Below are 72,089 nucleotides of genomic sequence, written 5' to 3' on the forward strand. Positions count from 1 at the left end.
TGCTTACTTGCAGGTTCCTTCTCGACAATGCATCAACATTAAGACATAAACAAATATACGAATATGAACATAATGTAAATGGCAGTAGAATAAAATACAAATGTTAACATAAGTATAATACAGGAAGGCACTATTTATATTCCAATATTTACATGTGTATTGGGGAAGGGGGAATGGGGGGGCAAGTGTATAAATTGAGCAGTATAATAAGAGTCTGGTAGGATCAGTTGTGATGTGTGTGTAGTATGAATCTATGCTGAGTGTACAAAGCATTAAGATCACCTCCTCTTTCTATGACATAGACTGACCAGGGGAATCCAGGTGAAAGCTATGATCCCTTATTGATGTCACTTGTTAAATCCACTTCAATGTAGACGAATGGCAGGAGACAGGTTAATGAATGATTTTTAAGCCTTGAGACAATTGAGACATTGATTGTGTATGTGTGCTATTCAGAGGGTGAATGGGCAATGGGGGGGTGCAACTCAATATTAGGAATTGGTTTGTTACCTGTTACCAGTTCAGAATTCCAGCCTTGACACTGCTACTCATGTATCATTTTCTGGTTTGTAACATTATATAGGAAGTGGAATGAGTGCACTGTGTTCAGGTTGTTTGGCAAAAGAGACAGCTCCCTGGCTCTCCCTAAATGGACCCAATGGGGATGCTAAACTCAATACGCTGTTGCAAACTCACTGATGATGCATACTGATGGAACGTTGTTCGTTAAAACTTTCTAGAACTTTGTGTGTTAATCTCCTGTTCAACATCATCAAATCAAATTTTATTTGTCACATACACATGGTTAGCAGATGTTAATGCGAGGGTAGCGAAATGCTTGTGCTTCTAGTTCCGACAATGCAGTAATAACCAACGAGTAATCTAGCTAACAATTCCAAAACTACTACCTTATACACACAAGTGTAAAGGGATAAAGAATATGTACATAAAGATATATGAATGTGTGATGGTACAGAGCGGCATAGGCAAGATGCAGTAGATGGTATCGGGTACAGTATATACATATGAGATGAGTATGTAAACAAAGTGGCATAGTTTAAAGTGGCTAGTGATACATGTATTACATAAAGATGCAGTAGATGATATAGAGTACAGTATATACGTATACATATGAGATAAATAATGTAGGGTATGTAAACATTATATTAAGTAGCATTGTTTAAAGTTGCTAGTGATATATTTTACATCAATTCCCATCAATTCCCATTATTAAAGTGGCTGGAGTTGAGTCAGTGTGTTGGCAGCAGCCACTCAATGTTAGTGGTGGCTGTTTAACAGTCTGATGGCCTTGAGATAGAAGCTGTTTTTCAGTCTCTCGGTCCCAGCTTTGATGCACCTGTACTGACCTCGTCTTCTGGATGATAGCGGGTGAACAGGCAGTGGCTCGGGTGGTTGTTGTCCTTGATGATCTTTATGGCCTTCCTGTGACATCGGGTGGTGTAGGTGTCCTGGAGGGCAGGTAGTTTGCTCCCGGTGATGCGTTGTGCAGACCGCACTACCCTCTGGAGAGCCTTACTGTTGCGGGCGGAGCAGTTGCCGTACCAGGCGGTGATACAGCCCGACAGGACGCTCTAGATTGTGCATCTGTAGAAGTTTGTGAGTGCTTTTGGTGACAAGCCGAAAATCATTCAATCATTCAATAAACAATCAATGAGTCTAGACGGGTTTTTCTATTATTATTGATTTATTTTGACTTAGATAATAATTAGCCCCTTAATTAACATAAATGAAATCTTAATGTATTTTTATATTTTTACTACATTACATTTTAAAAATTATTGTGTTGCCTTGTGTTACCTACTGTATATTTTAATGACAATTCAAGCTTTCCAGAAAGTATTTTTTTTTTATTAGTAATAATTTACTTTAAACAAAACACATTTTTCTATAATAGCACCATTGGCAGTATCTTCAGACTATTATATTACATCCAGCAGGAACAGTAACACCAGTGACAAATCTGCAGAAAATATATAATATCTAAGATGACGGCCACAGTTGTTCAAACCACAGTCCTTAAATTGTAAATAAATGTCTTAATCATGTGATTTGATAAATTAGTTTAATCAAATTTCCTGTTCCCTTTAGTATAAACTGTGTAACACCTGTGACACATCTTAATGCTTCTCATGGAATTACCAAATTAATAATCAAGTTGCTAACATATGAAGAGAGAGTGCAGACTCACCATGTGCTTTTCATAACAGCCCCACCTCCAATGAACCTTTGACCCAGGAATTAGTTGGAAAGGATGTTATTTTTTTTTTAAATGGCTGTTTTTATAATGGGTGTAACACCAGTGGCATGAATTTGAGGGACAACTATTCCCTGTAAATTATTTACAATATTTAGTTGATCTTTTAGTTTTTCAGGTAATCTACTAAATAACTGTAATACTTTCCTTTGTATTATGACATAAAACAATATATTTTAACTCAATAATATGTCACTAAACCACGACTCATGACCCTAGGGACAAGCCATTTTCATGATACTGACCGTGTTCTACGACAGGGTTTACCAAACTCTGTCCTGGGGCCACACCTGGGTGTACGTTTTGGTTTTTGCCCTATCACTACAGAGCTGATTCAAATAACCAAAGAATGATCAAGCTTGGATTATTTTAATCATCTGTGTAGTGCTGGGGCAAAAACCAAAACAAACGTACACCCAGGCGGGGCCCAGGACCGAGCTTGGGAAACCCTGTTCTACGATGTATACAATAATGTTTTGCAATGTAACTGTCTTACATATGTTTTATTGACAATAATACACTAAAATTAAAACAAAAATACATATTTTGTGTTATTATCTGACCTTTTTAAGTGATTTTCCAGGTGGTTAAGGCGGGCGACAGGAAAGCCACTATTTTTGTGGAATGATCCAGACATTATCAGACCAAATGAAAGGTCACAGTGCAACTATCAATGCAGTGTTTGTCCTTTATTTATTTTCTTAGAAAGGAATACAATTTTGTCCAGCTCTTTGTACCTCTCTTCTCAAACATGTACCATAGTAATTTGAAGTACAAACCTTTGTTATTCATAACAATCATTCTGTCACTGTAAAAGCTATTGAAATATTCATACATTAATATATTCATGCTTATATGCAATGAAGAGACTGAAAAGGAAATGAGAGAATGTATTCATGTTTATAACATGTACAGTTTTGTAATATTAAACATCTTAAGTGGCTTCAGGAGTCAGTAAAGGCAGATATTTCATACAAGTATAACAATATTTGGTGCAAAAAACACCAAAATACAAATGGCCATCTATATGCAATCAGGATAAAAACATATTAAAGACATTTAAAAAATGACATGCATAATTGATTGGTAAAATAAATGTTCAGATACATAATTTCAATGTTCTAAAGTGCCTTATGGAAATAAGATTCAAATGATTGCATTTTATTTTGTATCGCTACATAATACTATTTAAAAAGCGCTGTGATACAATTACAAATGTGAGAATATCTACCTGGTCTCAGACCTTAAGCACAAAACATAAATATCCCTTTTCAAAACATGTATATGTTACAAAAAAATGGTGAAATAGGGTTAGAGAAAAATCTTTAATATAACGTCTGCCATTTAGCAGATGCTTTTATACAATCTCACACACACATACATTTGTACGTATGGGTGGTCTCAGGAATTAAACTGCCCTGGCGTTACAAGCGCCATGCTCTACCAACTGAGCTACAAAGTACCGCCATATCTGTCAGTCTCTTGTGTCTTCAACATGCATTCACACAACCACTCACACTCACCTACATACTGTACAAATACTCTTATCTGATTCCTCAGATCATGTGGTTTGATAGTATACCGTTGGTATAAGCGATACACGCACCACCATTTCATAAAGATAGCGTTCCTTGGTTTGAACTTTTTGATTAGGATGACATGCAGCTAGAGGTAGGAAGGCACTGTTAGAGATAGGTGCTTTCTCAGTGAGAGATTTCACATTGAGACATGTGACCTTGATTTGCAGATACATAAATGCCATTAGTAGGAGGAACATTTGATTGTTTACTGTTATTAACAATCTGTACTGATTGTGTGTGCAGGTACAGTGTGCTTCTTATACGGTAACCTAGAGAATTACTATTTGATATACACAGCCTAAGATGAAAAGTAACCACTGCTTTGTGACACACTTGAGAAAAACAACCAACTTTGGCTTTGTCTCTTAACATCTTACTTGTCCTTGTTTCTAGTCATTGCAGTACGGAACACTACATCCACTAGTGAATAGCTTCTCCCCTCTTCTTCAGCCTGGTCTTATAGACTAGAAGTAACATAGTAAACGTAAATTTGACACTTGTATGATATGTTATGTTTGGTATGGTTACATAAGACAGAAGGTTACTTAAGGTAAAAGCAAAAGTAGGGTGATTGGTCGGGATGCATGAGTAGGCCTATAACACGAATGTCTAGCAACCCAAAGGTTGTGTATTCAAATCTCATCACGGGCAACATTTAGCATTTTAGCTAATTAACAACTTTGCAGCTATTTACTACCTTTTAGCTACTTTGCAACTACTTAGCATGTTAGCTAACCCTTCCCCTAACCCAAACCCTTTAACCTAACTCCTATCCTTAACCCCCAACCCTAACCGTTAGCTTAGTTAACGCTAGCCACTTAGCTAACGTTAGCGAGAACAAATTGGAATTCGTATCATATTCGTATCATATCATATGTTCAGCAAATTCTTAACATATTGTACAAATTCATCCACAAACTAATTCATACCATACGAAATGAAACATATCATACTATTTGGCGTGTCCCGGAATTACGTTTACTATGTTACGTCTACCCCCGAGTCCAGGTTGTCCTTTTTGACCCTAACACTCACTCTCATGTCAGTTACTCTGGATTGAGATATCACAGATACAGTTTGAACTATCCCTGTAACAGTAGCCTATTGCAGAGTCAACCTTCCTTCTCTGTCTCTCCCGCTGTGTCTCTGCTCTGAGTGGGTTAGTGAAGGCATTGTGTCATGGCTTGCCGACCAGTCCTTGTAGGTAGAAGTTCCTTGCTGTTGTCTTGAGTTGTGCAGTCAGAGCAACACAACACAGCTGTTCTGTGTCCACTCACGCGCATAATACACACAAGTGTACAAACTCTAGAAGATTCCAACTCAACGGTATACTTGGACCGTTTTGTCCCTTACACCTCTTTCTCTCCATTATTGTGAAAGGACGTCCGTCTCAAGTTCTCCTTGACCTTGACAAACTCTGGGGCTCTCACGGTCTCCTCTTTTTTTCCCTGCTCCTTCTCCAGCTGAATCAGAAACAAAAGGGAGTTTATTCAATCAATTTCGATTAGATTAAATTGTAAAAAGCTCTATAGCAATATAATTGTATTGACCAATTGATGATCTCTCTTACCTCTTCTAGCTTCTCCTTCCTCTTGAGGAGCTCTTGTTCCAGAGGGGAGATCTTCTTTCTGGCGTCATCTTCCTCCTTCCTCTGCTTGATGATCTGTTCCCTCTTCCTGGCCTCCAAGACACGCTGCAGCTCCGGCTTAGACTCCATCCCAACACCGCCACTCCTGAGAGACCGAGAGAGAAGGTATTTACTAAGGTCATCTGCATTTTAATTTAACTTCAGTGTTTTCCTCTTGTCTCCAGCAGAGGGAACTCTAATCATGCTAAATTCTATGTTCTGATTTTGCTCTCTCAAACAATATCCTTTCCTCACCCAAAGCAGTGGTGTGTGGGTAAAATCACTGGGGGAAAAAAGCCATATTATAACCTATGTGTAGTGATAATTGTGTTGGTTGCTGTATCGTGTTAGTTAATATTGCTTGACAACCTGATATACAGTTGAAATCGGAAGTTTACATATACCTTAGCCAAATACATGTAAACTCAGTTTTTCACAATTCCTGACATTTAATCCTAGTAAAAATCCCCTGTTTTAGGTAAATTAGATCACCACTTTATTTTAAGAATGTGAAAAGTCAGAAAAATAGTAGAGAGAATGATTTATTTCAGCTTTTATTTCTTTCATCACATTCCCAGTGGGTCAGAAGTTTACATACACTCAATTAGTATTTGGTAGCAATGCCTTTAAATTGTTTAACTTGGGTCAAACATTTTGGGTAGCCATCCACAAGTTTCCCACAATAATTTGGGTGAATTTTCTATGGGATTGAGGTCAGGGCTTTGTGATGGCCACTCCAATACCTTGACTTTGTTGTCCTTAAGCCATTTTTCCACAACTTTGGAAGTATGTTTGGGGTCATTGTCCATTTGGAAGACGCATTTGCGACCAAGCTTTAACTTCCTGACCGATGTCTTGAGATGTTGCTTCAATATATCCACATAATTTTCCTTCCTCATGAAGCCATCTATTTTGTGAAGTGCACCAGTCCCTACTGCAGCAAAGCACCCCCACAACATGATGCTGCCACCCCCGTGCTTCACAGTTGGGATGGTGTTCTTCGGCTTGCAAGCCTCCCCCAGTTCTATTTTTGTTTCATCAGACCAGAGGACATTTCTCCAAAAAGTACGATCTTTGTCCCCATGTGCAGTTGCAAACCTTAGTCTGGCTTTTTTATGGCGGTTTTGGAACAGTGGCTTCTTTCTTGCTGAGCGGCCTTTCAGGTCATGTCGATATAGGACTAGTTTTACTGTAGATACTTTTGTACCTGTTTCCCCCAGCATCTTCACAAGGTCCTTTGCTGTTGTTCTGGGATTTATTTGCACTTTTCGCACCAAAGTACGTTCATCTCTAGGAGACCGAATGCATCTCCTTCCTGAGCGGTATGACAGCTGCGTGGTCCCATGGTGTTTATACTTGCGTACTATTGTTTGTACAGATGAACGTGGTACCTTCAGGCGTTTGGAAATTGCTCCCAAGGATGAACCAGACTTGTGAAGGTCTACAATTTTTTTCTGAGGTCTTGGCTGATTTCTTTCATTTTTCTCATCATGTCAAGCAAATAGGCCTTGAAATACATCCACAGGTACACCTCCAATTGAATCAAATTATGTCAATTAGCCTATCAGAAGCTTCTAAAGCCATGACATCATTTTATGGAGTTTTCTAAGCTCTTTAAAGGCACAGTCAACTTAGTGTATGTAAACTTCTGACCCACTGGAATTGTGATAGTGAATTGTAAGTTAAATAATCTGTCTGTAAACAATTGTTGGAAAAATTACTTGTGTCATGCACAAAGTAGATGCCCTACCCGACTTGCCAAAACTGTAGTTTGTTAACTTCTTATGGTATAGGGGAAGCTTGCGTCCCACTTGACCAAAAGCCAGGGAAAATGCAGAGCGTCAAATTCAAATAAAATGATATAAAAATCAAACTTTCACACATATACAGTAAGATACTAAATTAAAGCTACACTCATTGTGAATCCAGCCAACATGTCAGATTTTAAAAAGGCTTTTCGCTGAAAGCATAAGAAGCTATTATCTGATGATAGCACAACAGTAAACAAAGAGGGTAGCATATTGCAACCCTTCAGGCACTACATAAAACGCCGAAATAAGATATAAAACATGCCTTACCTTTGACGAGCTTCTTTTGTTGGCACTCCAATATGTCCCATAAACGTCACAATTGGTCCTTTTGTTCGATTAATTCCGTCCATATATATCCAAAATGTCCATTTATTTGGCGCGTTTGATCCAGCTTCCAAATGTTTATTTATTTTTCTTTTATTTAATTAGGCAAGTCAGTTAAGAACAAATTCTTATTTTCAATGATGGCCTAGGAACAGTGGGTTAACTGACTGTTCAGGGGCAGAACGACATATTTGTACCTTGTCAGCTTGGGGATTTGAACTTGCAACCTTCCGGTTACTAGTCCAACGCTCTAACCAGCTACCCTGCCTAGTTGCGCAACGTCACTACAAAATATTTCAAATGTTCTCTATAAACTTTGCCAAAACATTTCAAACTACTTTTGTAATACAACTTTAGGTATTTTTAAACGTTAATAATCGATCAAATTGAAGACAGGTCTATCTGTGTTCAATACAGGAAGACAACAAACCAAGCTACTTTTCAAGTTTTGCGCAGCAAAACACTCTCAACAGTGTTACGCAGTTCCTAGATGGCCGTACTTCTTCATTGCTCAAAGGAATAACCTCAACCAAATTCCAAAAACTGGTGACATCCAGTGGAAGCGGTAGGAACTGAAAACAAGTTCCTAAGAAATATCGTTTCCCAATGAGAAATCACTGAACAGACAGAGACCTCAAAAACAAAAAATCTGAACGGTTAGTCTTCAGGGTTTTGCCTGCTACATAAGTTCCGTTATACTCACAGATATGATTCAAACAGTTTTAGAAACGTCAGAGTGTGTTCTATCCAAATATACTAATAATATGCATATCTTATATTCTTGGCATGAGTAGCAGGAGGTTGAAATTGGGCACGCTATTTATCCAAAAGTGAAAATGCTGCCCCCTATAGCTTAAGAAGTTAACAAGAATTTTGTGGAGTGGTTGAAAAACTAGTTTTAATGACTCCAACATATGTGTATGTTAACTCCCGACTTCAACTGTATAGGCCTATGGCTGAGACAATAAGAAGACACAGTGAGCAGAATAAATTCAACATCTGTCCGGTGAAGTCTACAAACAGTTACGTGACATACAGCATGGTTGAGCACGTTAATATTTCTGACATTTTCAGACCACTAAATAACTATTGATTTAGAACCACAGAGTTACCACAAGTTGCAAAGAAAACAGGAGCTGCCGCCACTCTTTCAGCACCATTACAACGTTTCAACATCATCTAATCACCTATGCTTAGTCTAATACAGTTACAACTAAAAGATACCAATAACGATTTACTCCAATCAACGTAAGCTAAATATGATGTGGCTGTCCATGTTACTGATTTCTGTGTGTGTGTGTGTGTGTGTGTGTGTGTGTGTGTGTGTGTGTGTGTGTGTGTGTGTGTGCGCAAAGAAAAAACATGTTGACTCAGCCTACTTGTAGAGAAACACCAACACCATCCTCCTCTTTTATGTTCCCTAAAGGGCAGTGGTGGAAAAAGTATCCAATTGTTATACTTAAGTAAAAGTAAAGATATCTTAATAGAAAATGACTCAAGTAAAAGTGACCCAGTAAAATACTACTTGAGTAAAAGTCTAAAAGTATCTGGTTTTAAATATACTTAAGTATCAAAAGTAAATGTAATTGCTAAAATCAGTGTCACAAGTCAAAGTAAAAGTATAAATCATTACAAATTCCTTATTAAGCAAACCAGATAGCCAGGGGAACACCCCAACACTCAGACATCATTTACAAACTAAGCATTTGTGTTTAGTGAGTACGCCATATCAGAGGCAATACGAATGACCAGGGATGTTCTCTTGATTAGTTCCATGAATTTGACCATTTTCCTGTCCTGCCAAGCATTGAAAATGTAACGAGTACTTTTGGGTGTCAGGGAAAAGGAATGGAGTTAAAGTACATTATTTTATTTCGAAATGTAGTGAAGTAATAGTAAAAATGGTCAAAAATATAAATATTAAAGTAAAGTACAAATACCCCAAAAAACTACTTAAGTGGTACTTTAAAGTATTTTAACTTAATTAAGTACTTTACACCACTGCTAAATGGTCTATAACTCGGTCACACAGTATATACTTTTAGTTTTTGTTTTCTTATGCTTGCTCGCTAGCCTAACTGCCTTTCATGGGCAACGATGCGCCAGCCCAGCTAGGTAACATTAGCCTAGTACATCTAACCACATGTTGCACTTCCATCCTCTCTGGCCAGGGGCACAATGTATGAATTAATGGTTTGATCAGAATCTGCGTTATAAATCACATGTAGATGCTACTATGGAGAATTAGGTAAAACCACAAGTCCAAATCCCTATATATATTCCTGTCTAATTTAAGAAAAGGCCGATTTTAGCTAGCTAGCTAGCCACCTGAGGACAGCAACACAACGAGACGCAACAATTCAAGTTTTTTTCTGTCAATGACATTTGGCTTCAGATGTAATGTGATTGGTGTGAAGCCAAATCCAAACTGGCTTCCCTTTTTTTTGGTGTGCTAGGACTATTCACAGCTGAGCTCACTCAGTTTAGCTCAACACTGATTGGCTATATTTGATATATTTTGTTATCAAGGGAGGCCAAATGCTTGCTGACAACAGTGTCATACCCTTTTTGACCTGACGGCGTCAGCTAGATGGGCTACACATACTGAGACAGAGAGGGCACTGTTTTGTTAGTTCGGATGCTTTCTCCGGTGAGATACTGTATATTCAGCCTCTTGCGATTTGAAGGACATTTATCAAACTCAGAGAGATCAAAAAAATTATTGTGTATGTTTTTTAAAATATTTTTGGGGAAACCTGGCTCCCCTTGACATCCATAAATACACACCACTGCTTACCCATTGATTTTTTTTCAGGATTCAATTATATTAATATGACAAAAATATAATGCAAAAGGATTATGTTGCATTTTAGCAAATAACAATTGCATAGAAGTAAAGCTTATTTCCCTGCTCATAAATGCTCCTGTAGTCCTAACAAGGGCTACGGGACTTGTGATCCACAGACCGGTGTTTGTCTCTGAATCTCTATGGTGATGCCAGATGAATTAGGATCCTGTTTTCTTATTCGACAGAAAAAGGCAGCAGGAAGCACACCGTTGAGGTTTGGTGGTGGGACCCTTGTTTTGTTTTATCCGAAAGGAAGAAAACCATCTTTCTCAATTGTTAATCAACTTTGAGTTTATTCAATCACAGCATATGGCCTCTAAAACTCATCAAGAATTCATTCAATATCTCCCCCCAATATCTCACATCAGACCTCTTCAGAGTGAAATGCCATTATACTCAGGATAAGATAGAAAGTGTTGAGCTCTCTTTGTAACCCTCCTCTCACCTCTCCTCTTTGAGACTGCTAATTCAATTCATGTAGTGCCTTTGGCCCCCTTAGGGAGGTGCAGTCACCATATTTTTTGTTTGGTAGAGAGAGGGAGGGCTGCTATTGAGGTGTGATTAGTGTTTTTGTTAATTTTGTCTCTGCTCATCAAATAAGTCAGAGCGGTGTACACACACACACACACACACACACACACACACACACACACACACACACACACACACACACACACACACACACACACACACACACACACACACACACACACACACACACGCATACATACATTATAGCAGTAGCCTGTGTACTGTAGATAGTTTATGAAAGAAACACACTACCAAAACATCTGTAGAAGGTAGAGTTTGATCGCCAAGCACAGGACAAGAATAGCACAGTGAAAGGGCTGATATTTGAGTCCACTATATGACTTTCTGGTCGCTGTCATCCATAGGCCTATTCATAACATACTCTGGGACTTCTGACTCCTCTATACCTTCTCACTGCTCTAAAATCAATAGACAGTCCTTTCTTACTACTCAGCATTGTAAACGGCATTGGCATTTGAAACAAATGTGTTTTTTCTGTGTTGTGGTCCATGCTTTTTTCCCTCTTTCATCTTACATCTACCACCTCAGACATCAATGCTCAATGACACAAAAAATACTTATCTAGAGTGAGAGAGTGAACGAGAGAGGTAGCGAAACAGCAATCAGAGAAAATGGAGACCACTCAGTAAGAGTGAGAAAGACTGTTCAAGTTGATGACCTGCACTCCCATCACAGTGGTGTGGCTGATCTCCCAGCGCTGTAAGGGCTCTCTCTCTGTCATGGTGCCCAACACAGATGGCCTGTTCTGGGCTTTGACTCTCATAGCCATACCCCTCTTAGCACTAGAAGCAGTGCCAACCCAAGCCCAGCAGATACATGTAGATGCTTAATTGAAAGCATGACACCCTGCCAGCTTACCTCTGAATGCGTGTGTGTAGGTTGTACAGTTTAAACTACGGTCCTATTCAATGTTGACTTAATGTCTATCAATATGCTCAATTTCATAAAAAGGTAAATGAATAACATTAATGAAAATTAATTTCACTATAATTTCAAGTACATGTGATGGTAGCAAAAGCTACGGACAACGAACACAATTGCATTTTATCGATGGAAATTTTAATGCACAGAGATACCGTGACGAGATCCTGAGGACCATTGCCGTGCCATTCATCCACCACCCTCTCCTCATGTTTGCACCGCCCCATGTCACAAGGATCAGTATACAATTCCTGGAAGCTGAAAATGTCCCAGTTCTTCCATGGCTTGCATACTTAGACATTTTACCCATTGAGCATGTTTGGAATGCTCTGGATCGATGTGCATGACAGCGTGTTCCAGTTCCTGCCAATATCTAGCAACTTCGCACAGCCACTGAAGAGGAATGGGACAACATTCCACGGGACAACATTCCACAGGCCACAATCAACAGCCTGATCAAATCTTTTCGAAAGAGATGTGTTGCGCTGCATGAGGCAAATGGTTTTCACACCAGCTACTGACTGCTTTTCTGATCCATGCCCCTTTTTTAAGGTATCTGTGACCAGCATATCTGTATTCCCAGTCATGTGAAATCCATAGATTAGGGCCTAATTTATTTAAAATCTCTGATTTACTTACATGAAGTGTAACTGAGTAAAATCTTAGAAATTGTTTCAAGTTGCGTTTATATTTTTCTTTAGTTTATTTGAGAAATATTTATCTTTCTCCAAAAATATATAATATTACAAAGGCGAAGGTAATAAAGTGAAACTTACCTCTGATCGCATCTGGCTAAGAACCTACGAACAAAAATCTCCTCAATAGTGAAGACGTGCACTTCACTTCAAGAGCCGTGGTTGAGATACGGGGTTTGACAGACAACTTTGAAAGCCAATGGACTATTTTGAATGGTCAAGGTGTTGTGAAACGTTCATAAAGACATAAAGGGGAACCAATGGTATCGATTCATGTAAAAAATAATATTAATGTAAATCACAAAATTTGAAGTTACAAGGTTTTCATCCGGCAGCGACTATATCATAATATAAATCTATATAACTGAAGTGATATGGTAAAATGCAACGAACGGAGTAAAAAGTAAGTTACTTCCTTCAGAAATGACTTGAGTAAGAGTGCAAGTGCAGCCCACAGAGAGTAACTAGAAAAGTATTAGATCCTCCAAGAATGTACTTAAGTACATGTAACCACCTCTGGCTAGCAGCTAGCAGTAAAGCTGGCTAGCAGTCCAATCGATCAAAACATTCTAAAGTAAGCACTACGTGATCAAGGGATACCACAGTGTGTAGTATAGTATTCTACAGTATACTAAAACATTCTATATTAAGCACTACACAATCGAGGGGGGTACTACAATGTGTAGTATAGGGATACTACAGTGTATATTATTCTCCAGTATACTACTAAATTATATAGTAAGCACCACACAATCGAGGGATACTACAGCGTGTAATAAAGTATTCTACAGTATACTACAAAATTCTAAAGTAAGCAGCACTACATGATCGAGGGATACTAGAGTGTGTAGTATAGTACACTACAGTATACTACAAAAGTCTGTAGTATGCACTACATGTTTGAGGGATACTACAGTGTGGAGTATAGGATTCTACGGTGTACTACAGTTTTACTACAGAATTCTATAGAATTCTAAATGAAGTACTATAGTATTCTATAGTAAACTGTAGTATTTGTTATGTGGGAAGATATTGGATACTGTAAATTAGACTTGAATGTTCTGCTATATTTATCTATTAACATTTATGTTTTATATTCTTCCCATTTCTCACACTAATTACACTCCAGGTTTTAGTGTACTGTGTCTTTCTCTCTGTCAGATCAATACTAGGATGTGGATATATTCGATAAGAGTCATATTACTAGAAGATAGACAGACAGCAGACATGACATGCATGTCCTTTTCTACCAGATTTGCTTCACAATGAATTATTTATTAGTAGACTAGTGGGTTATGACTGATTGGTCTGGCTCTTCTGTAGGATATTGTTATTATAACCTATTTAGCGCCTGACTGATTAACTGACCAATGCTACAGAGTAAACAAGTTCAGATACAGGTCAGACACACCACACAGATAAGTCGGGAAATTATCGTACTGTAGAGAGATTACAGAAAGGGAAGTTAAGAGTAGATAAGGGAGATATTTGTCTGCATTCCATATTCCTGGAAATTGGGATTCCGCGCAATGGCAATCTTTGACATTCTGTGGCATTCTAAGGCATTCTACAATGACATTTTTCTTGCGTATTGGAGAATATTAGGATTCATGTTTGTGATCACTGAAAACCATGATTATAAAGAGAAATCCGACTGCATAATGACACAAACAAGAAGAACACTAGCAGAATGTCATTTTTACTTCCAGAGCCTGGTTTTCTATGGGCCTACTCTTCAATGGCAGTGAAACAGCAGGGCTGGAGGGGCATAAACGGTCCTCTGTTGCCCACTCTCTTAAGGGTCTGAGTTCCCACTGTCACTTCATGGAGGGTTGGAGTACTGGAGCCATGGGGATTTGCCCAGATCCCAACAACTCAGTGATAGGGACAGGATCGTGGTGGGCTGTCACCTAGCAACAACTGGCTTCTAATGGGCCTGCTAATTAAAGAGATGTTGATCAAGAGAGACAGACGACAGGCTTCAAAGGAGAGAAAAAACTGCTGTTTGGGTAGTTGCTATTTGATATGCCATACACTGTCTGTGCAGTATTTATTTAGAATGGCATTTTTTTTCATATTCCTAGGGGTAAAAGAATAACAACTGAGTCTAGGATTGGTTAAAACTTTGGGTGTTAACACAAATATGAACTATATATGATCACTGGCTTGTTTTGCCATAGCTTAGCAGCAGTATAAAGTTGAACCACACTTTTCTGTTCACCCCACCACTATTGCAATCACAGCTGGACATGTGATGAACTTGCACATTTTTTCTAAATGCTGGCATGTTTTTCTTCATACCAAACTCCAAACAGAGCTGATTCTTTGTAGCCCATTTAAAATTCCTATTTGAGACATTTTAAATAGGGGGTGTTTTTCCCTTCCATCCCCCATACCCAAACCTGGCATGCTGAAAATATCCTGCTTCCTTAGTTTAAAGGGAGGCATCTGCTGCTTTGAACAGTCCTCTTACTTCCAGTGCTGCAATAGCTAGCTAAATATTTCTGGAACTTTTAAGTGTACTTACTAGCTTATGTTGTGAGTGGATGACCAATACCACTTTCAGAAAGCATTTTAGAGGGGCAGTGTAAGAGAGAGGGTAAATGGGAATGCTGCCTACGATCACACTTTGTTTAGATCATTATGACCCTTTTTAAACCTATCCTTTCTGTTTGTTATGTTGTTACAATACAGTACCTTTGGCTTATATAAATGAGAAGTTAGATTACACCTTTGTCATCTGACCTTTCATGACTAATGTTTATGTTTTAGAATGTACTTCTCCTTTTATGTAAATCCATACATGTTGAGGCATGTACAGTGATCACAGGAAATCCTGTATTTCTTTATTTACGTAATGCCATGATATGGGTATGTGCCTAAAATATCATATCATATGAATCTATAATTGGGAATTACGGTCGGAAATATCCACCATCTGTGATATAATATATATATGTAATATATATATATAATAAGTATATGTGACATTACAGAGGGCTTGGCTGAGAATTCTGAATGACTTGTCAGGTTGACTGTCTGTGTGCACACACAGATGCATAAACATGCAAACAAGCACAGTGTAAGTGTTGAAATCATACCAATAGCTAGATTGCTGGATAATAAGCTAAATCAGCTGTTAGTTTTAGATCTTGTATGGGACTCTGTTGGGTGGGAGTTGTACCGTTTCTGGCTCATGAGCAGCTCTCGGTGGAGCTCCTGGTGGCTCTTGGAGGCTTTCACTGGATTAAGGAGCTTTTTGGGCTTGATGAGATCATCATCTCCCTCCATGTAATCTGGCTGGGGGACATAGCCAGCCACGGGGGGCTGGTCCCTGAGAGGGTATTCCTGAGGTGGGTGGCTCCCATCCTGCCTGGGCTGCTGCTCCCACTGCAGGTCCGCATAGGCTGACGCTGAATGACAGAGAGGAGGAGAGAGGGTGGGACAGGAGAAATGGACAGAGAAAGACACCAGTGTTAGTGATTAAGAAACAAACAGTGGAAACGTATCCTAGAAATTGAGGCGTGACTGAAGGTAACAGGAAGGTGCCCATATCAGAGGTTCCAAAGTCCCATCATAGGGAAATCTCTGGATCCTGCTCATTTTCACACAGTAGCCGGGCAGCAGCTGAGCAAGGGCAGGTGAGCCGCCAGGCACTTGGCTCCGTTTGTGTTCTTTAGAGCTAGAGGAAATTCCATATCCCCTTTCCCCTCTCTGCTGTGGGTTGAGATGCTGACACACTAGGATACACCTTCTTTGCTCACTGTAAACCATACACGCAAGCAACCCCCTTTGGAAATGTCATGTTCACCGAACTTTAACTTTCTGTGTCAATTATTAGGTACTCCATAAAGGTGGGGCAACTACCACTGATTCCCTCAGTGACATCTGTGACGTGCATGGGATTTAGTCATTCCGCAGCACTCTCAATGGAAGTGATAGGATCATTCATAGAATGTTGGTTCCGTCGTTAGGATGTGAATGGTCCCATCAGAACATACATTCAAGCATAGACATGGTTTCATAATGTCTGTACCAAATGTCCCAGCCCATTGTATTTTCCCATTGTATTTTCCATATTTCAGTGGGTTTGTTCCATCAGAACAGACAGATTAAGAGGCACCTGATCTGTGCTAGAGTGTTTCTGGAGAGAGATCAGATGTCATACGCAAGCAGGCCAGCTCAGAACAATGACTCTTTCTCAAGTGCAACCAGATACATCTCTGCTACTTAATATTTCAGAAAAATGAAATGAGCTGTGGTTTTCTTGTCCCAGCTCTTCCCAATCAGTGCTAGTGACAGGTTGTTGATAGGCTGGAGCCAACAGGATATGATTTGGGCATTGGAAACAGTAACAAACACATCAACACATTTTAGATAATACAGGGAACTTTAAAAATACATCTGGTTCCTGTGTTGCATTAGCAAATACATGTAATTGAATTCAGGCCATTGCTTGAAATGCTAGTTGGGCCATTTTGTTTATCTGCCTCATTCTCATTCTGACAGAATGCCACTAACAGCAGATTGACAACTACAGTAAAATTATAGCTTTTTAGCCATGTACTGTGCAGTAACTTTCAATAACTCTGAAGGAACAACAGCAGAAACATGTGATCCAGGCTGTGTCATTTGTCTGAGGATTAATAGGGCATTAGGGAGAGCACAGGGAGAACACAATTCATAGAGAGGGAAAGATAGAAAGTAATAGAAAGAGAGAAAGCAATACAGAGGAGGAAATGAAAGAGAAAGTAATCAAAAGAAAGAGAGCAATACACAGAGAGCTGGAGATAACAGAAGTATTACAATGAAAGAGACAGGGGAACGGAGAGAGACAGAATAAAAAGGTCATAAAAGAAAGTGAGCAACAGAAAGGGAGGGACACATAGAAAGAAATATAACGGGAGAGAGAGAGAGAGAAAGAGAAGCCCAGGGTAATTGTTTTTTTTTATGAGCGCTGGTCCAGCAATGCAGACTCACTGTAATCACAGATGCCTTCTAATGCCTTGGAGGTAAATGGAGGGAGAGGTTTCTAAATCAGTAGCGATGTCTAAAGCAGCTTACTGTGCTGCAGCTCTCTGCTGGATCCCTACACAATCACTAATACTCATAGCCTCTCTATGGCTATACTGTAACACTTACAGGACATACTAATGAACATGCATGCTTAGAGTATGTATTGTACTGTTTGGGTGTACATTCACATCTGTATGTGTAACATATTGTGCTGGTCTTGTTTCTTGTGCATGCGTTTTGACCAGCAACAACAATCTGGTCTCAGAGAATTTCGTATTATTACATACGTAATTCCGGGACACTCTATTTAGTAAGATATGTTACATTTCGTATGGTATGTATTCATTTGTGTTTGTCGAAGACCCATTTCGTATGATATGTTACGAATTACAATTTTTATTATATGTTACGAATTTGCTGAATGTACAATATGTTACAAATTCTGGCTAACGTTAGCTAGGCTAGGGGTTAAGGTTAGGGTTAAGTTCAGGAGTTATGTTAGGGTTAGAAAAGGGTTAGCTAAAAAGGTTCAAATCAAATCAAATATTATTTGTCACGTGCGTATTCGTATTCGAATTGCTTACTTACAAACTGCCAGTCCTCAACTGGCAGCTTCATTAAATTGTACCCACAAAACACCAGTCTCAACATCAACAGTGAAGAGGCGACTCCGGGATGCTGGCCTTCTAGGCAGAGTTCCTCTGTCCAGTATCTGTGTTCTTTTGCCCATCTTAATATTTTCTTTTTATTGGCGAGTCTGAGATATGGCTTTTTCTTTGCAACTCTGCCAAGGCGGCCAGCATCCCAGAGTCGCCTCGTCACATGTTGACATTGAGACTGGTGTTTTGCGGGTACTATTTAATGAAGCTGCCAGTTGAGGACTGTTTCTCAAACTAGACAGTTGTGCACTGGGGCCTCCCACTCCTCTTTCTTTTCTGGTTAGAGACAGTTTGCGCTGTTCTGTGAAGGTAGTAGTACACAGCGTTGCACGAGATCTTCAGTTTCTTGGTAATTTTTCGCATGGAATAGCCTTAATTTCTCAGAACAAGAATAGACAAATGAGTTCCAGAAGAAAGTGCTTTGTTTCTGGACATTTTTAGCCTGTAATCGAACCCACAAATGCTGATGCTCCAGATACTTGACTCGTCTAAAGAAGGCCAGTTTTATTGCTTCTTTAATCAGGACAACAGTTTTCAGCTGTGCTAACATAATTGCAAAAGGGTTTTCTAATGATCAATTTGCCTTTTAAAATGATAAACTTGGCTTAGCTAACACAACGTGCCATTGGAACACAGGAGTGATGGTTGCTGATAACGGGCCTCTGTACGCCTATGTAGATATTCCATTAAAAAAATCAGCTGTTTCAAGCTACAATAGTCATTTATCAGTTGATACTGTTAGGTGACCTAAACTGGGACATGCTTAACACCCCGGCCGTCCTACAATCTAAGCTAGATGCCCTCAATCTCACACAAATTAAAACACTTCAGCGAGCAGGACTTTCTAATCGACCTGGCCCGGGTATCCTGGAAGGATATTGACCTCATCCCGTCAGTAGAGGATGCCTGGTTGCTCTTTAAAAGTGCTTTCCTCACCAACATAAATTAATAAGCATGCCCCATTCAAAAATCATAGAACTAAGAACAGATATAGCCCTTGGTTCACCCCAGACTTAACTGCCCTTGACCAGCACAAAAACATTCTGTGGCATTCTGCATTAGCATCGAATAGCCCCTGCGATATGCAACTTTTCAGGGAAGCCAGGAACCAATATACACAGTCAGTTAGGAAAGCTAAGGCTAGCTTTTTCAAACAGAAATTTGCATCCTGTAGCACTAATTCCAAAAAGTGTTGGTACACTGTAAAGTCTGTGGAGAATAAGAGCACCTAAGGATCCCTACAAATCAGCTGGGTTAGACAAACTGGACCCTGTCTTTCTAAAATTATCCGGCAAAACTGTTGAAACCCCTACTACTAGCCTGTTCAACCTCTCTTTCATATCGTCAGAGATCCCCGAAGATTGGAATGCTACCGCTGTCATCCCCCTCTTCAAACTGTTACAGACCTATATCCATCCTGCTCTGACTTTCAAAAATATTCTTAAGCCAAGTTAACAAACAGATCACAGACCATTTCGAATCCCACCGTACCTTCTCCACAATGCAATCTGGTTTCTGAGCTGGTCAAGGGTGCACCTCAGCCACGCTCAGGGTCCTAAATGATATCATTACCGCCTCGCCTGGTTCACCAACTACTTCTCAGATAGAGTTCAGTGTGTCAAATTGGAGGACATTTTGTCCGGACCTCTGGCAGTCTCTATGGGTGTGCCACAGGGTTCAATTCTCTGGCCGACTCTTTTCTCTCTATACTGTATATCAATGATGTTGCTCTTGCTGCTGGTGATTCTCTGATCCACCTCTACGCAGACGACACCATTCTGTATACTTCTGGCCCTTCTTTGGACACTGTGTTAACTAACCTCCTAACTAACTAAACTCCTAACTCTCCTTCCGTGGCCTCCAACTGCTCTTAAACGCGAATAAAAACTAAATGCATGCTATTCAACCGATCATTGCAGGCACCTGCCCGCCCAACCAGCATCACTACTCTGGATGGCTCTGACTTAGAATACGTGGACAACTACAAATACCTAGGTGTCTGGCTAGACTGTAAACTCTCCTTCCAGACTCACATTAAGCATCTCCAATCAAAAATTAAATCTAGAATCGGCTTCCTATTTCGCAACAAAGCTTCCTTCACTCATGCTGCCAAACATACCCTCGTAAAACTGACCATCCTACCGATCTTTGACTTCGGTGATGTCATCTATAAAATAGCCTCCAACACTACTGGATGTAGTCTATCACAGTGCCATCCGTTTTGTCACCAAAGCCCCATATACTACCCACCACTGCGACCTGTATGCTCTCGTTGGCTGGCCCTCGTTTCATACTCGTCGCCAAACCCACTGGCTACAGGTTATCTACAAGTCTCTGCTAGGTAAAGCCCCGCCCTATCTCAGCTCCCTTGTCACCATAGCAGCACCCACTCGTAGCACACACTCCAGCAGGTATATCTCACTGGTCACCCCCAAAGCCAATTCCTCCTTTGGTCATCTTTCCTTCCAGTTCTCTGCTGCCACTGACTGGAACGAACTGCAAAAATCCCTGAAGCCGGAGATTCCCATCTCCCTCACTAGCTTTAAGAACCAGCTGTCAGAGCAGCTCACAGATCACTGCACCTGTTCATAGCCCATATGTATATAGCCCATCTATCTACCTCATTCCCATACTGTATTTATTTATTTTGCTCCTTTTGCACCACAGTATCTCTTCTTAAAGATCCATCTGTTGCACATCTACCATTCCAGTGTTTAATTGCCATATTGTAATTACTTCGCCACCAAGGCCAATTTATTGCCTTATAACTCCCTTATTTGACCTTATTTGCTCTCACCGTATATAGACCTTGTTTTCTTTTTTTCTACTGTATTATTGACTGTATGTTTTGTTCATTCCATGTGTAACTCAAATCAAATCAAATTTTATTTGTCACATACACATGGTTAGCAGATGTTAATTAGGGGGAGTGATGAGCTCTACAGCAGAGTCTCACAACTCAATCGCTGGTTGAAAACTGTTTTCTGCCCCTCCCAAAAGATAGAATTTGTAGATAATTGGCCCTCTTTCTGGGACTCACCCACAAACAGGACCAAGCCTGACCTGCTGAGGAGTGACGGACTCCATCCTAGCTGGAGGGGTGCTCTCATTTTATCTACCAACATAGACAGGGCTCTAACTCCTCTAGCTCCACAATGAAATAGGGTGCAGGCCAGGCAGCAGGCTGTTAGCCAGCCTGCCAGCATAGTGGAGTCTGCCACTAGCACAGTCAGTGTAGTCAGCTCAGCTATCACCATTGAGACCGTGTCTGTGCCTCGACCTGGGTTGGGCAAAACTAAACATGGCGGTGTTCGCCTTAGCAATCTCACTAGGATAAAGACCACCTCCATTCCTGTCATTATTGAAAGAGATCATGATACCTCACATCTCAAAATAGGGCTACTTAATGTTAGATCCCTTACTTCAAAGGCAATTATAGTCAATGAACTAATCACTGATCATAATCTTGATGTGATTGGCCTGACTGAAACATGGCTTAAGCCTGATGAATTTACTGTGTTAAATGAGGCCTCACCTCCTGGCTACACTAGTGACCATATCCCCCGTGCATCCCGCAAAGGCGGAGGTGTTGCTAACATTTACGATAGCAAATTTCAATTTACAAAAAAAAAAATGACGTTTTCGTCTTTTGAGCTTCTAGTCATGAAATCTATGCAGCCTACTCAATCACTTTTTATAGCTACTGTTTACAGGCCTCCTGGGCCATATACAGTGTTCCTCACTGAGTTCCCTGAATTCCTATCGGACCTTGTAGTCATAGCGGATAATATTCTAATCTTTGGTGACTTTAATATTCACATGGAAAAGTCCACAGACCCACTCCAAAAGGCTTTCGGAGCCATCATCGACTCAGTGGGTTTTGTCCAACATGTCTCTGGACCCACTCACTGTCACAGTCATACGCTGGACCTAGTTTTGTCCCATGGAATAAATGTTGTGGATCTTAATGTTTTTCCTCATAATCCTGGACTATCGGACCACCATTTTATTACGTTTGCAATTGCAACAAATAATCTGCTCAGACCCCAACCAAGGATCATCAAAAGTCGTGCTATAAATTCACAGACAACACAAAGATTCCTTGATGTCCTTCCAGATTCCCTCTGTCTACCCAAGGACGCCAGAGGACAAAAATCAGTTAACCACCTAACTGAGGAACTCAACTTAACCTTGCGCAATACCCTTGATGCAGTTGCACCCCTAAAAACTAAAAACATTTCTCATAAGAAACTAGCTCCCTGGTACACAGAAAATACCCGAGCTCTGAAGCAAGCTTCCAGAAAATTGGAACGGAAATGGCGCCACACCAAACTGGAAGTCTTCCGACTAGCTTGGAAAGACAGTACTGTGCAGTACCGAAGAGCCCTTACTGCTGCTCGATCATCCTATTTTTCTAACTTAATTGAGGAAAATAAGAACAATCCGAAATTCCTTTTTGATACTGTCGCAAAGCTAACTAAAAAGCAGCATTCCCCAAGAGAGGATGACTTTCACTTTAGCAGTGATAAATTCATGAACTTCTTTGAGGAAAAGATTTTGATTATTAGAAAGCAAATTACGGACTCCTCCTTAAATCTGTGTATTCCTTCAAAGCTCAGTTGTCCTGAGTCTGCACAACTCTGCCAGGACCTAGGATCAAGAGAGACGCTCAAGTGTTTTAGTACTATATCTCTTGACACAATGATGAAAATAATCATGGCCTCTAAACCTTCAAGCTGCATACTGGACCCTATTCCAACTAAACTACTGAAAGAGCTGCTTCCTGTGCTTGGCCCTCCTATGTTGAACATAATAAACGGCTCTCTATCCACCGGATGTGTACCAAACTCACTAAAAGTGGCAGTAATAAAGCCTCTCTTGAAAAAGCCAAACCTTGACCCAGAAAATATAAAAAACTATCGGCCTATATCGAATCTTCCATTCCTCTCAAAAATTTTAGAAAAGGCTGTTGCGCAACAACTCACTGCCTTCCTGAAGACAAACAATGTATACGAAATGCTTCAGTCTGGTTTTAGACCCCATCATAGCACTGAGACGGCACTTGTGAAGGTGGTAAATGACATTTTAATGGCATCGGACCGAGGCTCTGCATCTGTCCTCGTGCTCCTAGACCTTAGTGCTGCTTTTGATACCATCGATCACCACATTCTTTTGGAGAGATTGGAAACCCAAATTGGTCTACACGGACAAGTTCTGGCCTGGTTTAGATCTTATCTGTCGGAAAGATATCAGTTTGTCTCTGTGAATGGTTTGTCCTCTGACAAATCAACTGTAAATTTCGGTGTTCCTCAAGGTTCTGTTTTAGGACCACTATTGTTTTCACTATATATTTTACCTCTTGGGGATGTCATTCGAAAACATAATGTTAACTTTCACTGCTATGCGGATGACACACAGCTGTACATTTCAATTAAACATGGTGAAGCCCCAAAATTGCCCTTGCTAGAAGAATGTGTTTCAGACATAAGGAAGTGGATGGCTGCAAACTTTCTACTTTTAAACTCGGACAAAACAGAGATGCTTGTTCTAGGTCCCAAGAAACAAAGAGATCTTCTGTTGAATCTGACAATTAATCTTAATGGTTGTACAGTCGTCTCAAATAAAACTGTGAAGGACCTCGGCGTTACTCTGGACCCTGATCTCTCTTTTGAAGAACATATCAAGACCATTTCAAGGACAGCTTTTTTCCATCTACGTAACATTGCAAAAATCAGAAACTTTCTGTCCAAAAATGATGCAGAAAAATTAATCCATGCTTTTGTCACTTCCAGGTTAGACTACTGCAATGCTCTACTTTCCGGCTACCCGGATAAAGCACTAAATAAACTTCAGTTAGTGCTAAATACGGCTGCTAGAATCCTGACTAGAACCAAAAAATTTAATCATATTACTCCAGTGCTAGCCTCTCTACACTGGCTTCCTGTCAAAGCAAGGGCTGATTTCAAGGTTTTACTGCTAACCTACAAAGCATTACATGGGCTTGCTCCTACCTATCTCTCTGATTTGGTCCTGCCGTACATACCTACACGTACGCTACGGTCACAAGACGCAGGCCTCCTAATTGTCCCTAGAATTTTTAAGCAAACAGCTGGAGGCAGGGCTTTCTCCTATAGAGCTCCATTTTTATGGAACGGTCTGCCTACCCATGTCAGAGACGCAAACTCGGTCTCAACCTTTAAGTCTCTACTGAAGACTCATCTCTTCAGTGGGTCATATGATTGAGTGTAGTCTGGCCCAGGAGTGGGAGGGTGAACGGAAAGGCTCTGGAGCAACGAACCGCCCTTGCTGTCTCTGCCTGGCCGGTTCCCCTCTTTCCACTGGGATTCTCTGCCTCTAACCCTATTACAGGGGCTGAGTCACTGGCTTTACTGGGGCTCTCTCATGCCGTCCCTGGAGGGGGTGCGTCACCTGAGTGGGTTGAGTCACTGATGTGGTCATCCTGTCTGGGTTGGCGCCCCCCCCCCCCCTTGGGTTGTGCCGTGGCGGAGGTCTTTGTGGGCTATACTCAGCCTTGTCTCAGGATGGTAAGTTGGTGGTTGAAGATATCCCTCTAGTATTGTGGGGGCTGTGCTTTGGCAAAGTGGGTGGGGTTATATCCTTCCTGTTTGGCCCTGTCCGGGGGTGTCCTCGGATGGGGCCACAGTGTCTCCTGACCCCTCCTGTCTCAGCCTCCAGTATTTATGCTGCAGTAGTTTATGTGTCGGGGGGCTAGGGTCAGTTTGTTATATCTGGAGTACTTCTCCTGTCCTATTCGGTGTCCTGTGTGAATCTAAGTGTGCGTTCTCTAATTCTCTCCTTCTCTCTTTCTCTCTCTCGGAGGACCTGAGCCCTAGGACCATGCCCCAGGACTACCTGACATGATGACTCCTTGCTGTCCCCAGTCCACCTGGCTGTGCTGCTGCTCCAGTTTCAACTGACCTGAGCCATAGGACCATGCCCCAGGAATACCTGACATGATGACTCCTTGCTGTCCCCAGTCCACCTGACTGTGCTGCTGCTCCAGTTTCAACTATTCTGCCTTATTATAATTCGACCATGCTGGTCATTTATGAACATTTGAACATCTTGACCATGTTTTGTTATAATCTCCACCCGGCACAGCCAGAAGAGGACTGGCCACCCCACATAGCCTGGTTCCTCTCTAGGTTTCTTCCTAGGTTTTGGCCTTTCTAGGGAGTTTTTCCTAGCCACCGTGCTTCTACACCTGCATTGCTTGCTGTTTGGGGTTTTAGGCTGGGTTTCTGTACAGCACTTTGAGATATCAGCTGATGTACGAAGGGCTATATAAATAGATTTGATTTGATTTGATTTGGTTAATGCGAGTGTAGCGAAATGCTTGTGCTTCTAGTTCCGACAATGCAGTCATAACCAACGAGTAATCTAACTAACATTTCCAAAACTACTACCTTATACACACAAGTGTAAAGGGATAAAGAATATGTGCATAAAGATATATGAATGAGTGATGGTACAGAACGGCATAGGCACGATGCAGTAGATGGTATCGAGTACAGTATATACGTAGTGTAACGGTTCTCCTCTTGTGAAGTAGAGGCGGACCAAAGCGCAGCGTGGTGGTTGTTCATTGTATTTATTGACGACACTATACATGAACAAACTAACGAAAACAAAACAAGAAACGTGAGAACTCAAAACAGCCCTGTCTGGTGCAAACACAAAAACGGGAACAATCACCCACAAACAAACAGTGAAACCCAGGCTACCTAAGTATGATTCTCAATCAGAGACAACTAATGACACCTGCCTCTGATTGAGAACCATACTAGGCCGAAAACATAGAACTGACCCAAAACATAGAAAAACAAACATAGACTGCCCACCCAACTCACGCCCTGACCATACTAAATAAATGCAAAACAAAGGAAATAGAGGTCAGAACGTGACAGTACCCCCCCCCAAAGGTGCGGACTCCGGCCGCAAAACCTTGACCTAAAGGGGAGGGTCTGGGTGGGCGTCTGTCCGCGGTGGCGGCTCTGGCGCGGGACGCGGACCCCACTTCGCCATTGTCTTAGTCCGCCGTATTGTCCGCCTCCGTGGCTTACTCCCCATGCCCACCCCTCTCAATGACCCCACTGGACAGAGGGGCTGCTTGGGACAGAGGGGCAGCTCGGGACAGAGGTGAAGCAGCTGCTCGGGACCGAGGGACAGCTGCTCGGGACAGAGGGACAGCTGCTCGGGACAGAGGGACAGCTGCTCGGGACAGAGGGACAGCTGCTCGGGACAGAGGGGCAGCTGCTCCGGGCGGAGGGGCTCTAGCGGCCCCTGGCTGACTGGCGGCACTGGCGGCCCCTGGCTGACTGGCGGCACTGGCGGCCCCTGGTTGACTGGCGGCACTGGCGGCCCCTGGCTGACTGGCGGCACTGGCGGCCCCTGGCTGACGGGCGGCATTGGCGGCCCCTGGTTGACTGCCGGCACTGGCGGCCCCTGGCTGACTGGCGGCACTGGCGGCCCCTGGCTGACTGGCGGCACTGGCGGCCCCTGGCTGACGGGCGGCACTGGCGGCCCCTGGCTGACGGGCGGCACTGGCGGCTCCTGGCTGACGGGCGGCATTGGCGGCTCCTGGCAGACGGGCGGCACTGGCGGCGCTGGGCAGACGGGCGGCACTGGCGGCGCTGGGCAGACGGGCGGCACTGGCGGCGCTGGGCAGACGGGCGGCACTGGCGGCGCTGGGCAGACGGGCGGCGCTGGCGGCGCCGGACAGGCGGGAGGCTCCGGCAGAGGCGCCGGACAGGCGGGAGGCTCCGGCAGAGGCGCCGGACAGGCGGGAGGCTCCGGCAGAGGCGCCGGACAGGCGGGAGGCTCCGGCAGCGCTGGAGAGGAGGAAGGCTCTGGTAGCGCCGGAGAGGCGGGAGACTCCGGCAGCGCTGGAGAGGAGGAAGGCTCTGGACGGATGGGCCGGAGAGACAGCCTGGTACGGGGAGCTGCCACCGGAGGGCTGGGGTGTGGAGGTGGTGACGGATAGACCGGGCCGTGCAGGCGCACTGGAGCTCTTGAGCACCGAGCCTGCCCAACCTTACCCGGTTGAATGGTCCCGGTCGCCCTGCCAGTGCGGCGAGGTGGAATAGCCCGCACTGGGCTATGCAGGCGACCCGGGGACACCGTGCGCAAGGCTGGTGCCATGTAAGCCGGCCCAAGGAGACGCACTGGAGACCAGATGCGTAGAGCCGGCTTCATGGCACTTGGCTCGATGCCCACTCTAGCCCGGCCGATACGCGGAGCTGGAATGTACCGCACCGGGCTGTGCACCCGCACTGGGGACACCGTGCGCTCCACAGCATAACACGGTGCCTGCCCGGTCTCTCTAGCCCCCCGGTAACCACAGGAAGTTGGCTCAGGTCTCCTACCTGGCGTAGCCATACTCCCTGTTAGCCCCCCCCCAAGAAATTTTTGGGGCTGACTCCCGGGCTTCCATCCATGACGCCGCGCTGCCTCCTCATACCAGCGCCTCTCCGCTTTCGCCGCCTCCCGTTCTTCCTTGGGGCGGCGATATTCTCCTGGCTGAGCCCAAGGTCCTTTACCGTCTAATTCGTCCTCCCATGTCCATACCTCCTCGCGCTGCTGCTTTCTCCTTTGCCCATTACCACACCGCTTGGTCCTGTTGTGGTGGGTGATTCTGTAACGGTTCTCCTCTTGTGAAGTAGAGGCGGACCAAAGCGCAGCGTGGTGGTTGTTCATTGTATTTATTGACGACACTATACATGAACAAACTAACGAAAACAAAACAAGAAACGTGAGAACTCAAAACAGCCCTGTCTGGTGCAAACACAAAAACGGGAACAATCACCCACAAACAAACAGTGAAACCCAGGCTACCTAAGTATGATTCTCAATCAGAGACAACTAATGACACCTGCCTCTGATTGAGAACCATACTAGGCCGAAAACATAGAACTGACCCAAAACATAGAAAAACAAACATAGACTGCCCACCCAACTCACGCCCTGACCATACTAAATAAATGCAAAACAAAGGAAATAGAGGTCAGAACGTGACACGTAGACATATGAGATTAATAATGTAGGGTATGTAAACATTATATTAAGTAGCATTGTTTAAAGTGGCTAGTGATATATTTTACATCAATTCCCATTATTAAAGTGTCTGGAGTTGAGTCAGTGTGTTGGCAGCAGCCACTCAATGTTAGTGGTGGCTATTTAACAGTCTGATGGCCTTGAGATAGAAGCTGTTTTTCAGTCTCTCGGTCCCAGCTTTGATGCACATGTACTGACCTCGCCTTCTGGATGATAGCGGGGTGAACAGGCAGTGGCTCGGGTGGTTGTAGTCCTTGATGATCTTTATGGCCTTCCTGTGACATCGGGTGGTGTAGGTGTCCTGGAGGGCAGGTAGTTTGCCCCCGGTGATGCGTTGTGCAGACCTCACTACCCTCTGGAGAGCCTTACGGTTGTGGGCGGAGCAGTTGCCGTACCAGGCGGTGATACAGCCCGACAGGATGCTCTCGATTGTGCATCTGTAGAAGTTTGTGAGTGCTTTTGGTGACAAGCCAAATTTCTTCAGCCTCCTCAGGTTGAAGAGGCGCTGCTGCGCCTTCTTCACGATTCTGTCTGTGTGGGTGGACCAATTCAGTTTGTCTGTGATGTGTACTCCGAGGAACTTAAAACTTACTACCCTCTCCAGTACTGTTCCATCGATGTGGATAGGGGGGTGTTCCCTCTGCTGTTTCCTGAAGTCCACAATCATCTCCTTAGTTTTGTTGACGTTGAGTGTGAGGTTATTTTCCTGACACCACACTCCGAGGGCCCTCACCTCCTCCCTGTAGGCCGTCTCGTCATTGTTGGTAATCAAGCCTACCACTGTTGTGTCGTCCGCAAACTTGATGATTGAGTTGGAGGCGTGCGTGGCCACGCAGTCGTGGGTGAACAGGGAGTACAGGAGAGGGCTCAGAACGCACCCTTGTGGGGCCCCAGTGTTGAGGATCAGCGGGGTGGAGATGTTGTTACCTACCCTCACCACCTGGGGGCGGCCCGTCAGGAAGTCCAGTACCCAGTTGCACAGGGCGGGGTCGAGACCCAGGGTCTCGAGCTTGATGATGAGTTTGGAGGGTACTATGGTGTTAAATGCTGAGCTGTAGTCGATGAACAGCATTCTCACATAGGTATTCCTCTTGTCCAGATGGGTTAGGGCAGTGTGCAGTGTGGTTGAGATTGCATCGTCTGTGGACCTATTTGGGCGGTAAGCAAATTGGAGTGGATCTAGGGTGTCAGGTAGGGTGGAGGTTATATGGTCCTTGACTAGTCTCTCAAAGCACTTCATGATGACGGAAGTGAGTGCTACGGGGCGGTAGTCGTTTAGCTCAGTTACCTTAGCTTTCTTGGGAACAGGAACAATGGTGGCCCTCTTGAAGCATGTGGGAACAGCAGACTGGGATAGGGATTGATTGAATATGTCCGTAAACACACCAGCCAGCTGGTGCATGCTCTGAGGGCGCGGCTGGGGATGCCGTCTGGGCCTGCAGCCTTGCGAGGGTTAACACGTTTAAATGTTTTACTCACCTCGGCTGCAGTGAAGGAGAGTCCGCATGTTTTGGTTGCGGGCTGTGTCAGTGGCACTGTATTGTCCTCAAAGCGGGCAAAAAAGTTATTTAGTCTGCCTGGGAGCAAGGCATCCTGGTCCGTGACTGGGCTGGTTTTCTTTTTGTAATCCGTGATTGACTGTAGACCCTGCCACATACCTCTTGTGTCTGAGCCGTTGAATTGCGATTCTACTTTGTCTCTATATTGACGCTTAGCTTGTTTGATTGCCTTGCGGAGGGAATAGCTACACTTTTTGTATTCGGTCATGTTTCCGGTCACCTTGCCCTGATTAAAAGCAGTGGTTTGCGCTTTCAGTTTCACGCGAATGCTGCCATCAATCCACGGTTTCTGGTTTGGGAATGTTTTAATCGTTGCTATGGGAACGACATCTTCAACGCACGTTCTAATGAACTCGCTCACCGAATCAGCGTATTCGTCAATGTTCTTGTTTGACGCAATACGAAACATATCCCAGTCCACGTGATGGAAGCAGTCTTGGAGTGTGGAATCAGATTGGTCGGACCTCAGCGCGGGAGCTTCTTGTTTTAGTTTCTGTCTGTAGGCAGGGAGCAACAAAATGGAGTCGTGGTCAGTTTTTCCGAAAGGAGAGCGGGGGAGGGCATTATTTGCATCACGGAAGTTAGAATAGCAATGATCCAAGGTTTTGCCAGCCCTGGTTGCGCAATCGACATGCTGATACAAGTTAGGGAGTCTTGTTTTCAGATTAGCCTTGTTAAAATCCCCAGCTACAATGAATGCAGCCTCAGGATATGTGGATTCCAGTTTGCAAAGAGTCAAATAAAGTTCGTTCAGAGCCGTCGATGTGTCTGCTTGGGGGGGAATATATACGGCTGTGATTATAATCTAAGAGAATTCCCTTGGTAGATAATGCGGTCGACATTTGATTGTGAGGAATTCTAAATCAGGTGAACAGAAGGACTTGAGTTCCTGTATGTTGTTGTGACCACACCACGTCTCGTTAACCATAAAGCATACGCCCCGCCCCTCTTCTTACCAGAAAGATGTTTGTTTCTGTCGGCGCGATGCGTGGAGAAACCAGCTGGCTGCACCGACTCCGATAGCGTCTCTCCAGTGAGCCATGTTTCCGTGAAGCAAATAACGTTACAGTCTCTGATGTCCCTCTGGAATGCTACCCTTGCTCGGATTTCATCAACCTTGTTGTCAAGAGACTGGACTTTGGCGAGAAGTATGCTAGGGAGTGGTGCGTGATGTGCCCGTCTCCGGAGTCTGACCAGAAGACTGCTTCGTTTCCCTCTTTTACGAAGTTGTTTTTTTGGGTTGCCGGCTGGGATCCATTCCGTTGTCCTGGGTGAAAGGCAGAACACAGGATCCGCTTCGCGAAAGTCATATTCTTGGTCGTACTGATGGTGAGTTGACGCTGCTCTTATATTCAGTAGTTCTTCTCGACTGTATGTAATGAAACCTAAGATGACCTGGGGTACCAATGTAAGAAATAACACGTAAAAAAAACAAAAAACTGCATAGTTTCCTAGGAACGCGAAGCGAGGCGGCCATCTCCGTTGGCGCCGGAAGTAGTGTAACTCTGTGTTGTTGTATGTGTCGAACTGCTATGCTTTATCTTAGCCAGGTCGCAGTTACAAATGAGAACTTGTTCTCAACTAGCTTACCTGGTTAAATAAAGGTTAAATAAAAAAAATGAATAAAAAATGTGGATACACTGGAACTTGAAGCTCTCAACCTGCTCCACTACCGCCCTGTCGATGACAATGGGGGTGTGCTCGGTCCTCCTTTTCCTGTAGTCCACAATCATCTCCTTTGTCTTGATAATTTTGAGGGAGCAGTTGTCATCCTGGCACCACATGGCCAGATCTCTGACCTCCCTATAGGCTGTCTCATTGTTGTCGGTGATCAGGCCTACCACTGTTGTGTCATCTGAAAATGTAATAATGGTGTTGGAGTCGTTCCTGGCCATGCAGTCATGAGTGAACAGGGAGTACAGGAGGGGACTGAGCACGCACCCCTGAGGGGCCCCCGTGTTGAGGATCAGCCTGGCAGATGTGTTATTATCTACCCTTACCACCAGAGGGCGGTCTGTCAGGAAGTCCAGGATCCAGTTGCAGAGGGAGGTGTTTAGTCCCAGGGTCCTTAGCTTAGAGATGAACTTTGAGGGCACTATGGTGTTGAACGCTGAACTGTTGTCAATGAATAGCATTCTCACATAGGTGTTCCTTTTGTCCAGGTGGGAAAGTGCAGTGTGGAGTGCAATAGAAATTGCATCATCTGTGGATCTGTTGGGTCAGTATGCAAATTGGAGTTGGTCTAGGGTTTCTGGGATAATGATGTTGATGTGAGCCATGACCAGCCTTTCAAAGCACTTTGTGGCTACATATGTGAGTCCTACGGGTCGGTAGTCATTTTTGGCAGGTTAACTTAGTGTTCTTGGGCACAAGGACTATGGTGGTCTGTTTGAAACTTGTTGGTATTACAGACTCAGTCACGGACAGGTTGAAAATGTCAGTGAAGACACTTGCAAGTTGGTCAGCGCATGCTCGGAGTACAAGTCCTGGTAATCCGTCTGGCCCTGCGGCCTTGTGAGTGTTGACCTGTTTAAAGGTCTTACTCACATCGCTTATGGAGAGTGTGCTTCAGTGTTATTTGCCTCGAAGCGAGCATAGAATTAGTTTAGTATGTCTGGTAGGCTTGTGTCACTGGGCAGTGCGTGGCTGTGCTTCCCTTTGTAGTCAGTAATAGTTTGCTTGCCCTGCCACATCCAACGAGCGTTGGAGCCGGTGTAGTACGATTCAATCTTAGTCCTGTATTGATGGTTCATCAGAGGGCGTAGCGGGGTTTCTTTCAAACTGCTTGAGTCACGTCCTTGAAATCGGCAGCGCTACCCTTTAGCTAGGGGCGGATGTTGCCTGTAGTCCATGGCTTCTAGTTGGGGTATGTACATACAGTCACTGTGAGGACGACATCATCGATGCACTTATTTATAAAGCCAGTGACTGATGTGGTGTACTCAATGCCATCGGAAGAATTCCGTAACATATTCCAGTCTGTGCTAGCAAAACAGTCCTGTATATTAGCATCTGACCACTTATTTATTGACCAAGTCACTGGTGCTTCCTAACCCTAACGTGCTAAAATGCTAAAGTTGCTCAAATGCTAACGTTGTCCGTGATGAGATTCAAACTCCCAACCTTCGGGTTGCTAGAGATTCGCTTTATACTCTCACCCAACTTCAGTTTTTGACTTAAGTAACCATCTGTCTTATGTAACCATACCAAACGTTACATATCATACTAATTTGAGTGTCCTGGATTTACATTTACTATGTTACGACTAGTCTATGAGACCAGGCTGGCAACAAACATAAAAGGAAGGCCAGTTGTATAATTTGTTATGCAATGTAAGTCCACAAAGTTCTGTGTGGAATGTTTGCTTATCCTTCATAAAAATAGACAAGACTCCCTCAAAAGATCAAGACAGACATGCAGTGTCACACATAGAGTTGCAAAGCTACCTGTAGTTTACCAATGTTACCGGACTCTTCAGTCATTTTGGTAATTAACAGAAATCGATGACAATCTATCGTAAATTTGGTAATTCATACTTGAATAACTTTTAAATCTGTCTCCGTCCATTCGTTCATACATTTTTCGTTAGTAACGTGCGATATCTCAGACAGTATTGGGCCGATTTTTACTAAACTTGAGTGAATGATGTATCTTGCCATAGAGATCCGGCATTTACAAAATTAAACTCATTGGCCTAAGACAGGAGCTATAGTAATGATCTTTAACTATTTAGTCACACACGATATCTCAGCCGACTCATTGGGCTCCCACGTCTCAGCCGGCTCGTCGGGCATCCACGCCTCAGCCAACTCTCATGTCTCGGCAAGGCCATCAGGCTCACCCAGGGTGGCGCCACTAGCGGCGGGGTACTGTCACACCTGCTCCTCCTCCCCATCGCTGGTGCTCGAGGGCACTAGGCTGCCCATTGTCATGACGTTTCCCTCTTTGGGTACAGCAAGCCCCATCCCCCTCTCCCTGTCTCCTACACCCAGGCTGCTGTGGTCAGAGTGAGGTCGTAAAATCCTGGAGGAGATTATCTCCTCATGGCCACAGAATAGAGAGAGAGTAGAGTTTTCATAGAAGAGAACAAAGGAATTTCTTCCGCCTCACAGAACTTGAGGTCCGAACAACATTTAGGTTCTGGAGAAGGTATAAAAGATTGGTGAAGAATCCAGCTACGAACTGGTCCGTTTGGTACAATTTTGTGAAACTCATGGGAGGCAATACGGCCACATTACCATAACATTGTTTATATAATAGCCTCAGATATGAGGTTTACATCTAATTGTTGTATAAGATGAATGACTGAGGATGATACTGTTTGTAAAATTGTGTAATGTGATTTTGGACTGTTTAATGAAGGAAACTCCAATTCCCTTTTGAGTTTATCTAAATCAGAGGACCGCCCATGAGCACAGTTAGGACCTGACGTCATGAGACAGCTTTTTCTGCAATTCCGAATAAAACCCCCACATTGAGAATTTCTCAACAGACCATGTTGCTCTCAATTACGAGAGGACAAAGGTTGCAGACCAGCTTAACTCGATAACGAGAGGACCAAGGTTTGAGACCAGACTGCTTAATCTTTTAACCATCCCACATGGTTAAACTCTTAGACTATCGATACCGACAGAATAAGAACAAGTCTTTGATATTAATTACTAGTCTGCAGCTAGGAATTCGGTATCATTGAACGCGAAGACCGACAACCGCCGAACCATCTATTCTATAATGACATGAATGAATGTCACTCTGAACTATCCATTCTAACCACGACAGAGAGGGAGGACAAACTCTCCAACAGAAACAAACTTTTCAGTGGAGATCCCGACGACACACTGAGCGTAAATATATTGATTGATTGCAATTGTTCCCGAATGAGTGAGCGTTCATGTGCAAAGGATTAGCATTTCAATTGTTATAATTATCAACTGTGTGTTGTCTTATCTCAGTCGACCCCCACTTCCCTTTTGTACACCAAGCCACGATGCCGGTTTATCCCACTAGGGAAACTCCGTTATCATTTCTTTATAACTATCTACTGTTTGTTTATGCATTTCTGTGAATTACTAAGTTAGTAAATAAATGATTTAAGACAATTGATGTATGGATGACTCATAGTGAAGACTTGGTTCGTGCAGATAGCCAACAATTTACGACGTTTGGAATGAGACTAACGTGAGGTAAAATTAATAATTAATTAATTAAGAAGACTAATTGATCAGATATTCAAATATCTGAAAAGTTGTACTAGGAAAATTCTAACTTTGTAATCTGAATATTTTCCTTATTTTCCTTGCCCCGACTTCCTAGTTATTTACATTTGCCTGATTAGTTAATCACGAAATGCTAATTACAGAGAATCTTTGATAAAAAAACTAAAAGTCTTCAGTTAATGATTGTAAAGACACGACACCATTATTACGCACACCTGTCACCATCGTTACGCGCACCAGCACATCTTTGGACTCACCTGGACTCCATTACTTTGCCCCTCCTATATCTGTCTGTTCCTCGGTTTGATCCCCGTGTCAGCATTATTGACGTTATGCTTCCAGTCAAGATGCTGTCCTTGTTTATTTCATGTCGGTTATTTATTAAACGTTCCCTCCCTGTACTTGCTTCTTGTCTCCCAGCATCTGTCCTTACAAAAATAAATAAAATTGTGTATATTTTTTATGTTTCATGCTGAAAGACTCATATTAAATACAAATGGTATTCACTAAGTTCATGGTTTATATTTAGGATAATGTTTTACAGCTTTGTAATTCTATTAGTTTTTTTCTAATCTTATTGAATTATTTCGTAGAGGACCAAAGATAATTACTAACAACTGTAAAAATCTGAAGTTCCCAAAAGGGCCACTAGATGTGATAGATTTCATAAATCCTTGAACATTTACACATTTCTGGTAGTTTACTGGTAAATGTAGAAAGTTTATTTCCAGTAAAATACCCTCCCCTTGCAACCCTAGTCACATAAGAGACAGACGTACGATAATTCGGTAGTTCTTGAGTCATATAATCCTGGCTGTGGTTGTATTGATTTGACATTTAGGACATGCTAGATGTCATCTCAGTGCACCCTGGGTAAGTTAGTAATATCTGTGTGCACTGAGTCCATCATCCAGTTACATTGGCACAATGCATTTAGATGGATCTCTTATAACCCTGGAGGAGTATGGCAAATCATATTTTCCTCTGGGTGTCTATGACAGGGTATGAGGCTCAGGCTACAGCAGAGTGGCTAGAGAAACAGGAGCCTTTTCAATCTTCATTATCCCACAATCTTTGCAGTAAACCATTTTAAGGTAATATGCCATTTGAGTCGCTGTTTGTTCTTTGAAATGCTTTATAATGTCACTATTAGGTTCTGTTTGCATATTCTGAGTAAGTGGTTATTGGAGTCAAAGCAGGCTACACATTGTTTGATTATAAATTAGTATGGGAAATTATGGTGAAATAGCTGGGTCTGTCAACCAACTATTTCCTTTTGACTTTTGCCAAAGCACATTCACATTTGTTATGTGATATTTACTTCACTGTTACCCCAACAGGTGAATGCAGATGGGTAGGGAAATGATTTAATTCTTGTCTCATTTTATGACGCTATGCACCTTGGGAGGAAAAATCTGAGAGTGAAAGGGTTCTCAGATTGTATACAAACAGAACACTGGATGTCGTCATGGCAACACAGGCTTAGCCCCTAAGATGACCAAAGCACCCAGTCTCCCAAGGGACAGGGCGGGGGAGTTGTTTTCCCAGAATACACTGTGAATACAGATTGTTGACACACCATGAAATTCAGACTGAGGCTCCATGAAGTCATTATCATTCAAATAGGCAAGGGTCTAACATAACAGCAGAAGCCAACGAGGACGCACGTTAGGCCACTAACCAGACATGCCATCAGAATCATACAGAACATACAGTAAACTTCATGGAATTGAATGAATCAGTTATACAGACAGAACAGTACAGACATGCTGCTTGAATAAGGGACCCCAGTACATGGTGTGCTTGTTTAAGTACAGTATTTGACTGTTTCTGTACTCAGGACAGTCAGTCACAATCTCCTAATAACTGTTCAAACATGTCCGGCAGGCAGCACAGTTTATTTGACTTGATCACAACTCAGCCATACCACAGAGGTGAACCCGGTGTTATACTATTTAAATAAACAAGACATCCAGATACTGCAAGTGAACACACATAATTTGCGAAATGTGGCTCAATAGGTTTGAGACATATGACAACAGAGCTGCCATTGATCAGTTTAAAATGCACATACAGTTGAAGTCGGAAATCTACATACACTTAGGGTGGAGTCATTAAAACTTGTTTTTCAACCACTCCACAAATTTCTTGTTAACAAACTATAGTTTTGACAAGTGTTAGGACATCTACTTTGTGCATACACAAGTATTTTTTCCAACAATTGTTAACAGACAGATTATTTCACTTAGAATTCACTGTATCACAATTCCAGTGGGTCAGAAGTTTACATACATTAAGTTGACTGTGCCTTTAAACATAATATCATGGCTTTAGAAGCTTCTGATAGGCTAATTGACATCATTTGAGTCAATTGGAGGTGTACCTGTGGATGTATTTCAAGGCATACCTTCAAACGAAGTGCCTCTTTGCTTGACATCATGGTAAAATCAAAAGAAATCAGCCAAGATCTCAGAAAAAAAATTGTAGACCTCCACAAGTCTGGTTCATCCTTGGGAGCAATTTCCAAACATCTGAAGGTACCACGTTTATCTGTACAGACAATAGTACGCAAGTATAAACACAATGGGACCACGCAGCTGTCATACCGAGCTGACAAGGTACAAATCTGTCGTTCTGCCCCTGAACAGGCAGTTAACCCACAGTTCCTAGTCCGTCATTGAAAATAAGTATTGGTTCTTAACTGACTTGCCTAGTTAAATAAAGGTAAAATAAAATAAAAAATACTGCTCAGGAAGGAGACGCATTCTATCTCCTAGAGATGAATGTACTTTGGTGCAAAAAGTGCAAATCAATCCCAGAACAACAGCAAAGGACCTTGTGAAGATGCTGTAGGAAACAGGTACAAAAGTATCTATATCCACAGTAAAATGAATCCTATACCGACATAACCTGAAAGGCCGCTCAGCAAGGAAGAAGCCACTGCTCCAAAACCGCCATAAAAAAGCCAGACAAAGGTCTGTAACTGCACATGGGGACAAAGATCGTACTTTATGAAGAATTGTCCTCTGGTCTAATGAAACAAAAATAGAAGTGTTTGGCCATAATGACAATCGTTATGTTTGGAGGAAAAAGGGGGAGGCTTGCAAGCCAAAGAACACCATCCCAACCGTGAAACATGGGGGTGGTAGCGCATCATGTTGTGGGGGTGCTTTGCTGCAGGAGGGACTGGTGCACTTCACAAAATAGTTGGCATCATGAGGCTATATTGAAGCAACATCTTAAGACATTCTTCTTTATTTAACTGGGCAGCTGAGTTAAGAACACATTCTTATTTTCAATGACAGCCTAGGAACAGTGTGCTAACTGTCTTGTTCAGGGGTAGAACAATAAATGTTTACCTTGTCAGCTTGGGGATTTGATCTTGCAACCCTTTCAGTTACTAGTCTAATGTTCTAACCACTAAGCTACCCTGCCACCCCTGACATCAGTCAGGAAGTTAAAGCTTGGTCACAAATGGGTCTTCCAAATGGACAATGACCCCAAGCATACTTCCAAAGTTTGTGGCAAATGGCTTAAGGGCAACAAAGTCAAGGTATTGGAGTGGCCATCACAAAGCCCTGACCTCAATCCCATATAAAATATGTGGGCAGAACTGAAAAGGCGTGTGCGAGCAAGAAGACAACAAACCTGAATCAGTTACACCAGATCTGTTAGGAGGAATGGGCCAAAATTCACCCAACTTATTGTGGGAAGCATGTGGGAAGCTACCCGAAACGTTTGACCCAAGTTAAACAATTTAAAGGCAATGCTACCAAATACTAATTGAGTGTATGTAAACGTCTGACCCACTGGGAATGTGATGAAAGAAATAAAAGCTGAAATAAATAATTATCTCTACTATTATAGTGACATTTCACATTCTTATTAAATAAAGTGGTGATCCTAACTGACCTAAGACAGGGAATTTTTTACTATGATTAAATGTCAGGAATTGTGAAAAACTGAGTTTAAATGTATTTGGCTAAGGTGTATGTAAACTTCTGACTTCAACTGTAAGTGGTCCCGTATTGTCCAATTGAAGGACAGATGGCTCTTCTACACAAAGAACATGTAATGTCCCAAGACTCATGAAACAAAGTACAAAACAGAGTACAAAACAAGCAAATCCTGCTTAAGCATTATAATTACATTATCTGAATTATTCTTGCTATGTGAAGTCATTGTGCCTGGTGATACCTTGGTGTGTCCAGCACATCGTTCCCAAACTGTTAACATGACAATCTGTGCTGCTGTACCAATGCATACGTTACAGACCTGTCCTCAGTGGATTTTTCTATGAAACTGATCTTTTTTTTTTTCTACCTTTATTTAACTAGGCAAGTCAGTTAAGAACAAATTCTTATTTTTAATGACGGCCTAGGAACAGTGTGTTAACTGCCTGTTCAGGGGCAGAACGTCAGATTTGTACATTGTCAGCTTGGGGATTTGAGCTTGCAACCTTCCGGTTACTAGCCCAATGCTCTAACCACTAGGCTACCCAGCCACCCCGGGTGCCCCCTGCTACCCTGCCGCCCCTGCCGCCCCCTGATGCTCTCTGTGTCTCAAGTACACATATATGTACAGTACATTTCAGTTCATGTTTGTCTGTTCCAGGCCCAAACAATGAGTCCTCCTAAATGTGTCTAAAATACCTTCTCCCCCATAAGTAGAGAGAATTGTAGCAGATAACAACATCTAGTATCTACAAAGTTCCCTCCTGTTCCCTCACCTTCTCTCTACTTGCACAATTTCCCTTTCCCATAAATAAACAGAGCCTATAACATATTAAACACTCTCCTGCGAAATCTGGCTTCTGCTGAAGCCTCTGTGTCAGCCCTGCTGTTCTGTCATAGTGACAGAGTGGAGCATAGCTCTGCATGGGTCTTACCTGACTTGACCAGTACGTCCCTGGTCCTCTCAGCCTGGCCAGAAGGGAACAGGCTGTGACTGTGGGTGACTCTCTGTGCCATGCCTCTCTTGGTGTCTGTCTGTCTGTCTCCCTCTCTCTGTGTCCGGGTGTAATCTGTGTGTGTCCTGCTTCAGCACTCCTTTAAAAGCATGCTTCTCTGCCCAGGCTAGAGTAAACAGTCACATGACCCCCAGGCATTCCACTGCCCGCCCCTCCCTCTCTCACACCCCTCGCACTCTCTCTCTCTCTCTCACTCTTTATCTCTAATATTATTACTCTATCTATTGCCTCTCCCCTCTGTCTCTAGCCTGCTGTTAGATACTCTCTCTCCCTCTTTTTCTTTTGCCTTTTTCTCTATGCTCTCACTTTCCCTCTCTCCCCTACTCTCAATCTCTCTAGTTCTCTCCTCCATTCTTTCTTTCTTTCTTTCTTTCTTTCTTTTTTCCTTCCCTCTCTTTTCTCTCTCAATCTTCCAATCTATCCCCTCTCTCTCACTCACACTCTCACTCCTCTCTCTCTCCCTCTCTCTGATCCTCAGTGGTCTGTAGCTGGTAGGATTAGCAGAAGGCTTAAACTCTCTCGCCTAATGCTCATATTAACCATAAATCATCTGGGCGCTTTCATACTCAGCAGTGTAGTACAGTAGCCAGGCTGGCAGTACTGGGAGAGAGCACACTGGGCTGTTCATCTACACATGGCTTTCCCAATTCCTCTGCTTTAAGGGGATGTAGAATGTATACAGTGTTAGCTGGATAGAGATTATGAGCTAGCCTGCAATTAGTCAGAGGGATGTCAGTATCAATGTGATATTTTTTTCCTGACAAAGAGAGGTGCACTTACCAGTATAGAAAATAACTGAGTGACAAGTGACAAGGTGTTCACTGACTTATTTGTTAGTTATAAATAATGCTTTTGATAAAAAATATCCAAAATTTGTCAACAAAGTAAGACATGGGATTAGGAAGAAATGTAAATCTCTTCAGCACTCTGATGAAAACTCTCCAAGACATGTTGATCTCAAAGTTGGACACTTTAGTTTATGTCAAGTACCACGAAATCCCTTTCACAAAATCAACGTAATCAGAGTTTATCATGTTAGCACAGGCACTAAATTGTAAGACTCTTTTAAGACTCTTAAGGTTCTTACTGGATGCTTTGAGCCCTTTAAAAAACGTTTTTTTACAGTGTAACCAGACCAGTGGACAGCCAAACGTGCCAAGTGTGCGGAAGTACCTCTACCTGGCTGGTATGGTCACAGTGATTGGAGGGCCAGGTCCATTACTCCGCTGTGTACAATGAGAGGCAGTGATAACACAAGATGGTAACAAGATGGTAACTCAGAGTTGCTTGGCTTTACTTCCCAGGCATGTTATTGTTCCATGAGACAGTAACCGGAGAGGGCCAGACGTACCTCTGCCATTCCTGTGCTTTCCGTTTTTCACACACTGCTGCTGCTGCTGCTGCTGCTGTTGGTTGATGTTATACGTCTTCTGTAGAGAGAGGGAAAGAAGAATAGAGAGAGATGGGTGGGATGGGAGAGAAATAGAAATGGGTTCAGACGATACATCAGACCTTGATCATTGCCATTTCTCACATCCGCCCAGCATGCTTGTGATGTCATTAGTGTCTCCTCATTGATTTTAAATGGACATTACCGGTTTGGGGGCTATAAACAGCTAAAGGCCACTGGCACAGAGTGACAGCAGGCATTAAACTGGCCCTCTCACCCTTCCATTCTTCCGCTATCTCTCTCACTTCTACTCCTCTTACTAATTTTACTTCTATCCATTCCTCTCATCATCCTCCTCCTCCATCCTCTCTCCCTTCTCCTCCTCACCTGTATCCCTCCTCTTCCTCTTCCTCATACCTCTACACCCCTTCTGTTACTGCTCCTCCCCCTTTCCTTCTGCTCCCCACATCCCTTCCTGTTCATCCTCCTCCTCCATCCTCTCTCCCTTCTCCTCCTCACCTGTATCCCTCATCTTCCCCATACCTCTACACCCCTTCTGTTACTGCTCCTCCCCTTTTCCTTCTGCTCCCCAAATCCCTTCCTGTTAATCATTCTCCTCTCTCTCTCTCTCTCTCTCCCTCCCCCTCTTCTCTCTCTCTCTCTCTCTCTCTCTCTCCCTCCCTCTCTCTCCCCCCCCTCCCATCCTCCTTATCCCTCTCTCTCTGACAGGGCCCCAGAGGCCTGGTTGTCCATACTGAAGCCTTGCAGCACAGCCTCTTCACAGGGGTGAGCTGAGCTCCATTCAAAGGGCCTTTTGGACGCCCTCTCGGCTGTGTGAAAGGATATTGTGTTGCCGTCTACGGTTGCTAGGAGAGGCTTTCTCAGGCTTGGTTTGGTGACAAGGCCCTTACTGTCTTGAGTCCCCCCCATCCCCTACCTCCCTGGCATTACTGGGGGTGGGGGCATTTCTGTTAATCCACTGGTGGGGTATAGGGTAAATTCTGTGTCGTGCATGGAAATGGAGAGTTTTGGGGAATGGAGGTTTGGGGAGGGCAGTGTTTTAATGAATGATCTCTTTCTCCTAAATGTGTCTCTGTCACTGTGTTGGGACAGGGTGTTCCTCATGTACTCTAAAAATGTTCTGTAAATATGACAAACAGCAACAAACATGAATAATAGATGACCTCACATGGAAAATATCTAAACTCTGTTGATTGTATCATGTACTATTATGCATGTTATTTTTTCTAACATGATCAAAATAGAGGCTTCAGTCATGATAATGTCTAGAGACTAGTTTTTTTAACTGGTAAATGGAATACATGTATGTTGTGTAAAATGTAATAGTAATAATGTAAATAATCAATTTTTTCTACAACACATTGCTCCTAATATTCATGCTCTCTCTCGTTGCTTTAAAGTACAACGTAGTTGCTCTAAGCAGTATTATGATTACCAGGGGCTCACTAAGAAGATATAAGAAGCAAAGCCTGTTCTAATAACACTTGAGTCAAGTTTTAAATTAGCTTAGAGGGAATAAAAACTCCATATTTACAGCCACACTGCATAAACCCCTCTCTCATTGATGAGTCACCTCACAACGTCTATGAGCTGTGTGAATAAAGAACAGTAAGCTCCGTATTGATCTCGGTGATTATGAGTGTCCATAACTTTATCCTCTTAATTTTCCTGCCCCAGGAGTGTATCAAGGTTCGTGGCTTGCCTCTGCAAGTGGGCAATCAAATCCAAACAGGTCTGGTTCATGGCTTGCCTCTGTAAGTGGACAATCAAATCCAAACAGGTCTGGTTTGTGGCTTGCTTCTGTAAGTGGACATTTAAATCCAAACAGGTCTCAGTAGGGCTGCAAAATTCTGCTAACTTTCCAGAAATCCCAGTTGGAGGATTCCTGGTCTAAATCCGCTCTGGAAGCACTGGACCAAGTCCCTACTGTGCAGGCTGGCTGACCTGGGTTTAGAATGTGTTTGTTGTGTTGTGTTTTTCCCTGGCCCAGTGTCTCATTACCATTAGTGGTCATTTGACCTTTCCAATCAGAGTCCTGTTTGATTTCCCTCATGTTTTATTAAGCAGACTCAGAAAGTGATTCTATACCTCTAACCCTATAATAAGGGGTGAGACAAAGAGGTTTGGCCTTTTTTTGTCAAATCAATTTGGACCCTGATCCGGTGATCTGGTGCTCTGGTTTCACCCCTCAGGGTGGTCAGGTTACCCAGACGACACAGGCTGTTAGCAGAGGCCGTGGACAGGAGAGTAGGGTTGCTAGAAAAGTACACAAGCAATGCACCTTCCAACTACTAACTCTAACTTGAACCCGCACCTTAAACATGACTTTGATATTGCCTGATTACCCGCTCACGCCCAGTTAAGCACTCAGTTACACATACGCAAACATGTATGCAGGCACACATGCACCCACACAAAATGTGAGTATATCATGATGATTACACAAAGTTATGATTATGTTTGGATTATCCCTTTGAATAGAGTCTTACTGAATATTTGAATATCGGACACTGTGTCAACACGAGTAATTTCAACCATGGATATAAATAAATACATGTAAATATATATTTCTCTAATTACAAAATCAAGTCTTGTAGCTGACACTGCCTCAGTACAGTACACTGTTCCCTACATACGGGATTTTGATGTTTTATTGTCCCCAATGAGAACGTAAAACCCACACTCACTGAAATATTATTTAGGTTTCAATGTATTTTTTTAGCAGCAGTGGTCAGAGCAAACAGACACATGTCGGCGACAGCCTTCACCAACCGTTTTTGTTTTACGCCCCCCTGAGTCATATGAGCCCCTTAACGTAGTGCTCTCCTAGTGAGATGAAAGCGCAGTAAAAGCAGAGAGCTTGTCAGTGGCATTCAGGACACTACCATTAGATGAGACAGAGGGAACTACTGCCCCAGAGATTGTTGGCTTGACATACTCTCCAAAATGCCGATTTAGAACCTGACACCTGTAGTAAGACATTGAAAAGGAAAAGGCGCAACGCTCACTCACCATAAAAAAATGCATTGTTTATTTAAAAGGTGCAAAGCATGATCGGTTTGAATCCCACCCCAAGTTTTCATTAAACAAAAACAGTCAGGACCCTGTAAATAGAGACCCAGTTAGCAACCCAAAACAAACCTCATGTAGATCCTGACTTACCAAGGAACTAACATAGCTTTTCCAAATCCTATCTGAAGTAATCAGTGGGCAAACTGAAACACTGACCATGTTGTACACTGCTGAAGGGCCTGTCACCAGCATGTGTCTGCGCTACTAAATACACTTTTCCATGCCCCTCTCTGTCCTTATCTTTTCCTAAATAAGTCTATAAGACAATGTTCCCACATTCACGGAGACTGCAATCACATTATATGCTGCATATGTCGGCTCAATTGGAAATTACCGTTAAATGCCAAGTGCGCTGTAACGCAGATTTGTATTTTTTTTTATTTTTTATATTTAACTAGGCAAGTCAGTTAAGAACAAATTCTTATTTACAATGACTGCCTAGGAACAGTGGGTTGGTTAACTTCCTTGATCAGGGGCAGAATGACAGATTTTTACTTGTCAGCGCGGGGATTCAATCTAGCAACCTTTCAGTTACTGGCCCAACTCTCTAACCACTAGGCTACCTGCTGCCCAAGATCTACTGCCGGTCGGATTGAATCCCAGCCTTCGATGGTCACAGCACAACAAAGATCGGAACCATGCCATGAATCGGATCCAAGATCAGTTCTTAGGGACAGTGCCCACCTCAGGCCAGTACATTAGTCACTCTCACCTCCCCCTGTCTTTAATCTCAGGAAGGCAGATTCTGCACCACAGGTCATCACAGCTCAACATGAACCATGTTCCACTATTCCAGCTACCCTCCAGGAAGGAAAAGTAATGCACTTAGACAGGACACAATGTTTTACAGATGGTTTTAAGATGTAACATTCAGATCTGGGAGGCCTTGTAAACTACAAAGCGTTCCCTTTCCTGCAACAGGCTTTAACATGCACGATACACACACACACACACACACACACACACACACACACACACACACACACACACACACACACACACACACACACACACACACACACACAGACACACACACACACACACACACACACGTGCACACACGCACAGACACGCACAGACACTCAACAACAACACACAATAAACCCAATGGTACTGATTCAGATTCTTACATGATCAGATTGAGTTGAGTCTGCCACCTAGTGGAGAAACAGGTATACTTCTCTGCTCTCTACAGATCGTGGTGGCAGTAATTAACTTCAGAGCAAGGCACGCTAAAGATAACTAAGCTCATTACAGCTACAGTACCATTTCAGGTCATGTAATTGTCGGGCACTAACCATATGCTTCAGTGAATAAACAGATCTTTGAGGGATTTGAACTGTTGTCAGTATAATCTCCTATATGGTGGAGCCAGAAGAGCTTGTTATGAGGACAGGGCCATGCAGGTAAACACAAACACCATCTGGTCCTATAAATCTGCAGCTGGGCCCCTGTAGGTCACATCAGTGTTGTGTTCGAGACCACCTAAAGCAAGACCAATTCAAGACCAAGACCAGGAGTGGGACAAGGGGTTCGAGACCGAGGCAAGACAGAGACCAGAAAAATGAGAGTCCAATTCAAGACCATGATTGTAATTTTGTAAAATCACCACCATAACAGAGTTCAACATGTCCAATATTTCTGTGTTCATATTTCAGAACAATGTATGGATTCTTCAGACATTCAGAATAGTGAAAAAATGTATGCTGGGGGAAAATAAAGCGAGTCTAGAATTTATTACTAACCCAAACACAGTGGGGAACAATGGGCCTACTACGCCTTCAGAGAAGGTTTAAGGATTTCTACAATAATTATTATAATTATATTATTATTTTTCAATGATCTGATTTAATCTGTTCAGTTTTTGTTGGAAAGCAAAGGGTTAACACTGAATAGAAAACAATATCCAATCAGGATTTTCCTTTGCTGGTCTCTGGGGAGATAAATCGAGCTAGCAATGTCAGCCATTGGCTAGCTATATAAAGACATCTGCCATTCAACTATATTAGGGCAACATTTTGGAGTGACAGTGGAATCAACCTATCACATTTTGACTTAATGGGTGGGATTGCTTTTATAAAAACATATGGAAACTTCTAGCTAGTTTTTGTTGTTGGCTAGTTTGCAGCGGCTGCAGCAGGTGTTATCAAAGAGGATATTGTTGCAAATTTGTTAGCAACTGCCTTTTCAAGAACAACTTTCAACAAGAAGTTATGTTTCAAATGATCGACCTCTGGTGGGTGAAACTGTGGTTTTATTGCAGCGTGCTTACTGTTGTTCGCCATCTCTTTGAAAATAACTTATGTGCGTGAAACATTGTAGCATTTAAAGTGGAACTGACAGCATTTTAGCAACTTGAAATCTCATTAAAATCTTTTCATTTACACCACTGGGAAGAATATGACACTTTTTAAAACATTTTCTGACAACCGACCACTAAGATGTGACTGGTTTCAGGAAACTAGGCGTATGTTGCACATCACTACTTTACAGGAGCGGCATTTGAACGTAAATGTCTAGACAATAGTGACCCATACACAGCTAGATGTGGCTGGGGGATGGTTATAGCATATCCTTCACACGTCCCATCAATTTAGAGACGTAAGCGTCATATAATAATGATAAAATATTTTTATCTGGACACTTTCTGTTTTTGATATTGCTACTATGCAATTAACCATTTCAGTGTACCGTTTATACCTTCTGTATCCTGTGCATGTGACAAATAAACTTCATGTAGCGTGTGTTTACCACATGGCCAAATGTGAATCTTTAAAGAGATTGGTGGGGCTAAGGCTTAAGAGGGCGTGAACGATGCTGAATGGGTGTAGCCAAAGAAGAGCTCTCCAGTAGGTGTACCAATACATTCAAAGGCCATTTTCTCAAAAGTGTAGTTAGAAGTTTATCAAATTTCAAAGAATAATTACTTTCCTATTGTTCCTCAACTACAGTGTATGACATAACATTTTCTAGCCCCAACTCTCTACTTTTATCCAATGTAAAAAAATAAAAAATAATTAAAAAAAAATCTATATAAGACCAAATCGAGGAGCTCGGTTACATATGGTCATTTTCAAGATTTCATAAATTCTTAGAATGTTTGGGAATTATGTATACTAAGGCAGTGGTTCCCAAACTTTTTATAGTCCCGTACCCCTTCAAAACGTTCAACCTCCAGCTGCGTAGCCCCTCTAATAGCAGGGTCAGCGCACTCTCAAATGTTGTTTTTTGCCACCATTGTAAGCCTGCCACATACACACTATACAATATATTTATTAAACATAAGAATGAGTGTGAGTTTTTGTCACAACACGGGTCGTGGGAAATGACAAAGAGTTCTTATAGGACCAGGGCACAAATAATAATATAACAATAATCAATAATTTTGCTCTTTATTTAGCCAACTTACATATGAAAACATATTTGTTCATCAAAAATTGTGAATAAATCACCACAGGTTAATGAGAAGGGTGTGCTTGAAAGGATGCGCATAACTCTGCGATGTTGGGTTGTATTGGAGAGAGTCTTTCCACACACAGTTTGTGCCTGTATTTAGTTTTCATGCTAGTGAGGGCCGAGAATTCACTCTCACATAGGTTCGTGGTTGCAAAGGGCATCAGTGTCTTAACACGGTTTGCCAAGGCAAGAAACTCTGAGCGCAGCCCTATCCAGAAATATGGCAGTGTCCTCTGATTAAATACAATTTTCACCGAACCGCTTGTTGCAATTTCGATGAGGCTCTCTTGTTCAGATATCGGTAAGTGGACTGGAGGCAGGGCATGAAAGGGATAATGAATCCAGTTGTTTGTGTCATCCGTTTCGGGAATGTACCAACATAATTGCGCGCCCAGCTCACTCAGGTGCTTCGCTGTGTCCGTAATCTTGAGTTCATTTCCACCTAAAAAAAACCATACAATGATGGAAAGACCTGTGTGTTGTCCTTGTTAAACCTCTCCGGGATATGTGGGACAGTAGCGTCCCACTTGGCCGAAAGCCAGAGAACATGCAGAGCGCCAAATTCAAATAAATTCCTATAAAAATCTAACTTTCATGAAATCACACATGTAAGATACAAAATTAAAGTTACACAGGTTGTGAATCCAGCCAACATGTCAGATTTCAAAAAGGCTTTTCGGCGAAAGCAAACGATGCTATTATCTGAGGATAGCACCTCCATAAACAGAGCGAAAACATTTCAACCCTGCAGGCACGTCACAAAACGCAGAAATAAAAATGCCTTACCTTTGATGAGCTTCTTCTGTTGGCACTCCAATATGTCCCATAAACATCACAAATGGTCCTTTTGTTCGATTAATTCCGTCCATATATATCCAAAATGTCAATTTATTTGGCACGTTTGAAAATACCGGTTCCAACTTGCTCAACGTGACTACAAAATATCTCAAAAGTTACCTGTAAACTTTGCCAAAACATTTCAAACTACTTTTGTAGTACAACTTTAGGTATTTTTTAAAGTAAATAATCAATCAAATTGAAGACGGGATGATCTGTGTTCAATACAGGAAGAAAACAAACTGACGCATGCTTTCTGGTCATGCGCCTCTATCAAACAGTACACATGAAGTGACCCTCGTTCAAGATGGCCGTACTTCTTCATTACACAAAGGAATAACCTCAACCAATTTCTAAAGACTGGTGACATCCAGTGGAAGCGGTAGGAACTGCAAGCAAGTCCCGTCCTGGATTCCCAATGAAAACACATTGAAAAGAGAGTGTTCTGAATGGTTTGTCCTTGGGGTTTCGCCTGCTACATAAGTTCTGTTATACTCACAGACATTATTCAAACAGTTTTAGAAACTTCAGAGTTTCTACTAATAATATGCATATCTTATCTTCTGGGGATGAGTAGCAGGCAGTTGAATTTGGGCATGCTTTTCATCCAAAATTCCAAATGCTGCCCCCTATCCTAGAGAAGTTTAATGCAGACAGAGAAGAGCTCCAAAGTCTTAATCATAGCCTCAATTTTGTCCTGCACATCGAATATAGTTGTGGTGAGTCCCTGTAATCCTAGATTCAGATCATTCAGAAAAGAAAACACATCACCCAGATAGGCCAGTCGTGTGAGAAACTCGTCATCATGCAAGCGGTCAGACAAGTGAAAATTACGGTCAGTAAAGAAAACTTTAAGCTCGTCTCCCAATTAAAAAAACGTGCCAATACTTTGCCCCTTGATAACCAGCGCACTTCTGTATGTTGCAAAAGCGTTACATGGTCGCTGCCCATATCATTGCATAATGCAGAAAATACACGAGAGTTCAGGGACCTTGCTTTAAGAAAGTCAACTATTTTCACTGTAGTGTCCAAAACATCTTTCAAGCTGTTAGGCATTCACTTGCCACCAAGAGCCTCTCGGTGGATGCTTCAGTGTACCCAAGTGGTGTCGGGAGCAACTGCTTTCACGCGCGTTACCACTCCACGATGTCTCCCTGTCATGGCTTTTGCGCCATCAGTACAGACACCATCACATCTTGACCACCATTGACCGTCCATTTGATGTCACAAAGCTGTACAGTACTTTAAAAATATCCTCTTCCTTAATTGACCCCCCATAAACGTAACGGACATATACCAGGAGCTGTGCCAGGCCCGCCACGTCTGTTGACTCATCCAGCTGTAACACATATAATTCACAGGCTTGTATGCGAAGCAGTAATTGTTTCAAAACATCTCCTGCCATGTCACTGATGCTTCGTAAAACAGTGTTGTTTGATGAAGGCACTGTCTGTATAGTTTTTTTGCCTTTCCCCCCAGCATTGTCCCCCCATATCCACCATATCCATGGCAGCAGGAAGAATTAAGTCCTTCACAATTGTATGGGGCTTGCCTGTCTTAGCTGCACGGTATTTCACCATATAAGACACTTCTAGCCCCTTCTTATTAATGGTATCTGTTGCTTTTATACATGTCTTACTACTCGAAAGTCGTCTTTATTCTCGCTCAAAAAACTTGCGTGGCTTATTTTTCAAATTGTCATGTTTTGTTTCTAAATGTCTGTGCAAGAGTGAAGGTTTCCCGCGCAAGAGTGAGTCCCACGAGAAAGTAACGGTTAATGTGACTGGATGTAAATTATTTCACTAGGTTACCTATATTTTACATTGTGTTGTTATTTCGCTGAACACTAGATGGTTTAATTTTATTTTTGGCAGTGAAACGTTGCTACTCAGGTGAGGAAAAAAAACTCACCCAAACGTATAGCCCAGTTGGAAAAAATAAATGTACTGTTTGAAAATGCCGTTGGCGTACCCCCAACGGAATTGCGCGTACCCCTGGGGCAAAACCTGTATTAAGGCATTTGTGAAAATTCTATAGCAATATAGAGTGGGAAAGTGGCCGTGCGTTTGGACAATTAATAGACACTACAGGAAATAAAACCGGAGTTTACACAGACCAGTGCACTATAGCCAATCAGAGCTATAGTAGGGCTTTATACAAACAAGCCATTTGCCACTGGGCCTTCCATAATTCACTTTGAACTGGACTGTGTGTTTACAAGCAGTTGCAACAGTGCGACTTTAGATCATTAGAACGCATTCACCAAAAAATTCACCTGAATGGATTTCTGCATATGCAGTGCCTTGCGAAAGTATTCGGCCCCCTTGAACTTTGCGACCTTTTGCCACATTTCAGGCTTCAAACATAAAGATATAAAACTGTATTTTTTTGTGAAGAATCAACAACAAGTGGGACACAATCATGAAGTGGAACGACATTCAAACTTTTTTAACAAATCAAAAACTGAAAAATTGGGCGTGCAAAATTATTCAGCCCCTTTACTTTCAGTGCAGCAAACTCTCTCCAGAAGTTCAGTGAGGATCTCTGAATAATCCAATGTTGACCTAAATGACTAATGAGGATAAATACAATCCACCTGTGTGTAATCAAGTCTCCGTATAAATGCACCTGCACTGTGATAGTCTCAGAGGTCCGTTAAAAGCACAGAGAGCATCATGAAGAACAAGGAACACACCAGGCAGGTCCGAGATACTGGTGTGAAGAAGTTTAAAGCCGGATTTGGATACAAAAAGATTTCCCAAGCTTTAAACATCCCAAGGAGCACTGTGCAAGCGATAATATTGAAATGGAAGGATTATCAGACCACTGCAAATCTACCAAGACCTGGCCGTCCCTCTAAACTTTCAGCTCATACAAGGAGAAGACTGATCAGAGATGCAGCCAAGAGGCCCATGATCAATCTGGATGAACTGCAGAGATCTACAGCTGAGGTGGGAGACTCTGTCCATAGGACAACAATCAGTCGTATATTGCACAAATCTGGCCTTTATGGAAGAGTGGCAAGAAGAAAGCCATTTCTTAAAGATATCCATAAAAAAGTGTTGTTTAAAGTTTGCCACAAGCCACCTGGGAGACACACCAAACATGTGGAAGAAGGTGCTCTGGTCAGATGAAACCAATTGAACTTTTTGGCAACAATGCAAAACGTTATGTTTGGCGTAAAAGCAACACAGCTCATCACCCTGAACACACCATCACCACTGTCAAACATGGTGGTGGCAGCATCATGGTTTGGGCCTGCTTTTCTTCAGCAGGGACAGGGAAGATGGTTAAAATTGATGGGAAGATGGATGGAGCCAAATACAGGACCATTCTGGAAGAAAACCTGATGGAGTCTGCAAAAGACCTGAGACTGGGACGGAGATTTGTCTTCCAACAAGACAATGATCCAAAACATAAAGCAACATCTACAATGGAATGGTTCAAAATAAACATATCCAGGTGTTAGAATGGCCAAGTCAAAGTCCAGACCTGAATCTGTGGAAAGAACTGAAAACTGCTGTTCACAAATGCTCTCCATCCAACCTCACTGAGCTCGAGCTGTTTTGCAAGGAGGAATGGGAAAAAATTTCAGTCTCTCGATGTGCAAAACTGATAGAGACATACCCCAAGCGACTTACAGCTGTAATCGCAGCAAAAGGTGGCGCTACAAAGTATTAACTTAAAGGGTCTGAATAATTTTGCACGCCCAATTTTTCAGTTTCTAATTTGTTAAAAAAGTTTGAAATATCCAATAAATGTCGTTCCACTTCATGATTGTGTCCCACTTGTTGATTCTTCACAAAAAATACAGTTTTATATCTTTATGTTTGAAGCCTGAAATGTGGCAAAAGGTTGCAAAGTTCAAGGGGGCCGAATACTTTTGCAAGGCACTGTATGTAAACACCATGGAAGTCCTCTTATATGTGGAAGTCATCTTTACAGTCCTATTGATGAAACAATGGCTCTCTCTCCCTCAGTTATGCACATCAACAACAAGTTAAACAACTAATGCTAGCTAAAGCAAGCTGAGCTAAAATCTAACAAAGGAACATTAGATAAATACTCAAACTTTTTCAGCTAGTTGGCTGTCAATATTGCACTGATAAACAATGGGGAATTGTAGCCTCCCCGTCCTTCTGCAGCTTGTCTGCTAATGCATGCTTGTCCCAACCAAGCACCCAAGCTAACTGGCTAACGTTGGCTAGCTTGCTAGATAGCTTCTTCCAGACACAAATGAGATCTCACTACCCATTTTACTCGCTGTAGAAGAGCTGGTTAGTCTGTTTACATGTTATATAGAGAGTTCTTGACTAACTATTATTTATTTTGCCTACGTTTACTGACACCGGTCATATTAAACTGGGTTTTGCACGTTTGTAAATTCATCAGCTCCTCTGCTCTCTGGCACACTCCGACGAAAGTGCTCTGAGATTGGAGTAGATAACCAGAGTGAATTTGCGAACCCAAGAGATATGATAACTAGATAATAGTCGTTCAAGCTCTTGCTAGCTAAACAAATGACACCTGCATCTTTAGCTGTGTATAGCCACTGAAAACGATATGAGGGGGAAAAGTCACTCACTCACCCACTCCTCCAACGGCATGACATCCTCCTAACAGCTAGCTAGCTAGCTAACATTAGTCTCTGTGTTTTTAGCTTGCTACATAAAAAGATAGGCTAGCCTATTAGCCACGTTATGACTGGCTTGTGATCATTGCCCATGCTAGTTTGATCATCCATATTGAGCATCCGTATTGAGTGTCTCAGTGAGACCGGTCTCGAGTACTACAACACTGGGTCACATGCCAGGTACAGATGTCTGACAGCAAGGACGGATGACACAGGACATGTTGTAGTTCCATCACAGGCTGCACTGACACCAGCCTCAGCCTGGCATGGTCTGGGATCAAAGTGTGACCCACAGGTGAAAGGTGAGTGACCTGGCCTGGCTGGTACAGCCTTCTGTCTGGGTTTGCTGCTCTGCCAGCCTCTTATCAATTGCCTGTCCATCAGGGTTGGGCTCAATTTGATTTACAGTAGATGTGGTAAATAGGTCAATGGAACTCGACCCAAACAATAGAAATGCCATGGAAACGTGTGGGGGGAATATGCCGTGGGAGAAAGATCCCAAATCTTCTCATTGCCCCCCAGCAAAATTAACCCACATTTAGGCTATTGTTTACATGTGTATTTCACAATCTGAGTATAACAATCTGAGGTAACAATCTGAGTATAATGCTTGTATGGATGTCAACCTAAACACATGTCATCTTCACTAATCAACTTCTTTGCAGTTAAAAAACGACTTTGACTACCACCACCGATTTCTGCATGCTAGCAATGCTACCAGCTTACACTAACAAGAGTTAGTATTTAGCATGCACTTCTAAATGTTATGCATAGAAAACAGACAAATATATCCAAATTGGACTTAGTAACCACATTGTAGGCCTGTTACACTACATCAATCATGACGGATTTGATAATGATCTACTTTGTTAGATCAGATTTGTTGAATGTGCACCAATCTAGCGTCCTTCTATCCCCACGGTCTGTATTCCATTGACCTCTTTACCGCATCTATCGGAATCTTTGGGTACTCCACTTTTTATATATTTTCACTATTGCCATGATATAGACATCATTCTCCCCTGTTGTTGGTGCATATTCTAGACAACTCTAATGATCTCAAGGACAGACAGTCATTGTAATGTTCTCATGTCATGTGAAAGATGTTTAATCAGCACAGTAATGATTACTGTTACCATAACATAAGGCAGAGTGCCATTTAGTTTGTTGCAAAAACAGACTGAAATGGACGATGCTTGATAACAATAACAGTAATTATAGTTTATTGAAGAAGTAGTTAGATTAGTTTTTGTTCCATTACCCTCTGCAGCTTTACAAGATATAAAGGCAAAGCACAGATACAGCACAAGCTGTTCAGCCCAGTTCAGTCCAGTCACTCTCAGCTACATTGTATGGTTCTCTCTGTTGTCTCTCCCTGTGGTAATTATTATGAAGGCTATGAGTCTCCTAATTCGAGTCTTATACAGTACCAGACACTGTTGGCGTCATGGTTGAAGGAGTGACTGGTGATTGGATGCCCTGGGTTGGTTAGAACTAAACATGGATCAAAAGCATTTGGTCAAACTTCAGGACCCAGAGGGCAAAGGTCAACCCTTCCCTTTTAAACATTCAGTGACCCCTAACAACAGCAACAGATGCAGATACCTCCAATTCCCCTCATTCACAGTGTCTACCTCGGTATATTATTATATTTTCCAAATTGCCTTATAAGGAAATTCACAGGGACACAACCTACTGTTTTGGACATATTTAAACCCATTATCCACAGATATCTCTGTAGCTCACTGAGACTGATCCTAAATTCCTCCTGTTTAATGAAGTCTTACGGACACTGCCAGGGCAAGCTGTGTCTGAGGTGTTCTCAACCCTTTCCTCCCTCACCACAACACATCCAACAGGACACACTCAACACCATGTGCAAATCCCTCAAGGGGGCTGTGTACTTTACATGCCCTAAAGAGGGCTGAACTCACACATGCCTTCTCATGTGTCTTTCTCACTGTATCACAAAGGGTCATGGGTCAGGGAAAGGTTAGCGTGTGGCTTACTCTTTAACCTTAATCTTGAGAATGGCGTGTGTTCAGTTGAAGTAGTAGGTACTAGTTTCCTGTCTCAGTTTTCAACATATAGCTCATTACCATCTCTGTGTGAGTAATACGTAAGCAGTATATCTGGTGTGCCAAACTTAACTAATGGATGTTTCCTAAGTCGGTGTAGCCATCTGCCTACGATAACCTACCCCTTACTTTCTCACTACAGCCAGATCAATACAGATGTTAAACATACCGTGCCTCACCTCAACCATGCCCTGATTTACTCCCAAAGCTCTCAATCAGAATGGTGTGACTGTTTACATAAACTCCACAACTGATCTAATGGTACTTATGGAAAATAACATTGAGAGTAGTGAGTACATTTCAAAATAGGTTGTTAATGTTTTATTTTGTACCCTGTGTACTCCAGTTCAATTGTGCATTGACTGTCAACTGTTTGGGGATTCAGAATACTTTCTGTTATGTTCTGTTAATTACTGATGTCCCCTTTAAGAATGGAGCACCCTTGGTCATTGTTCTATGTTATTCTGGTACTAACTCGTTTTAGTAAATGTGAAGCTCCAGTTCAATTCCTTGTATTCAGAGTCTTTCTTATTGTATACATAAGTTATAAGAGCTAAGACACTACACTTTCCTTTGTTAAACACTCTTAGCACATACACACATGTACTTAGCCATGACCCAGCACTTTAAGGACCTGTAGGCTACTAACCACCTTCTAGTCTCATCTCCCTCAAACATCTCTCTCCCTCCCTGATTTAGACAGTGTTGGTGGCCACAGACAATAGTGACTAAAGAACCTCTTTGATGAGCCAGACAGTTGAATAGAAAAGCATTCCAAATAGCTGCATGGGTCTGTTCTTATGTCTGGAAGTCTAATTAAACAGTTATGCAACAAATACCTACACATAACCTACTCTTCTGGTTGTGTAGTAGGAAATGTAACAGAGGAATGGTTGTTATTCGGCATTCTTATAGTGCTGTTATATCACATACATTACTTTGCAATTAAGTCTGAAAAGAAGATGGCAAGATTTAGGATAACTTTAGATCCTTGTGGAAACAAATCACTGATACTGTATCGTTTCTCTGCATGCCTGAGACCATAACACCAGGTACTTCACAGTAAAACTCTTTCTAAGAGGTAACCAGTATTTTTAGCCTGTCCGTTGGGTAATGTAGACAGGGATTTTCTCTGATTGCCTTAATCTGCCTCAGTGGGTCTTTGGCACAAGACGGATTTAACTCTACTTGATGTCCCAGATAGCAGTAGAGCAATCACAGTATTATCAGTGCAGACACGGAGTGCCATAACTATGCTGCTCTCTCATCATGGGTGCAGCCAAATCAAATATCCTGGTGTTACATCAATCTCTTCCCCGTGGTGTTACATCCATCCCGTCCCCTCTGTGATTAAGAGGAGTTTGTTATGGCTCCTGAGACAGTTTTATAAATCTATAACCTATAAGAAAACCTAAGCCAGCCATCCAATGGGAGAGATGAAAAAAGGATAATTCTCATGTTACAGCTAGTTGTCTAATGAACTGTTTTCTATGACATAATATTCTATTACATTAAAGAACCAGAAATTGTTCTGAAAATTAATCAGAGCAACATGTCCTCGTTATAATTACAGCCTCCTTTAGCTGGTGTAGCGAAGCATGTGAGTATGATTCTTAACGCCTCACTTCTTACGTTGTTTATGCTTGCTACATTTAGGCCATACCACCCAAACACCCACCCATCCCAGCAACACAAGAAGAGGGGAAGCACCAGCCAAATAGTTTCCTCCTCCATTCCCCTCCGGTCTCTGTGCTAGTCGCAGTGAAAGGGAGTGTTGTTTTGTGCTGGTGGGGCTGATGGCTGGTACCGGCGCTGTTTTGTGAGGTCCAGGCTGACCGGGTATTCACATGGTGCCAAGCGGGGCCCGGAAACTGGCAGAGGGGATGAAATTACAGCCTGGTCGTGCAGTGACATTTTCACTGTTCTGAGAGCCTAGTGCTCTTTCCCTCTCTCACTCAGTGCTCTTTCCCTCTATCTCTCCATCCTCCCCTCCACTAATGGATGTGTGGGGCAAAAAGAGAGAGCGCATATGCCTCCTCCTCATATTTACTCATGGGGGTAATTCTGATTTGGACTTTGTAGTTGAAATGGTGGTGGTGTTGGGCAAGGTTGAGTCATTTCATTGGTGAAAATGACAAGAGATACCTGAAGATACAGTCACACTGTGTTGAGATCCGTGAATGTCATGATGGTTGTATTTCATAACATAAGAGACAATGGCATGGTAAACAAAGCAATGCAAAAATATCTGCAGCAAACTGCAGTGAATCTATATCAATGAGGGTAAAGCACCTGCAGGTGTCTGATGTAGGTGATATTGTAATGTGTTCTCTTTTAACAAAATTCTTAACTTCACAGCTCATTCAAATTAACACTTGTTGACTCCATGCTGGCTTCACCATAGCACAGACATATATATTGTATGAATCAGAGTCAGATATACTCCCATTAATCTGACTGTCATAAATTCCCATCAGATATGACACAAGACCCCTGATGAGAAGACACATGCATGCATCCCATGCATCCCATAATGCCCTAGTAACCCTCTGGGAACCCCAGCTGTCAGCTCACATTCGGTGGCTCCATGGTGTCAACACAACCCGATCCACACCCTTAAACAGGCGTGTCCCACCCCATAGCTCAAATATTTGTGAATGCAGCAGTGTGCATACTCTGTTGGACATGATCTGCCTGATCAACAGCCAACAATGAGGTTCCCTGGATAATGAGAAACCTCTGGAGTATTTGCAGAATTTACATTTTCTATAAATGCCTTCATACCCAGCATTATGCACAGTTACATTCATGCATGGCTGCGTGATGGGAAACAATGGGAAGGTCAAGGTTGGTAATCCTGCCATTCAAACTGCTAATATGACAAGTGTCAAGACAGAGTAATACAAGTTATGTTCTGTGTGAAGTTCAGCCAAGTGATTAAGTTATGTTGTTAGTCTGTAATGTCCAGTTACCATACACTGAATATAGTATTATTGTAAACAGACACAGGTGTCTCTGTCTATTTTAAGCCAAAAGGTGTTCTTGGTTCTTTATGAGTCTTCAAATAAATCCTAAGTATTCAGCAAATTAGATAACAGCTTAGTTATAAGTTGTAGTCTAGCACAAAGGCCCACTCATGTGACTCCCCCTTATACCTAAACTACACCATCAACAGGTAAATAAATAAATATGCAAACAAACATATATATGGTTAACAAGATGTATTTGGGCAGTATAGTATGACAAATTAACAGTGTTGAACAGCAACTCCAACCTGTCTTAGAATAGGAAGCCGACTTACCTTCTTTGAATAAGATGCCCCCATACTGCTGGATGTGCTGGTCGCTCTACTCCGTATGCCTGCTCAGGTGTAGCTCCTCTAAGTCCCTCCACTCTTCTAGGCAGGGCCAGGCTCCAGGCTCTCCCTCAGCTCAGCTCTGCTCTGTCCACCCTTCCTGCATGCTCCAGGGAGGGGGCAGACGGACGGGGGCGAAGAGGAGCCTCCTAGCTCTCCCTCTGGCACCGTGACAACAACAGACAGGGGTGCTGTACTGTACTCCAGACAATACTAGTTTACAAGGTGTTCCTTAAGACTGGCTGTCCTGGCTGGTTGAGGAGGGATCCATAACGCCACAAATCAAACCTCAACTATTGCAAGGTTATGCTATGAGTCAGATTGTATAAAGAGAGGGAGAGAAAGAAGGCTGGGTAGTGTGTGTGTGTGTGTGTGAGAGAGAGAGAGATAGGAGTGTGTGTACTGTATGTGTGTGAGTGAGGGGAAGGACTTCTGAGCATGGCCATTGTAGAAGAGCTGACCCTTTTCAGCCACCTGTTGCTGGCTGACTCCCCACTCTTAGCGGACTTAAGGACAGAAGGGGGATTATGGTAATTGGGCCTGACAGTGCAGGAAGCCAGGAAGAGAGCACACTGTGTCATGGCTGTCACTGTCACCAGTCACCACCCTGGCTACTTCCAGGAGCTGGACAGCACTGGGCTGGACGGACTATACCTAGGTGTGTGAGTGTGTGTGTGTGTGGGAGTTTCTAGCCGTTTGTTATGGTCTTTTTGTCTTCTCACCTTCTCAGGCTCTGCTAGGGCTGCATTTCGTTCCATTAAGTTGCTCCATCGCTTATGCCCTTGCTTACTCCCTTGTCCCTTGTTCACTGAATGAAATACAGCCCTGGGTCCTGAGTGTCTTCCCTTTCCCTGTTTGGGAATTTGGCCACTAGAAGCAGATGCCACAGATCGGGCAAGCTTATGAAATCACAGAGGGCTAGCTCTGGAGACACAGCTAAGGCAGCCCACAGAGAGTTCAAAGGCCACCTTTGGTTTGGTTCACTCCTACTGTACACACAATGTCTTTGTTCTTGTTCTCATTCCCTCGCTCCATATTACTTGTGTTCCTAAGTTTACATGTAGCTCTGAAACTTTAACTCCCAACTTTGCTTCTACCATTTGCTTAACAGCCTCTAGGGTAAGACAGGTGGAGAAAGAGAAGTCCCTTTGTACATTATCTATCAAAGGTTATAGATGATGTACAATCAATAGATTTATTCTACACAAGTATTCTAAAATCATACATCAATTCTAAAAGGATAAATAAATTGATAGAGTTGAAGTAAACTAGAACTAGACATCAACAAGTAATATTTTACATATCAAATAATAAGGACAGCTCTGTAAAGGAACTCTTCCGCGCAACCATCCTATTCCTTACTCTCTGCTCCTCCTCGGGATGCAGCCTCCCACCTCCACTACACCTGGCTAGCCATCATACACATTTGTCTCAACATTGTTCTTCACAACCTATATGGAGGATGTACACCAACGAACAAGAAAATGTATGATTAACTGACACAAAGTGCATATAATTAGCTTTTTTTCAACTTTATAACCTTGAAATGAAAAGTACGTTCGTACTGTACCTTCTCAAAGGGGCTCTGTCCATTCATATCACCTGCTCCGACAAAGCCATCTCTGGTCTCCAGTGACATCACCCCAGTGCTCCCCAGACTGACAAACGTCTCCTTGATCGCATCAGTCATCCTGAGAGACAGCATCAAACAGTTTTAGATTTTTTCTAATTGGGTTGTTAATGGGATGCTGGTCAGAAAAGTCCTTTTAGTCTTTCCCGATCCAGAGTTGGAGATACTGTGAAGGGTTGGGATCAATTTCATATCAATTAAGTCAATTCAGCTTACTTTGTCGCTGGATCATCTGAGGCCACCAGAACAATTATTTGGAGTTAATTCTCTCTCAGGAAACACCAACGAGTCCTCACCTAAATGCAGGAAGCATTTTTTTATGCATGGTTTTACAGTGTACTATTTACCGGGTACCTACGAATTCCAATGTAAAATGTTAATTACCTAAAGCTTATGTCTTTAGGATGCACCAAAATAGTACCAGGAAGTAACATTGTATTTTTTTATTATGTTGAATTCCTGTTTATATGCAGAGACCAGAGGCACTTACTTTCAGAATATATGTTTACGGAATCAATCTTTTTAATCTCCCCACTTTCACCTTGAAAGAAACAAACAATTTGAATTAACTTACTGAAAAACTATTCAAAAGTTGTCAAAGTGCCTTTAAGTGTCTTTAAAGTGTATGCCTTTTCTATTACACAGAAGGGCTTCTATAATGAAACTCACCATTCACAAGGACAATATTCAGCTCAACCATGATGTTGTTGTAAACGCTACTCGTGCTGCTAAAATGAATAAAATGTGTCTTATTGCGCTATTACACACTGTTTCAAACTGTACAGTATACATTTCCAGACTGTGTCCCAATACTTTGGAATACTGTAGTATTCTTTCCCTGTGCTGCTCCCTTACGGAATGGGTGAGTGGCCTTGACCTTGAACTATTTTTGATTGTTTCATTCATTATCAGATTAGAAGTCATGCAGAATGAGAGGCAAGAAAAGTCAGCTAGTTAAGACTGTTAGGGCACAGCCTCTTATACATATTTAGACTTTCTATTCAATTGTAGTAATCTCTACTATCTCAGTGCAACAGACTGGGCAACCATGTCACATAGTGAGTTTCTACTGCCATCTGTAGGCTGTGTGCTCAATTCAGCTCTTTCACAGACACTGCAGTTAAATTGTGACTCCTTTCAGGAAACTAGGCGTATGTCGCACGTCACTACTTCACAAGAGTGGCATTTGAACATAAATATTATTATCTTATTTTTTTTCTGGCAGAAATGCCTTCTGGAACATGTGAACTTTCAAGTGCCTTAATAACAAACTTGTGTTTCATCCATAAAGACAAAGAAAGGCCGGAACCTTCCCGCTAGCCTTGATTGGCTGTGATAATGGTTGGCCTGGACATGACGGGAGATGAGTTTGGATTGGTCTGCCATGTAGCATGCTTCTGTCTATAATGTGAGCTAATCAGTATGTGTTGACAGTCCTTTCTACCGCGCTGTTTTTGAAAGATATAACATTAGCCATTGAGAACTACAAACTTTTAGCTATTTTTTTCTCAACAACATTGATGCACTGATTTAGCAGGCACTATCATCATCTAATAATGAAAAACATTTTTATAAAATATACACTGCTCAAAAAAATAAAGGGAACACTAAAATAACACATCCTAGATCTGAATTAATGAAATATTATTTCTTTACATAGTTGAATGTGCTGACAACAAAATCACACAAATTATCAATGGAAATCAAATTTATCAACCCATGGAGGTCTGGATTTGGAGTCACACTCAAAATTAAAGTGGAAAACCACACTACAGGCTGATCCAACTTTGATGTAATGTCCTTAAAACAAGTCAAAATGAGGCTCCGTAGTGTGTGTGGCCTCCACGTGCCTGTATGACCTCCCTACAATGCCTAAGCATGCTCCTGATGAGGTGGCAGATGGTCTCCTGAGGGATCTCCTCGCAGACCTGGACTAAAGCAACTCCTGGACAGTCTGTGGTGCAACGTGGCGTTGGTGGTTGGAGCGAGACATGATGTCCCAGATGTGCTCAATTGGATTCAGGTCTGGGGAACGGGCGGTCCATAGCATCAATGCCTTCCTCTTGCAGGAACTGCTGACACACTCCAGCCACATGAGGTCTAGTATTGTCTTGCATTAGGAGGAACCCAGGGCCAACCGCACCAGCATATGGTCTCGCAAGGGGTCTGAGGATCTCATCTCGGTACCTAATGGCAGTCAGGCTACCTCTGGTGAGCACATGAAGGGCTGTGCGGCCCCCCAAAGAAATGCCACCCCACACCATGACTGACCCACCGCCAAACCGGTCATGCTGAAGGATGTTGCAGGCAGCAGAACGTTCTCCACAGCATCTCCAGACTCTGTCATGTCTGTCACATGTGCTCAGTGTGAACCTGCTTTCATCTGTGAAGAGCACAGGGCGCCAGTGGCGAATTTGCCAATCTTGGTGTTCTCTGGCAAATGTCAAACGTCCTGCACGGTGTTGGGCTGTAAGCCCAACCCCCACCTGTGGACGTCGGGCCCTCATACCACCCTCATGGAGTCTGTTTCTGACCGTTTGAGCAGACACATGCAGATTTGTGGCCTGCTGGAGGTCATTTTGCAGGGCTCTGGCAGTGCTCCTCCTGCTCCTCCTTGCACAAAGGCAGAGGTAGCGGTCCTGCTGCTGGGTTGTTGCCCTCCTACGCCTCCTCCACATCTCCTGATGTACTGGCCTGTCTCCTGGTAGTGCCTCCATGCTCTGGACACTACGCTGACAGACACAGCAAACCTACTTGCCACAGCTCGCATTGATGTGCCATCCTGGATGAGCTGCACTACCTGAGCCACTTGTGTGGGTTGTAGACTCCGTCTCATGCTACCACTAGAGTGAAAGCACCGCCAGCATTCAAAAGTGACCAAAACATCAGCCAGAAAGCATAGGAACTGAGAAGTGGTCTGTGGTCACCACCTGCAAAACCACTCCTTTATTGGGGGTGTCTTGCTAATTGCCTATAATTTCCACCTGTTGCCTATTCCATTTGCACAACAGCATGTGAAATTTATTGTCATTCAGTGTTGCTACCTAAGTGGACAGTTTGATTTCACAGAAGTGTGATTGACTTGGAGTTACATTGTGTTGTTTAAGTGTTCCCTTTATTTTTTTTGAGCAGTGTGTATATATATATATATATATATATATATATATATTGCTACTATGCAAGTAACCACTTCACTGTACCGTTTACACCTTCTGTATCCTGTGCATGTCACAAATAAACATTGATTTTTATTTGATATAGGGTGTGTGGTCCTTTTTTCAGAATATTTGCCTGACTTACGTGCCCAAAGTAAACTGCCTGTTACTTAGGCCCAAAAGCCAAGATATGCATATAATTGGTACCATTGGATAGAAAACACTTTGAAGTTTGTAGAAATGTTAAAATAATGTATGAGACTATAACACAATTGATATGGTAGCCCAAAATCCAAATAAAAACCAACCAGAATTTTTTGGGAGATCCCATGCTCTTTCAATGGAAAGCTATGCAATTCCACCTCCCTGATTGCAATTCACATGGCTTCCACTAGATGTCAATAGTCTTCGTTCAAGGTTTCAGGCTTGTTTCTTCCAAAATGAGGAAGAATTTTCAGTTTGCGACGAAGAGGACGCGCACTTTCTAATTTTACTTTTCTATGGAACATACTTCTTTCTGTATGAAATATTATAGTTTAATTACACTTTAGGGTACCTGAGTATTAAATAGAAATGTAGTTTTACTTGTTTTAATAAAGTTTAGCGGTAGCTTTTTGGATTCCTTTGTCTGCATGTTGAACGAGTGGATTACTGAAATCGATGGCGTCAACTTAAAAAAGAAGGATTTGATCTAACAAAACGACCATGCATATTGTAGATGGGACCCTTGGGATTGCAAACAGAGGAAGATTTTCAAAAAGTAAGTGATTATTTAATCGCTGTTTGTGATTTTATGAAGCCTGTGCTGGTTGAAAAATATGTTGTGGTGCGCCGTCCTCAAACAATCACATGGTATGCTTTCCATGTAAAAGCTATTGTAAATCGAACAATGCAGTTAGATTAACAAGAATTTAAGCTTTTAAGCGATATAATAAGGTATGTTCATAAATGTTTAATATTATGATTTTTTTATTTGAATTGCGCACCCTCGAAATTCACCGGATGTTGTTGACTGGTGTTCCGCTGACGGGACGCCTAGCCCTAAGAAAATCGAGGCAGTCACTCACAATTGACATGTGTGCTCAGTTCCAAAATTACCTGTTCTCAGTAACTCACGTCTTGCCATCGAAGCAGCCCACACTTCTTACAAGAAAGGCAAAGTGAGCTGGTGTGCATTCACTTTGAATAGCACACTGGGTTCACGGTTGTTCAAATCACATTTTATCTGTCACATACCCTGAATACAACAGGTGTAGACTTTTCGTTGTAATGCTTACTTACGAGCCCTTTCCCAACAATGCAGAGTTAAAAAGTAAGAAAAGACTAGCAAATAAGAAAAAAGGAAATAAACTAAGCAAAAAAAGAAACGCCCCTTTTTCAGGACCCTGTCTTTCAAAGATCATTTGTAAAAATCCAAATAACTTCACAGATCTTCATTGTAAAGCGTTTAAACACTGTTTCCCATGCTTGTTCAATGAACCATAATCAATTAATGAACATGCACCTGTGGAACGGTCGTTAAGACACTAACAGCTTACAGCCATACTGCTCGTTCTGTGCGTGACTTCCTGTAAGACAGGAATGTCAGTGTTCTGCCATGGCCAGCGAAGAGCCCGTATCTCAATCCCATTGAGCACGTCTGGAACCTGTTGGATCGGAGGGTGAGGGCCTGTAACGCATTCCCCCAAAAAATGTCTGGGAACTTGCCGGTGCCTTTGTGGAAGAGTGTGGTAACATCTCACAGCAAGAACTGGCAAATTTGGTGCAGTCCATGAGGAGGAGATACACTGCAGTACTTAATTCAGCTGGTGGCCACACCAGACACTGACTGTTACTTTTGATTTTGACCCCCCCCCCTTTGTTCAGGGACACATTATTCCATTTCTGTTAGTCACATGTCTATGGAACTTGTTCAGTTTGTTTAAGTTGTTGAATCTTGTTTTGTTCATACAAATATTTACACGTAAAGTTTGCTGAAAATAAACACAGTGAGAGGACATTTCTTTTTTTGCTGAGTTTAGTAACACAGTAAAATAACAATAACGAGGCTACAGAAAAGGAGTACTGGTACCGAGTACTGGTACCGAGTCAATGTGCAGGGGTATGGTATCAAACTATGAAATATGAAATAAAACATATTGAATAATTACATTTTATTTCACCTTTATTTAACCAGGTAGACCAGTTGAGAACAAGTTCTCATTTACAACTGCGACCTGGCCAAGATAAAGCAAAGAAATGCGACAAAAACAACACAGAGTTACACATGGGATAAACAAACGTACAGTCAATAACACAACAGAAAATATCTATATACTGTGTGTGCAAATGTAGTAAGATTAGGGAGGTAAGGCAATAAATAGCCATATGATGATGTGCAAGTAGAGATACTGGGGTGCAAAAGAGCAAAAATAAATAACAATATGGGGATGAGGTAGTTGTGTGGGCTATTTACAGATGGGCTGTGTACAGGTGCAATGATCGGTAAACTGCTCTGACAGCTGATGCTTAAAGTTAGTGAGGGGGATATAAGTCTCCAGCTTCAGTGATTTTTTGCAATTCGTTCCAGTCATTGGCAGCAGAGAACTGGAAGGAAAGGCGGTCAAAAGAGGAGTTGGCTTTGGGGATGACCAGTTGTCGGAAGTTTACATACACTTAGGTTGGAGTCATCACAAATTCCTTGTTAACAAACTATAGTTTTGGCAAGTCGGTTAGGACATCTACTTTGTGCATACACACATATTTTTTTTCAACAATTGTTAACAGACAGATTATTTCACCTATCATTCACTGTATCACAATTCCAGTGGGTCAGAAGTTTACATACATTAAGTTTGACAGTGCCTTTAAACTGCTTGGAAAATTTCAGAAAATGATGTCATGGCTTGAGAAGCTTCTGATAGGCTAAGTCTGGTTCATCATTGGGAGCAATTTCCAAATGCCTGAAGGTTCCACGTTCATCTATACAAACAATAGAAGGCAAGTATAAACACCATAGGACCACTTAGCCGTCATACCGCTCAGGAAGGAGACGCGTTCTGTCTCCTAGAGATTAACGTACTTTGGTGCGAAAAGGGCAAATAAACAAAAATAGAACTGGGGGAGGCTTGCAAGCCGAAGAACACCATCCCAACTGTGAAGCATGGGGGTGGCAGCATCATGTTGTGGGGGTGCTTTGCTGCAGGAGGGACTGGTGCACTTCACAAAATAGATGACATCATGAGGGAGGAAAATTACGTGGATATATTGAAGCAACATCTCAAGACATCAGTCAGGAAGTTAAAGCTGGGTCGCAAATGGGTCTTCCAAATGGACAATGACCCCAAGCATAATTCCAAAGTAGTGGCAAAATGGCTTAAGGACAACAAAGTGGCCATCACAAAGCCCTGACCTCAATCCCATAGAACATTTGTGGGCAGAACTGAAAAAGCGTGTGCGAGCAAGGAGGCCTACAAACCTCAGTTACATCAGATCTGTCAGGAGGAATGGGCCAAAATTCACCCAACTTATTGTGGGAAGCTTGTGGAAGGCTACCCAAAACGTTTGACCCAAGTTAAACAATTTAAAGGCAATTCTACCAAGTACTAATTGAGTGTATGTAAACTTCTGACCCACTGGGAATGTGATGAAATACAAAAAATGATGAAATAAATCATTCTCTACTAGTATTCTGACATTTCACATTCTGAAAATAAAGTGGTGATCCTAACTTACCTAAGACAGGTAATTTTTACAAGGATTAAATGTCAGGAATTGTGAAATACTGAGTTTAAATGTATTTGTCTAAGTTGTATGTCAACTTCCGACTTCAGCTGTATCTGCTTGAGCTCGTGCTTCTGGTGGGTGTTGCTATGGTGACCAGTGAGCTGAGATAAGGCGGGGCTTTACCTAGCAAAGATTTATAGATTACCTGGAGACAGTGGGTTTGGTGATGAATATAAAGGGTCAGCCAACGAGAGCATACAGGTCACAGTGGTGGGACTTTGTTGACAAAACGGATGACACGTTGATAGACTACATCCAATTTGCTGAGTAGAGTGTTGGAGGCAATATTTAAATTACATCACCGAAGTCAAGAATCGATAGGATAGTCAGTTTTACGAGGGTTTAGCAGTGTAAGTGAAAGAGGCTTTGTTGCGAAATAGGAGGCTGATTATAGATTTAATTTTGGATTGGAAAGTTTACAGTCTAACCAGACACCTAGAATACGTGGACAACTACAAATACCTAAGTCACAACCGTCCAGAGTAGTGAAGCTAGTCAGGCGCGAGTGCGAGCAGGAAACGGTTGAAGAGCATGCATTTAGTTTTACTTGCAATTAAGAGCAGGTGGAGGCCACGGAAGGAGTGTTGAATGGCATTGAAGATCATCTGGAGGTTTGTTAACATGGTGTCCAAAGAAGGGCCATATATATACAGAATGATGTTGTCTGCATAGAGATAGATCAGAGAATCACCAGCAGCAAGAGCGACATCATTGATACATACAGAAAACAGAGTCGGCCCGAGTATTGAACCCTGTGGCACCCCCATAAAGACTGCCAGAGGTCCGGACAACAGGCCCTCCGATTTGACACACTGAACTCTGAGAAGTAGTTGGTGAATCAGGCGAGGCAGTCATTTGAGAAAACAAGGCTGTTGAGTCTGACGATAAGAATGAGGTGATTGACAGAGTCGAAAGCCTCGGCCAGGTCAATGAAGACAGCTGCACAGGACTGTCTTTTATCGATGGCGGTTTTGATATTGTTTAGGACCCTGAGCATGGCTGAGGTGCACCCATGACAAGCTTGGAAACCAGATTTCATAGCGGAGAAGGTATTGTTGGATTCGAAATGGTCAGTGGTGTTTGTTAACTTGGCCTAAGAAGACTTTAGAAAGGCAGGGCAGGATAGATATAGGTCTGTAAGAGTTTGAGTCTAGAGTGTCTCCCCCTTTGAAGAGGGGGATGACCGCTGCAGCTTTCCAATCTTTCGGGATCTCAGACGACACAAAAGAGAGGTTGAATAGGCTAGTAATAGGGGTTGCAACAATTGCGGCAGATAATTTTAGAAAGAGAGGGTCCAGATTGTCTAGCCCAGATGATTTTATAGAGGCCAAGATTTTTCAGCTCTTTCAGAACATCAGCTATCTGGATTTGGGTGAAGGAGAAGCGGGGCAGGCTTGGGCAAGTTGCTATGGGTGGTGCTGAGCCTTAGGCCGGGGTAGGGGTAGCCAGGAGGAAAGCATGGCCAGCCGTAGAAAAATGCTTATTGAAATGATCGTAGATTTTTTGGTGGTGACAGTGTTTCCTAGCCTCAGTGCAGTGTGCAGCTGGGAGGAGGTGCTCTTATTCTCCATGGAATTTACAGTGTCCCAAAACCTTTGGGAGTTTGTGCTACAGGAGTTAAATTTATTTTTGAAAAAGCTAGCCTTTGCTTTCCTAACTGACTGTGTATATTGGTTCTTAATAACTTCCCTGAAAAGCTGCATATTGCGGGGGCTGTTCGATGCTAATACAGTACGCCACAGGATGTTTTTGTGCTGGTCAAGGGCAGTCAAGTCTGGAGTGAACCAAGGGCTTCATTTTTTGAATAGGGCATGCTTATTTAAGATTTTGAGGGAAGCACTTTTAAATAATAACTAGGCATCCTCTACTGACGGGATGAGATCGATATCCTTCCAGGATACCCGGGCCAGGTTGATTAGAAATGCCTGCTCACTGAAGTGTTTTAGAGAGTGTTTGACATTGATGAGGGGTGGTCTTTTGACCACGGACCAATTACGGACGCAGGCAATGAGGCAGTGATTGCTGAGATCCTGGTTGAAGACAGCAGAAGTGTATTTAGAGGGCAGGTTGTTCAGGATGATATCTATGAGGATGCCCATGTCTACGGATTTAGGGTTGTACCTGGTAGGCTCCTTGATAATTTGTGTGAGATTGAGGGCATCTAGAAGGACTTTTCAGTAGGACCGAGAGGAAAAATGGCTACCTCTGTCTTTTACGCAAGAATCACTCTGAGAGCCCTCAGCTGGCCACTGATGCAATGTAGTCGTTTACGCTCATTCTTCCAAATAAAGGCCTGAAACTACGTCTAAAGGCTGTAGACACCTCAGGGAAGCCAATCTGGTTGATATCCCTTTCAATGGCCAATAGGGATGCATAGGAACACAACGGTTTCAAAATACGAGTCACTTCCTGATTGGATTTTTCTTAGGCTTTCGCCTGCAATATCAGTTATGTTATACTCACAGACAATATTTTTTACAGTTTTGAAAACTTTAGTGTTTTCTATCCTAAGCTGTCAATTACAGTGGGGCAAAAAAGTATTTAGTCAGCCACCAATTGTGCAAGTTCTCCCACTTAAAAAAATGAGAGGCCTGTAATTTTCCTCATAGGTACACTTCAACTATGACAGAGAAAATGAGAAAAAAAATTCCAATAAAATTACATTTTAGGATTTTTAATGAATTTATTTGCAAATTATGGTGGAAAATAAGTAAGGATATGGTAGTAAGGGTTTGGTAGGATGTGTGTGTACAGTGGAGGTAAACCTAGGCGTTGAGTGACGATGAGAGGTTTTGTCTCTGGAGGCACCAGTTGAGGTCTCCACATGTGTGTGGGGTGGGACAAAAGAGCTATCTAAGGCATGTTGTGTGGGTCTGAGGGCTCTAAAGTGAATTAAAACAATAAGAACTAGCCGAGACAGCAGTCGACAAGGCGTATTGACATTAGAGAGGCATAAAGCAATCACAGGTGTTGATCAGGAGAGCTAAGACAACAATGGGTAAATGGCGATGAATGGGCAAAGCGGTACACTCAGGTACACTCAGGGCCTGAGTTCAAGGCTGGGGCTGACAGATAAACAAAATGAGGTACCGTGTTATTGAAACAGTCCGGGAGGCATCAGCTGTGCAGCTGAGTGATCATAGGGTTCAATGAACAGCAATAGGTGAGTCAGGGGGCCGTTCGGTAGTCACTACTATGCTATGCGAGCGGGGGACATGGCATTCAGAAAGCTAGCGGGCCGGGGCTAACAGATTGTTCTTCGGCGACATCGTAACGGAATAGTCTTGTGAGACCACATCGGGCGATTACGTCGGCAGACTGCGGGGCTCCGTCTCGCCAATAAAGGGTCCAGGCCAATTGGCAAAATAGGTATTGTAGCCCTAGAATTAGCTGGTATATGGGCCTAGCTCGAGGCTAGCTCAAGGCTAACTGGTGCTTGCTTTGGGACAGAGGTGTTAGCTAACAGTAGCCACTCGTTTGCAACTAGCTAGCTGCGATGATCCAGTGTAGTGATCCAGAGCTGCAAGAATCCGGTGATGTGGTAGAGAGAAGCAGTCCGATATGCTCTGGGTTGATATCGCGCTGTGCAGACTGGCAGGTATTGTCCGGGCTAAGGCTGGCTGGTGTCCGAGCTAAAGGTGAAGACCGTTAGCCGTGTCTAACAAAGACTAGTAGCTAGTTAGCTGGCTAGCTCCTGGTGGAGGCTCCGGTTATAAGGACTAAAAATAGCAGATCCATCCCACATTGGGTGAGGCGGGTTGCAGGAAAGTATATTTAGTTCGTAGATAGAAAGTGAGATTAAAATATATACAACTAAAATATATAAAACACAGGATAAGACAAAGACAAACACACGCCTGACTGCTGCACCATCTTGGAAAACAGCTTCATGGGGTATTTACCTGGAATGCATTTCAATTAACAGGTGTTCCTTGTTAAAAGTTAATTTGTGAAATGTATTTCCTTCATAATGCATTTGAGCCAATCAGTTGTGTTGTGACAAGGTAGGGGTGGTATACAGAAGATAGCCCTATTTGGTAAAAGACAAAGTCCATATTATAGCAAGAACAACTCAAATATGCAAAGAGAAACAACAATCCATTATTACCTTAAGACATGAAGGTCGGTCAATCCGGAAATTTCAAGAACTTTGAAAGTTTCTTCAAGTGCAGTCGCAAAATCCATCAAGCACTATGATGAAACTGGCTCCCATGAGGACCGCCACAGGAAAGGAGACCCAGAGTTACCTCTGCTGCAGAGGATAATTTCATTACAGTTAACTGCACCTCATATTGCAGCCCAAGTAAATGCTTCACAGAGTTCAAGTAATATCAACTGTACAGAGGAGATTGCGTGAATCAGGCCTTCATGGTCGAATTGCTGCAAAGAAACCACTACTAAAGGACACCAATAAGAAGAAGAGACTTGCTTGGACCAAAAAACATACGCAATGGAAATCAGACAGGTGGAAATATGTCCTTTGGACTGATGAGCCCAAATTGTTGATTTTTGGTTCCAACCACTGTGTCTTTGTGAGACGCAGAGTAGAGGAATGGATGATCTCCGCATGT

General features: G+C 42.6%; 1 protein-coding gene across 2 annotated transcripts; it reads right to left on the bottom strand.

Annotated features, from left to right (window-relative positions):
* Positions 1–2,940: 2,940 nt before the first annotated feature.
* Positions 2,941–59,232, bottom strand: LOC139371199 (protein FAM107B-like). Of its 2 annotated transcripts, XM_071111384.1 has the most exons (5): positions 58,915–59,232; positions 41,478–41,556; positions 15,818–16,046; positions 5,426–5,588; positions 2,941–5,318 (listed from the first exon to the last, which is right to left on the bottom strand). In XM_071111384.1, the coding sequence occupies exons 1-5, from the start codon at positions 58,936–58,938 to the stop codon at positions 5,205–5,207; spliced, it is 609 nt and encodes a 202-aa protein (XP_070967485.1). In that variant the 5' UTR covers positions 58,939–59,232; the 3' UTR covers positions 2,941–5,204. The 2 variants fall into 2 exon arrangements, with proteins under 2 accessions (XP_070967485.1, XP_070967486.1); XM_071111385.1 differs by lacking the exons at positions 41,478–41,556; positions 58,915–59,232 and adding an exon at positions 40,046–40,239.
* Between the last annotated feature and the right edge of the window lie 12,857 nt (positions 59,233–72,089).

This window comes from Oncorhynchus clarkii, chromosome 17 (assembly GCF_045791955.1).
Source record: "Oncorhynchus clarkii lewisi isolate Uvic-CL-2024 chromosome 17, UVic_Ocla_1.0, whole genome shotgun sequence".
NCBI lineage: Eukaryota > Metazoa > Chordata > Actinopteri > Salmoniformes > Salmonidae > Oncorhynchus > Oncorhynchus clarkii.

Coding starts and splice junctions, on each gene's coding strand:
- LOC139371199 (XM_071111384.1), bottom strand. CDS start 58,938: ATGGGGGCATCTTATTCAAAGAAG. Junction 16,047..41,477: donor AAAGCACAGGAATGGCAGAG/GTACGTCTGGCC, acceptor TCTGTCATTCAG/CGTCAGCCTATGCGGACCTG. Junction 5,589..15,817: donor CTGCTCATGAGCCAGAAACG/GTACAACTCCCA, acceptor TCGGTCTCTCAG/GAGTGGCGGTGTTGGGATGG.